At 32.7% G+C, this 61,388-nt stretch overlaps 1 protein-coding gene and 1 long non-coding RNA gene across 2 annotated transcripts; one reads left to right on the top strand and one right to left on the bottom strand.

Annotated features, from left to right (window-relative positions):
* Window positions 1-2,525: 2,525 nt before the first annotated feature.
* Window positions 2,526-42,029, bottom strand: LOC126889666 (titin homolog). Its single transcript, XM_050658179.1, has 3 exons — window positions 41,708-42,029; window positions 40,701-41,650; window positions 2,526-10,977 (listed from the first exon to the last, which is right to left on the bottom strand). The coding sequence occupies exons 1-3, from the start codon at window positions 41,792-41,794 to the stop codon at window positions 6,762-6,764; spliced, it is 5,253 nt and encodes a 1,750-aa protein (XP_050514136.1). The 5' UTR covers window positions 41,795-42,029; the 3' UTR covers window positions 2,526-6,761.
* A 16,011-nt stretch (window positions 42,030-58,040) lies between these two features.
* On the top strand, window positions 58,041-60,680 carry LOC126889365 (uncharacterized). Its single transcript, XR_007700005.1, has 2 exons — window positions 58,041-58,523; window positions 58,584-60,680. It is a non-coding gene; the product is annotated as an uncharacterized LOC126889365 (long non-coding RNA).
* The last annotated feature ends 708 nt before the right edge of the window (window positions 60,681-61,388 follow it).

Raw genomic sequence — 61,388 nt, 5'->3', positions numbered from 1 at the left:
TCCATATCTCAGGAACCGTTTATAGTACAGCTTTGGGAAAAAAATGTATAACAAAAGTTGCCTCGGGAAAAGCCTGGAAATTATTTTCATAATTCCATAATGTCCACCGCTACAGGGCGTAATTGAATATGAAAAATTAAAAAATTTAAATTTTACAAAATTTGCCTAATGGAAGGGCATTGGAAATCCGATCATCGTATTCCTTATAAAATTCTGCGCATATTTAATTTTATAAGTTTAAGTCTACCTTTGCAAATAAGAGGTGAGGGTGAGTAAGAACCTTGTTATGAAAAAATGGCTGTAAGTCCGATTCTGCTAAATCTATTTTTGCAAACTTGGTCTTGTTGAAAACAGCTCTTTTTCGTCAATGTAAGAGTCATAATTTCGAAACAGCCTAATAAGTAATATGCCAGCTAGGAAGCGGTATTTAATTTTTTTCGGAAATCTAGTTTCCTTTGGAAAATATTAAATACAAGTATGCATTTTTAATCCTGTATTACAAAATAAGACCAAATTAGCAATAGAATAGCGAAAACCGCATGTTGATACCTTTTTTATATCCCGAGATATCTTAAGAAACGTGTAAATTTTAAACATAACTGTTGCTGTCACCGGTAAACGATGTTAAGGAAAACAAAGTGGAAATATATAGAAGCAAGTAGTGTGCTATGGAAAAACAAAGAAACATTTTCCAAATATCAACGTATATAATAAATTAAAACAACAACACAAACAACGCAATAAAATATAACAAAAAGATAAAAACAACTACTTAAAGTGACGACCTAAGTGTTTAAATTGTTGCCTATCATTTTCGATACAAGCATTTATTCTTTCAAGAGTAGATTTAATAGCAGTCTCAATTTCTGCCCTCGAAATGCTTTGAATGGTGTTTTGTATTCTCCGGATCATGGTTTCTCGAGTAGTAGGCCTAGTTGCAAAAACAAGGTCTTTAATCCGTCCCCATAAAAAAAGAGTAAAACAGTTAAATCTGGTGATCTGGCTGGCCAAAAAATAGGCTTCCATGTCCTATCCATCTACCGACTATATTGATTTTCTAGTAAATAAAGTCAAAAACCAATATAAGTTTTTTTATTTAGCTATTGGGTCTATTGAATAAAAAGAAGTATTTGCTTTTACTTACACGAATTTAAGTATTTACTTAATAGTAATTGAATAAAGTCATTTCTTTAATGCTTTATTCCATTACTATTAAGTAAATACTTAAATACGAGGAAGTAAAAGAAAATACTTATTTTTATTCAATAGACCCAATGTCTCGGCAACTAATGGCCATTGGCATGGTAGCTACGGTGAATTTTTGCAGTTGGGTACCTAGTGTCATATGTAGTGTGTGTGTTGAGTGTCTTGTTACTTTGCAAATTCATTGTCATATCTAAAAAATATCTAACTACCCTGGAGAAATGCTCCGGACAGCCATCGTGCTGAAACAACATGGACATACGAACGGCTAGCGGTACATCTTCCAGAAGAGGTAATTCATTCCTTAAAAAAATTAGTTAGCTTTCACCAGTAATAGCATTATCGAAAATAAACGTTTCAATTATCTGACCATCTAATATACCACACCATACATTTATCGACCACCGGCCTTGATGTGGAACTTATTCCATCCTACATGGATTATTCTGTGACCATGCGCATTATGACGGTTTACCCTACCATCACTTCTAAATGTAGTTTCATCTGACCACAAAATAAGCGACAGCAACTGAAGATCCTTAGGTACCATACCTAGCAACCAGTTGCAATAATCCAACCTTCTATCGTAATCACTTTCATTCAAACTGTGATGCAGTATTATATTATATGGATGAAATCTAAAAGAAGTATGACATAGTGTAATAGATAAGTACGACTATCTTTACCTTTAATGATTTTACCTTCTGTCAAAATACGTTGAACGGTTGTTCTGCATATTCCTAAGTTTCTAGCTATTACTCTAATACTTAAATGGGGATTAAATTGCACATATGCTAAAACATTTATGGCATTTTCCTCCGAGCGACCTCTGCCACGTCTTCTATAAACAGAAAGATTTACATTTCTCTTCGTTCTTAAACGGTGAATGAGCCCACGAAAAACTACTCTACTACTGGGGTGATGTCTTTGGGGATATTGTATTGCATTTATATTCTAGCCGCAACTCTGTATTAATTTGAACCAATGAACCAATTTTTGTTTTACTGATTTGACACATGATTGTTGCTTTTTGAAGTAAATAGTTCTTATCGTTATAATTTTTTCCATAGCACACTATTTGTTTCCACTTTGATTTCCTTAACTTCGGTGTTGTTTTTATTTTTTTGTTATATTTTATAGTGTTGTTCGTCTTATTATTGTTTTAATTCATTATATAGGTTGACATCTGAAAAACGTTTCTTTGTTTTTTCCATAGCACACTACTTGCTTCTATATATCTCCACTTTAATTTACTTAACATCGTATATCGGTGACAGCAACAGTTATGTTTAAAATTTACACGTTTCTTAAGATATCTCGGGACATAAAAAAGGTATCGGCATGGGGTTTTCGCAATTATGTTGCTAATTTGGTCTAATTTTGTTATGCAGTGTTAAAAATGCCTAGGTACTTGTATTTAATATTTTCCAAAGAAAACTAGAAGTCTGAAAAAAATTAAATAGCGCCTCCTAGCTGGCATACTATATTAGGCTGTTTCGAAATTATAACTCTTACATGGACGAAAAAGAGCTGTTTTCAACAAGACCGAGTTTGCAAAAATCGATTTAGCAGAACCGGACTTACAGCCATTTTTTCATAACAAGGTTTCCACTCACCCTCACCTTATTTGCAAAGGTAGACTTAAACTTGTGAAATCAAATATGCGCAGAATTTTATGAAGTATACGATCATCGGATTTCCAGTGCCCGTTCATTAGGCAAATTTTGTAAAATTTTGATGTTTTAATTTTTGATATTCAATTATACCCTCTAGCGGTGGACCTACAATTATTATGAAAATAATTTCCCCGCTTTTCCCGATGCAACTTTTGTTATAATTTTTTTTCCCAAAGCTGTAGTATAAACGGTTCCTGAGATATGGCCGAGAGCCATTCTTATTGGGACACCCGGTACATTTTAGTCCGCCAAATTTTAGTTTGAATTTTAAATAATTCACATAATTTTTCCTGAAGGAATTATATTTAAAACTGTTTTGATGGCAAATATATTAGCAATAATTTTTAAATATGGTAGAGTTACATTTGTATTTAATTTCTACAATTTTGTAACTGAAATAATTATATTCGCAGTATTTGTAATAAAAATCCTATAAGACAAAACTGTAACAATCGCTCTATTGACATACTAAAAATATTTGACAAAAGATTAAATTTAAAACACATCTAGAGATAAAATCTTGGAATTGAATCATCGAAAGGGACAGTACATCTTAAGAAAGAAGGGAGGTGCAAGTTTCTGTATTTCATAACAAGCCACTCTGATCTGAATGCACATCATGCTGTTGTTTCTTTGAAAATACTATTATTTCGTCTGAAGTATTAATATATAATAATAATAATATACTCAGAATTCAATACACTTCAAGACAGAAGTTACCACTGTCTGCATCTTTGTATAAGTCACACATACTTATTGCATAGAAAACGACCAGGATACATAATAAAACGCTGGTTTCTTCAAGATCGTTGAATATTCCTTTATTCCTCCTAGTATAAATGCTTCCGACGTTTTCCATATTGTCCGTAGTGTATGATTCTCAAAATAGTACTTGATCGTCGCAGTATTTGTACAAACTTCTGTGTCCATTACACTGATTTCAGTAGAATTCTTCTCGGGTAATTTGTGCACCTCAGTTTATTTTAATAACTCAAAATCTAGCAGAGATCCAAGATTAAAATGAAGCAAATATTTTATGTTCTTACGTTTTATGTTTTTAGAACTTATTATATTTTTACAAAAACCTGTTTGTCCTTCCTTTGGACTTTGACTCTGGGCTTATTTAGACCTTCTATAATTGTGTATTCAAACTCAGAGTATACAGGGAGGTTATGCAAAACGTTTTACTTAATTGTAGATGCGTTGATTTTTATCTGAAATTTTCTATTTAAAATCTTAACTACCAGCAGCTCTAACAATGCCTCTAAGTAACTTTATTTTTGACTTATTTTGTAAGTTTAGAATTTTTTTCCATCAGTACTTTCTTTGTACATTTATATTATGTTTTCAAAAGCTTTGGGACTGTTATTATTATTTAAATCCGTACAAGATCCTTATTGTGATGATTATTTTATTACAGCTAAGAGTCCCTTAAGAATCCCAAGGAAAAAGAAAAAGAGGTCGCCCAGCACAAACTTGAAGAAGATCCATCATGGACGAGATAAGAGGTCAAGGAAAGTCTTGGAATGAGGTGAAGACCTTAACGCAAAATAGAACCCGATGGCGCGTTTTCACTGAAGCTCTATGCTCCACTTAGGAATTCAAGAACATATATATATATATATATATATATATATATATATATATATATATATATATATATATATATATATATAAGAAGATAATAATTGATAAATCTGCGGGACTGAAGTTTGAGTTTTTTCAGTGTTGTCGGATTGAATTGGTGAAGATTCGATATTATTCGTTGTCGACGTCGTTATTTTGAGTACATGTTGACCAGAAGAGGTAAAAATTCCAACAGGCTACAAGGTGAATTGATCTTCTTAAAACCGTTAACTTTTCATGGGTTTTTCTTACTTCCATTACTCACTCTAGAGATATCTCGCAGTCCAAGTTAGACCGTTAAAACCGTACAAAAACTTCATAATGTTTGTATCGAGCTTGTTTCGTTAAATTATCACTTTATTAAGACTATTTATGAATGAACAAATAGGAACATATTTAAAGGATATAGCAGTTATTCTTTTAGGTTTTGATAATGCTATGGAGCCTCAATTGCGTGAATCCTTAATAGAAAACGTTGAACTAACGTTTTGTGTACTTCCTTCTTGGCTATCGACACTATTTTTATAATGTGCAGATTTAATGATGTCATTATTTTGTTCTTCTGGTGTTCATTTGTTGTAGGGAGTAGTTGAAACGACTAAATCATTTGAAGCTTTCTGCTTTCTGTAATACATTTTTATTGTACATTTCTTACTGAGAGTAAGAGCTCTGAGATGCTACGTGTTTTCGATACTGCAATATGTACTTGAAAGCTGAACATATGTACTTGAAATCAAGAACACATACCTAAATAAACTACAATTTGTTTCTGTAACACCTCATTTGAAATTAAACATTCAGAAGGAGGATGCTTAGAATAGCATGGACACAGAAGAAAACAAACCCGGAAGTATTGCGAAAAATGGGCAAAGAATACTAAATGATAAACACAATAAAAGTAAGAAAGTTACAATATCTGGGACATGTAATAAGGGGACAGCGATACGAAATGCTAAGACTGATAATAAGGAAAGATAAGAGGAGGAAGGAGCACGGAAGAAGGAGAGTGTCATGGTTGAAAAATTTAAGGGACTGGTTTAAATTCACTTCCATAGAAATATTCAGAACAGCGGTAATAGAGTAAAGATAGTGATGTTGATAACCAACCTCAGATTGGGAGATGGCATTTAAAGAAGAAGAAGCTGTTGTATAACTCCTCATGTCCTCATCTGTAGTTGTGCTACAAGTACCCTATTATGTTCTCTGCGTTAAGTAGGTAACTATTATAGGTTGAAGGTTTATAATTCTTTAGATCACTATCAACGTCTGTTTTAAGATGATCGTTGGATGAGTAATCACGAAAGGAAGGGTAATTTCCTGTATTATTGAACAAAGAGTGTAAATTTTAATGCACGTTTTTATATCACAGAATTTTTAAATATACATATTTATTAAAAGTAAGCTAGTTCTAAATCAATTACTCTTTAAGGGGATGGGTACGAACTTTCGGCTTCAATGCTATTTAAATGGGATCCATTTTTTCCTGAGAAAACTAATAAGTATTTTTGAAAAATTTAAACGCAGAATGAAAGATTACGTTATTGCCGAGGGCCGAAAGTCCCCGAAAACTTCGAATAATGTTTATTTTAATAAGTTACAGGGGTGAAAAACTAAGAGAAAATGTAGTGTGATTTTTAATTTCAAATATCTCACTCAAAAGAAACTTTTTATTCATTCGAAGGGACTTGCGGCCCTCGGTAATAAAATAATATTTCATTCTGCGTTTAAATTTTTCAAAAATACTTATTAGTTTTCTCAGGATTCGAAAAAAATGATTACATTTAAAATACATTAAAAATTTTGACAGGCGTCAAAATTTTGCATTTTGTTCCTTTCCCCTTAAGGTAATCTGTGTGTCAATTCGGAATAAATTCGGTAAAGAATTAAATTGAAAAGGAATCAATATCGAGGAATAGGTCAATTTATAAGAATGAGTAAATACAACTCTATACATGAAATGCTATTTTTTGTATTCTTGAATAAATTGGGCATATTTGAATGCATATCAACAACCAAAAAAAGTTAGTTAAAAAGAAAGCAAGAGTACTATTTCATACAGTAATCCAACATATTGATACAATTTAAAAGGAGTCAAAGCCATGAAATCTAATCATCAAAATTAACTCCTCAGCTCATCTTAAGAAAGGAACTATAATTTTTTGGAAATAATAAATTCACACAAATAACGTGGATTTTAGTATTGGTCAATGTCAGTTACAATTTTGTCTGGGAATAAATAAGTAACATAGTACATTTTTACAGTTTCCTGACGGCTATGATTCTACACCTTCTCCTAAACCTTGCAGGAGTATTTAAATTGGTAAAAGGCACATTTTTAACATTTTCGCTGTCAACAGCTTCGTTATTTTTATTACTATTTACATCAGTACTAACATCCTTATTTTGATGTTCTTTTTCTTGTATCTGAGGGGATAAAACAACTTTATCAGTCTTCGGGACTGAAGTTGGAGTTTTTTCAGCCTGATCCGATTGAAGTGCTGAAAGTTCCGCACCTTTTGGTGTCGACGTCGTCATCTTTGGTAAATGTTGATCGGGAGAGGTAAAATCGGCAACATTACTACAAGGTGAATTGATTTTCTCTAAAACGTTCGTGAATGTTAACGGTTCTTTTTTCTGTGATTCATTACTCACTCTAGACACATCGCAATCTAAGTTAGATACGCTAAAACCGTCCAAAAACTTCATAATACTTTTATCGAGCGTTTTACCTTCACCAAGGTTACTAAAACTAAATTCTTCGAGGTGAAGAATCGGAATATCGGTATCTTCCGGCATGTGAGTATTCATCACAACTTTTTTCGGCAATTGTTTTGTTAAGTTACCACTTTTATTAAGGATATTTGTGAACGTACAAACAGGTACGTCCTTGACGGGTATAGGAGTTATTCGTTTTCGAGGTGTAGGTGATTCTGTGGAACATGTGGACGAATTGCATGGATTTTTAATAGTAGAACACGATGAACTAATATTTTGTTTACTTTCTGGTTGATTACCGTCACTAAATTTATGCTGTGCAGATTTAATGATGTTGATGTTGTGTTCGTCAGGTGCTATTTGATTGCCGTAAGTAGGTGGGACGTCTAAATCACTTAAAGCCTTCAGCTGTCGTATAACTTTGGCCTCCTCTGTATTTGTGCTGCAAATATTACTATTATCTTCTCTGCATTTAGTAAGTAATAGATTGTTCTCATTTCGCTTGAGTTTTTCCGTTTTTGATTCACATATTTCTTTAGTGGCTGCTGTGTTTTCTTCATTATATTTTACAGCCATTTCTTTCTTAATGCTTTTCTTTGGAGTACACGCGTCTTTTTCTGACGTGGCTGTATCTTTCAGTACTTGATCAGGTTCAGAACTACGTTCTCTACTTCTTCGAGGTCTCCGTGCTGGTTGTTTCACTGGTTTAACATCTTTTGATGTTCCAAAGAATTCCTGATTAGCATCAGACTTAGTTATTTTGTTTTTAGGACTGGTCTCATCGTTTTGCTTGTCACCTATAGAATCTACTGGTTTTTTCTTTTTTGGGGGGTTGATATCTACACTTTCGTCAATTTGTTTCCTTTTGTTATGAATGCCATTGTCATTTTTAGTTTGTACACTATTTTCGTTGACGTTAACACATGAAACTGTTGTACTTGTTGTCAAATTTTTATTGTTTATTTCTTCTGATGCATATCTTTCAAGTAAAAGGTTTTTTCTAGATAAAGATTTTGGTTTTACACATTCCGTGCTCACACAAATTTCTTCTGTTGTTAGCCCTCTTCTTTTTTCTTGCTTTGAAGTAATTTTATCATAGTTTAACACTATGGTATCAACACTTTCATTAGTCTGTACATATAAAACTTCCTGTATTGGTTTGTCGTCACTGACACAATTATTAATCTTCTTCTTACTCGGTGACACCATTATATCACTCACAACGGTAACCTTTTCGGGAGTTTCAGAGTTTGTGTTGTCCAAAGTTGGAGATGACTTCTTCGATTCTTCTGATATATATGCTTCTGGTATTTTCAGTACTGTTACTGTATCTGTGTGACTTTCAGAATAGTTGTTGGTCGCCTTAGCATTAGCACCAACATATTTTGCTTTCGTATCACTGATTCTAACAGAATTATTCTCGGGTAATTTGTGCACTTCAGTTTCTTTTAATAAACCAGAATACAGCATAGAATCAACTTTAGAACTATGAGACTGGAACAATTTTTTATGTTCTTCTGTGTTTTCAAAAGTTCTTACTATTATATTTGTAGGCGACTCTGGTTTAGTATTTACGCTGAGCTTTGTTGGACTTTCTTCCGACTGTGACTTCTTCAGATCTTCTAAAATTGTATATTCAAAGTCAGAGAGTATAGGAGGAGGTTCTGCAAAATGTTTTTTATTAATAATTGTAGATGCGTTGATTTCATCTGACATTTTTGATCTTATAGCCTTCTTTTCAGTCGAACTAACACCAGTTTTACCAATATCTGTATATAGTTTATTCTTGACTGGTTTTGGGGACCTGGAATTAGTTTTAATTCCATCGGCACTTTCATCGGGCGTCGTAGATGTATCAGCCTCATGTCTATTTGATCTTGTTGATTCTCTTCGTTTGCGCGTTTTATTCTTTTTTTCTAAATCAGCGTTAACATTTTTACTACATATTGCATATCGTGGTGATGTTGGAGATTTAGGATTGTTTAGATCCCTTTCATTGTTCGGCGTTTCAGATAAATCGTTCTCACATCTTTTATTTTGCTTTGTATCACTACCATGTCTACTATTTGATCTCGTTGATTGTCTCCTCTGACTTATATTTTTCATTTTATCTAAAGCAGTATTAGCATTTTCACTAGATTTATCAACTGTTCCTGTTGTTGAACGTTCGGAATTCTTTAAATCATTTTCATTCTGTGTTGTAGGCTTATCATTCTCATCTTTGCTATCGGATTTTGTTGATTTTCTTCTGTGACTAACCTTTTTTGTTCTATCTGATGTATCAACATTTTCATTAAACTTTTTATCTCTTCTTGCTGTTAAAGGAGTAGAGTTTTTTAAATCACTTCCATTTTGAATTACACACTTATCTTCCTCATTTCTCCTACCTGCTATCGTCAACTTTTTATCAAGATTTACTTTCTTCTCTTTATCAGAAGCAATGGAAAAATTTTCGGTAGATTTTTCTTGTTCTAGTGCTGACTGTTTAGAATTCTTTAGCTCGCCCTCAAAAGTGTATTCAAAGTCAGATATTAGTGGAGGAGGTTCCTCATAATATTTGTCAGCAAACATTTTTGATTTATATTGTTTATTTTTATTAACTTCATCACCGCCATCAATAAGTTTTTTGGTATCGTATTTCTTTTTTATTTCCTGGAATTTCTCATCATCCTTATCATAAGAATCTAATTCATTACTCTGTTTCTTTGTTAAAAGAAAAATGTCTGATTTTGCAGCCTCTGACTGTTCTCGTTTGCTCCTCCTAATAGTTTTATTATCATTATCGGAACTTCGTTTTCTCTTTGGACCAATATCATAAGACGCGAGCTTTTTCTCCTTCTTCCTTGTTGCTCCTTCAAAGCTTTCTTTAATCTCCAACTTTGCACATTTCATGCTCTTCTTGGGTTTTGTGTGATTGACATTATCAGCTTCAACTAACATTCTAAAATTTCGAAAATCATCGTCCTCCTTGAAGATATCATTCGATTCATCACCAAATATATTATTTAATAGTACCTTTTGTTTTTTTATACAATTTTCTTCAGTAGAAGTTCTATTTTTTTGATATTCTTGTACATTCTTCTCTGGTGACTCATCAACAGAACTCTCTCCAAATATATCTTCTACTTTTAATTTGGCTTGTTTTCCAGACTTGTCCCTTTTCTTCTTATCTATTTTATTTAGACTGAGTATTTCTGCCGTTTTTTCCTGAAGAATTTCACTAATTAAATCAGTTTTTGTCTTGGTAGCACAACTGGGTTCAACAACTTTTTCAATAGCTTCAACATGATAGTTACATTCTAGAGTAGTAGTGACATTTTTATTCCGAATTTCATTTTGTATACCATCTAAAATATTACCTACCTCTTTTGCAAAAAAATTGTTAGCCCCATTATTCCTATTATTTATTGTTATTTTCAGGTCAGTGTTGCATTCATCCATTTTACATTCCTTTTGGTTATTTTCGTCAACTTCTTCACTACTATATTTTTCTCCTTCTTCACTAAGAAGAATATCCAAGTTCTCTCCCAACAGAGCACTATAACAACGCTGGCGTTTATCTTTTACCGTTCTTCCATCATTGGGCAGTTTCTTACCTGTACGAGATTTATCTTTTTTGTAATCGTCCAGATCGTCCTGAGTTTTGTACCTATCCAATGAACTTCGCTTTTTTTCTAGAAATCGTGGTAGTCGATGTCGGGATCTGTCTGTACCATATATACCATGGGCTTTGCCATCTTTGCGATAGTCATACCGCCTAAAAACATAGGATATTTTAGTATATTCATTTCGGTGTTTAGAGTTGAGAAGAAAACTCAATAACACCAACTGAAGAAAATCCTAATTAAAATGAAAAATCCCGAATGGAAAACAGCTATCAAACATCCATAAAAGAAGAAAGACAAGAAAAAAGGTGACAGAAGAAAGAGCTCTAACTATAGAGGTTTAAGTGTAATAAGTCTCTAGACTTAACGGCAAGTTTATAAAAGAAAGAATAGAGAACCAGGTTACGGATAAAGAGGAGCAAAGTAGTTTCTGTGTAGGAAGATCTTGTACTGGCAACCTGTTTTACCTCAAATAATTTTTGGAAAAATGAACAGCTGGAAACTTAGAAACACATAATATGATATTCGTAAATCCAAAGAAAGGCTGTGATAGCTGCCCTCAGTAAATTCTAGCCTACAATGAAAAGAATAAATTCGTTATTTCGTAAACCGGCGACTTTAAGCAAAAATCCCGAAACAGGTTGATTGTTATGTTAAATTATGATATCTTAAATATCATACTAGTGACGTCATCCCTATTGGCGTGATCACTGATCACGTAATCGATGATTTTTTAGATGAGAATTAGGGGTCGTGTATTAGCTCAGTTGAAAGGTTATTCAATTCTCTATTTATGTATTACATTATTAGTAATATAAGCATTGACATAAGTATTTTAACAGGATGGCCAAAAAAATGTTCTTATTTAAATTAATTGACAAAAAAAGAAAAATGTATGTAATTTATTTAATTCATAATACATTTTACTGCTGATAGAAATAAAAAAAATGTTAATTTCACAAATAAACATTACTTTTCGCTTAAATTAAATGTCCAAATTTCCAAGAGGCAGCTGGCTTGAACATTGAATTTAATCGAAATCACGCTATCACGTGACCCCTACTCTCACTAAAAAAATCATCGATTGCGTCATCACGCCCAGATATCATAATTTAAAAATAAAAATCGTCCTGTTTCTGGATTTTCCTTAATGTCGCCGGTTTAAGAATTAACGAATGTATTCCTTTCATTTACACCATCCTGTATAATCAGTAAAAAACTAAGAAACAGGGTCATGGATTTCAGAAAAATTAGTGGAAGAAGTTCATGCATAAATCTCAAGAACACACAGCCAATATATCAATAATGAACATTTACGCTCCAAATACATTCTGATGATATAGGAGACTTCAATGCTAAGGTTGGAAAAGAGAAGATTAATAGGGAAGTTGCAGACAAAGAAATAATAATAGAACAAGACTATGCAACTTAGTTTCTGTAACAAGCACACACACATTGCCAGTACAAAATTCCGACTTAAAAAACATGAAGACAAAACATAAAACATAACATGAAACAGATGAAAAACTAAATGAATACATAAGAAAAAAACAGGAAGTGGCAAAACGATATAAAAAAAAAGTCAGAATGGATTATTGTATTAAAGAGCAGGTGAAAGTCTTGAAAGAAAGTAAAAAAAACAATGTAATAGCAATGAAATAATAGTATTATATCTAAAATCAGTAAACAAAACTGGGGAAAGCATTTCTCTTACTCATAAAAAGAACAAACAAAGCAGGAATATTTGGGAAGTAAAGATAAAGGATGAAAGACACAAAGAAGAAAACGCTGCCACATATAAGGAACTTATTAAAACAATAAAAAGGTTGAAATCAAGAAAAGCAGCAGGACCGGATGAAATCAACATTGAATTAATAAAAAATTGAAGAAAAGAACTAATGCACCGGATTCACAAACTAATAAAAATATATGGAACTCGGAAAATATGCCTATGGCATGAAGAAAATATAATTATAACAATTATATAAAACAGAAAGACCCAAAGTACACTAGTAACTAGGTATAGAGGAATCATGCTACTAAACAACGCATACAAAATATTGACAAGGATCTTGAAAAAAAATATATAAATACACTGAAGATGTACTAGGGTAGGTAATACCAACATAAAAATAGCTTCATAAAAGGAATATCGACTATAATAGACGCCATTAATACCAACATAAAAATACCTTCATAAAAGGAATATCGACCTACTAATACAACTGATTTAAAAGTGCTACGAACATAACAAATTTACACCTACTATTTATAGACTTCCAGAAAGCCTTTAAAAATCTGTAAATCGACATAAATTCTACTTTAAATGCAAAACATGAATATACCAGCAATACTGATTAAATCCCGAAAATGAATCGACAACTGTGTACCAGAAGCTATAGTAGACACGGGAAATACAGAAACTATCAATATAGTAGTAATAATACAACAAGTTCTCTCTGCTACACTTTTTAGCACAACACTGGACAGAGTGATTAAAAAAACTGGAATCAACAAGATTATTATACAAAGCTCTATACAAATTATAAGATATGCTAATAGTCTAAGAGCTAGAGCCGAAAAATCATCGCCATAAGTAATATGGAGTTTGGCATATGAAATGTGTCTATTGTATATTGATAATTATGACCCCTTTCAGGCTAACACCTCAGTGGATACAGGAAGTAGCAATAAGGGATGAAAGGGGAAAGTTAGTGCAGTCATTAAAGGTTTTCACCTCCTATTTTGTTAAACCTCCATCGATTTGCATGAAAATTGGTGACTAGTTAGAGCATACCTCATGAAACAAAATTGATTTGCACTTTTACCCTGAGGGTGGATACCACCCCTTCTCGGGGGTGAAAACTATTTTATTAAAAATAATCCCACAAATCTATAGAAGGACAAATTTTAAGTAAATTTTGTTATATCATGTTATTAAAATAAATCAATACTTTTTGAGTTATTAAAGATCAAAGATTTGAATTTTTCGTGAAAAAATGCATGGTGTAAAGCAGTTTTTCATAAATAACTCAAAAACCACCATCTCAATCTAAGCTATACCAACATCTTTTACGAGCACGATATGTTACAAGTATTTGGTTGAACGCCTCTAAAAAAAAATCCAACAGAGCTGTTTATTGAACAATATGGTTGGGAATTTGCTGAAGATAACACATATAAATTCAAATGGTTTGAAGGGTCTCAAATGCCAGAGATTGTTAGAGATATTATTTTTTAGAATGAAACAGACGATGAGATGGATGATGAGTAAGCTGATGATAAGATTCATAATAGCGAAAGTGATGAAAATAAGTATGATAGCGATTTTAGTGAATGTGACAGCGAAAGTAAAAAATAAATAATATTTTCAACGAAAATTTTGTTTTCGTTTATAAATTCGCAAAGTATGTTGGTTCGTTCGTTCGTGCGTTGCCGCCCTTGCAACATCTGGAGCTTATATACCGATATCAATGTAGTTTTGTCTCCTGAATCCAAATCTGAAAACGACATTTCAATATCTCAAACCATCTTCGAGATAACCGACCTCAAAAACAAGTTGCATCTTGGGACAGCAATTTAGGATCTTTTAGCAATTTTAGATAGCGAGTTAATTCTACAATGGAGACACTGCTAAAATGAATTAAACCTAATGTACGTAAAAATGTAAATGAAAATTTCATATTGCTAAATTGCTGTCCCGAGATGCAACTCTTTATTTCGTTTGACACATAAACGGCAAAAGAATTGAAATATCAAATAAATAAAGATTATTTATTAATGTTAATGTAAGTAATGTTAAATGGCAGGTTATAAATTTTTTGAGCTGTCTACCCAATGATTTATGTATTATGTATATTATAATAATATTGTATATTATATACAGTGTGTCTACTAAGTTGGACACATATATTACGGGACAGTTTTTTATTTTTAATTTTACGAAATAAAGTTATAACCCATAAAAGTCGTCTAAAACCTACGATTCAACCATCAGATAGCAAATTTTATCTATACTATACGAGGTATTTTAAAAAGTATGAATTTCGCTCAGTAAAGTACCTTTATTTTTCACAATATTGTAAATTATTGTTATTACGAAAAATATTTGGAATTAAAAACTATGTTCTAATATATGCAATAATTGTAATTATTGTAATTAATTAATTATTATTATTATAATAATGTAATTATTACATTCTTCTAATGAAAAAAAATATTTAAATTTTTTCTCAAATTACAGATACCCATCATCATTTTCGTTTATAACTCTATTATTAATTTTACGAACAAAAATGATTCTTCATAAAAAGATCTGCATGGTCAAAAATCCAAGATGCAATTATCATATAATATTATATAAAATTGTATCTATTTTAATCCAGGTATGTAAAAAATATGAATTTCGCTCAAGAAATTTGTTCAGTAAAGTACCTTTATACCTCACAATATTTAAATAGAAGGATATAATGGGACATTAACACATAATTTGTAATTCTAAACAACTTTTCATAATAGCAATTTTCCATATTAGGAATTTAAATACATAAATAAACAAAATTTGCGTTATAATAATGCTCGCATTGTTAGCTTGTTATATTTGAATTGTAAGAAACCGAACTTGATAATTTAATTATTAAATTATAATCCTAACTTCATTCCCGATATTCCTTTGAAAATTATTCTGTTAACTAATTTCAAAATAAATATATAAATAGCGTATGTTTTAATTTTCACTTTTTCCTAAAAAATTCGAAAGGGTTCTCTTATTTTCATCATCACTTGCTTAGCTTTGATGTTATCAACTTCATCTGGAGCTCACTTGATAGGTATTCTTGAGTACTTTGACAAGTCTTTAGTAAGTATATTTCATAAAATGCATCGTTTTCCCGTTTAAGTTTGAATACTTAGATTTGAGTACTAGCCGAAAAAAATATATATTCAATCAACTATAACTCACTTTTAATTAATTCTAACTACAATCATTCTTTCACGTAAAGAATCTATTCGATTTTATATTATCTTCAATTTTGGTTATCATAACTATTTTGTTAAAACTTACAGTTTTTGAATTATTTATGAAAAACCGCTTTACACCATGCATTTGTTTCACGAAAAATTCAAATCTCTGATCTTTAATAACTCCAAAATTATTGATTTATTTTAATAACTTGACATAACAAATTTAGCTTAAAATTTGTCCTTCTATCGATTAGTGGGGTTATTTTTAATAAAATAGTTTTCACCCCCGAGAAGGGATGGCATCCACCCCCAGGGTAATAGCGCAAGTTGGCACCAAATCAGTTTTGTTTCTTGAGGTATGCTCTAACTAGTCACCAATTTTCATGCAAATCGATGGAGGTTTAACAAAATAAGAGGTGAAAACCTTTAATGACTGCACTAACTTTCCCTTTTCATCCCTTATTGCTACTTCCTGTATCCACTGAGGTGTCAGCCTGAAAGGGGGTCATAATTATCAATATACAATAGACACATTTCACATGCCAAACTCCATATTACATATGACGATGATTTTTCGGCTCTAGCTCTCCGTCTATAATGTCATGGTAATAGCCACAAGAGACAACAAAGCTTAGAATACGCACTGATGGCATGGCTCTTGATAGAAAAAACGAAAATTATAATGGTGCTACTATATTATGCGGTCTACGTGTGCATATAGCTCTGTTATAGTGTGTTTAGTACAGATCAGAATCTGAAAACTGCTGACGAATTTGCGCAAAATAATGAAATGCAAGAAAACTCTTATAGAAAAAAATATTTATCCACAATTAATAAACACTTAGAAGCAAATAAATATAAAATGTAGAGGACTCATAATTTACAAAAAAATGTACAAAAAAAAACTTTTTACAAAAAAAATTATATGTAACCTAATTATGTATTTACAAAACGATACAACCTAATTATAAAGAAATTCATGCACCTTAACCTAGGAGAGAAATCTAGCAATAAAACACTGAAAACTTTTGTTTTTGATACTTCCACAAAATTTATTATCAAACTATGTGACTACAGCTGTTTCGGCAGAGTGCCTTTCTCAAGTGATTATTTTACTATGTGTTTGCATTTTCAAGTCTCTAACTGAATAGGTTGAGGAGTGGGGAGCTGTTTGTCTCAAGTTGGTCATTTAGAATTATATCTGTATTTTTCAATTTATTAATTTTCATAGATTCCAATAAAGATAGCTTAAGGCCTTTATTTTGAATATGAAGAATTTGAAACTGTTCATTAAAAGAATGATTACTTATGATCTAGAAGGTGAAGTGCGTATGTGAATCTGTTTTTCTATTGTTGAAAGCTCTTTTGTGTTCTGCTATCCGTTTGTCAAAGGTTCTGCCAGTTTGACCAACGTAAGTTTTCGGACAGTCACAAGTCAGTTTGTAAACAGCACTTTGTAGTTGCTTTCTCTTTCGGCTCTTATTGTTCTTAATGTATTTGCTTAAGTTGTTGCTAGTTTTGAAAGCTGGTGTTATTCCTTTCTTTTTTATGTAGGTATCTGGCTATTTTTGTTGATATCTTGCCTGTATATGTGATAGAGCAGAAGGTACTGGGTTCTTTCTGTGGTGGTGGATACACTAATTTCAGGGCTTTCTTATGGAGTTTTTGGTTTAAAATTTTGTTAATTGTTTGTTCATTGTAGCCACTGTTTACTGCTATTTGCTTAACGATGTTCAGTTCCATTTCGAAGTTATTTTTTGACATGGGAATTTCTGTCAGTCTATGTATCATGCTATGGTATGCTGCTAATTTATGTTGTGTATTGTGTAGGATGAGATGATGAATTGCGTATAGTTGTGTCAGTATGGGTAGGTTTATGAAATGCAGAAAATTCAAGTTTGTTGTGCAATCTGGTAATTGTTACATCTAGAAAGTTTATTGACTTATTCTGTTCCGTTTCTATTGTAAACTCAATATTACCATGGCGTGAATTAACGTATGATAAAAATTGGTCAAGATGCCTGTTAGTTCCTGTAAAGCATAATAGTATATCATCCACGCATCTCCGCCAAGATAAGAACTGTTTGAATACGGGATATCTTGAAATTATTGTTTCAAGCTGGTTCATAAAAATATCTGATAGCAATGGGCTTAGAGGATTGCTCATAATAAGTCCTGCACTGTGTTTGTGTATATTTGATTATTAAATTCAAAGTAAAGATTTATGCAAATTTCAAGAAGGTGTAAAATTTGAGATGTAATGATCGGATTTATAATATTATGGTCTAAAAGATTTTTAACTAGAACAAAAGTTTCTGTAGGAGGAATACTAGGAAAAAGATTTTTTACGTCAAATGAAATTAGTCTGGAGTTGTTGGGTAATTGAAAATGTTGCATTTTATTAACTAGTACTAATGTGTTTTTTCCGGTGAATTTAGGTGATTATTTCATTCATAGGAGATTCTGACCAATAGAAAGCTACAGAAATCTGAATTAAATCGATAATTTTTGATAATCTCCCGTCGTTAAGTATATTACGTCAGATGCCCTTCGTTGCTACGAAAAATACATTCAGTGACATTAATGACAATTAATGTTTTAAAAATTATAAAAGTGATGACTTTCAATCGTCAAATATTTATAAAAACTGTGTGTTTAATGGTACTTACATAAATAAATTACAATAAAATTTTGGTTTTGAACAGTTTTATTCATGAAATAATCGCAACAAATTGCACTCGACCTCTGAAATTAATATAGAATTTTTGCTCTCGTGAAACTTGTAACATAATTTCACTCGCCTTCGGCTCGTGAAATTAAAACTGTCAAAGTGTCACTCGGGAAAAATTCAATAATTTCAGAGCTCTTGTGCAATTACTACTGAAAATTTAGTGTAGGTACCTATTCTACAATAATATCTAACAGTATTTTTGAAATTTGATATGACGGGGCTGTATAAAAAGAAACTATAATAGGCCTTATTGGGTGGTCACTGCCGAAACAGCACTAGTCACACAGTTTTATAATTAGTTTTGTGGAAGTAACGAAAACAAAAATTTTCAGTGTTTTATTTGCTAGATAAAATTAACTTCCATCAAGTAACCATCGAATCCATCAATTATTTAAAGGAAGTCAATACAGGGCTATTGACCACTAGGAGAGAAAGGCAGTTAATGATTCTAGCTTAAAAAAAGTCATGTAGGACCCTAACCAAAAAGATTATGGTGTTATTTATATAATAGTAAAGAAATAAGTTTATTGTAGATTCATGAAAATGTTTATTACTAATTAGCAATAAATAATTTGCCTTTCATTATTGTGTGCAACCCCATCTGAAAAAAGATTATGGTGCTGTTTTGTTCTTTAAGCCACACAGATGTAGACTGCAAGCTATAGCAGAAACGTGACGGTAGACTGCATAGTATAGCATATAGTAGCACCAATATAGGACTCAAAATAAAAGAAGAAAAGACGAAGTACATATATGTTAATCTCAAGAAAAAATTGTAACATAGGTAATACAAAGATTGAACAATAAATAACTGAAAGAGTAAAAGCGAGCAATAGAGCAAATTGGAAATACCAAACCTACTAAAAGACAAATACATAAAGTCACATTCTAATGTTTTGACAGTTCTCTTATGTCAAAAATTTTGACCTACGTAATATCGCTTTTGTAGTAAAAATAATATATCAGTAAAAACACCAAAATTAAAATATACAGAGTGGGGCATTAGTGTGAGAAAGTCCAATTACTCGTTTGTCATAATTGATACAAAAAAAGTCATTTAGGTAAAAGTTGGAGCACAGATAGGACCATAATTTAAAAATATTTTCAAATATACAGAGCCACCCGTATTGACAGGCTAACACAAACTTGTTTTTTTTTAATGAAACACCCTGTATATTTTAACATTCTTGGATTCTCTTCGATGTCTTCTTTTTTTAAATATTACGCGAGGTAGTTTAAAAGATAATTACGTTTTTTTGTTAATTTTGTAGCAATATTCACACTGCTACATCTGCTATGATAATATAGCATATTAAACATTATTAATATAGGCAAATGTTTAATTTTTGGTATACAATTTTGGTCGAAAATCTGAATGAGTTTTCTTAAATGGAATACCCTATATTTTATTATTGTACCTACTGAAATGATATTTTATGGTACTTTTTTATTTCTTAAGCATTCCCTATACCTAAGTGCTTTAATTTATGATTCTTTATGCCAAACATTAATTGCAACAAAAATTATGTGAAATTTTATTAGGTGGATGTGAAAACATACAATCAAAAATAATTTTTCGAAAACAAGTGCGTATTAATCTAGACTGGTCTTTAATTTATTAATATTGGATGAGGTATTAAAATACCTACGTAGTAAGATGGTAGGTGCCTAAAATATTAATAAAAACATACAATACTCTATCTAGTTGGCTATGATACTAAATTTGGTTAAACATTTGACATTATACTATTTTTATAGTTCCAGTTGCTTTGTTACCATTAATAATATGAATTTTTCTAATGGGGAACTGATTAATATAGTTTTTGTGCTAAAACTTGATTACAAAAATATGTTACTAGCAATAAGAATTTATCACATCATTAATTCCTCACCTTAATTACCACACAATTAATCACCTGATAGACGACAACCAAGAAGAGAACCTTTTGAAAGTTGACTAGAACAGTTCCAACGGACTAGTCACTACGATTTTGAGAACAATCATACTAATATGCAGATATTCAGTCAGTAACACTAAGGGCCGGTTGTTCGAACGCTAATCAACAATGATCACTATCAAATATTTAATTACTGTCACCAAAACTGTCAATGTCAACTTTTATTGGGTTGCTGAAAACATAATTTATTATAATTATGAGATTAGTTAATCAATTAACATAACAATTATTAACATAATTGATTAAGTAATTTCATAATTGTAATCAATTATGTTTTCAGCAACCCAAACGACAGTTGGTGACAATAATTAAATATTTGATAATGATCATTGTTGATTAGCGTTCGAACAACCGGCCCTAAGAATTACATTTAATTCATTTTCTGCATTTAAAATAGTTTTTATTTGGTCTGGTTTCTCGTAATCTAAGTGTCCAGTCTGTTGAAACCGTTCCAGTAAACTTTCAAAATTTTCTCTTCTTGGCTGTCGTCTACCAGGGAATTGATGATGTGATGAATTCTTATTGCTAGTAGCACGTTACATATTAATCATATTAGTATAATAATATACTAATAATAATATACTAATATAAAATTCATAGTAGTAATGGTAACAAAGCAACTGGAACTATGAAAATAGTATGTCATATGTTTAAGCAAATTTAGTGTCATAGCCAACTAGGTAGTAAGATTGTACATTTTTGTAAGTTTTGATATCTCATCCAATATTATTAAATCAAGGATCAGTCTCGATTAATAGAGACAAAGAGAAGATAAGAATAATAGAAAGGAAGAAAGTAATACAAAGAAAGGAGGCACTGAAGAAATAAGACTGAGAACATCAATAGGAAAAAATGCAATTTCTAGATTGACTAAAATCTGGATAAACTATGGAATCAGTGCAGTCAGTAAAATCAGATTTGGACAGGTACCTGCTTTCCTAACACATCCAAATGGTGGACATCCAAGGATTTGACAAAAAAATGGATACATATGCTGAGAATTCATTGGACAGCCCACAGAACAAATTTGTCAATACTAGAACAACTGAACATCGAGAAAAGTTTACAGACACACATTACAGGGCAAATAATAAACTATTTCAGATACTGCTTTAGAAGAAATGGCTTTCAGACGCTCACAATACAGATGGAGTGAAAGCTAAAAGAGCCAAATGCCGATCAAATTGTCCCAATCATTTGTATTCCACCCTCAGAATGTATACGATTGATGGAAGATGGAGAAAAGTGAAAGAACATCAAGACCAACCTATAATCATTCACGATAACATGATACCTATAAATAGGTTCTGAGACTGTTTTCTTGTGGCATATCTAAGTTAAATATGTACTAGGTATGTTTACATGAGATTAAGCCACAATTGAATGGGTCCTCCAAATAACATTGTAAGTGACGCATTACTTATTCGTTTTTAAGAATTGGAACAAAAAGTGTTAAAATTATAATAATGGTAAATTTGTACATTTTAAGGGTTAGTAAGTAATACAGTTTGCAATTACAAAATATTTTATTTTAAGTCTTAGTAATACAGTTTGCAATTACAAATTACAAACTGTATCACTTACTGTTAAAATGTATAAAGTTACCATTATTACAAATTTAACACTTTTTGCTCAATTTCTTAAAAACAAATAATGTATCGGTTACAACGTTATTCGGCAGACCCATTCAATTACTTAATTATTTTTTTTTGTAAGCATTTATTAACAATCAGAATTACATATTCTATAAGCTAATTTGATAACAAGTACAATAACATATATCAATGTATTATTGTACACTAAAATGGCGTTATGAGGTACATCACCCAGCGGTTTCACCTCAGTTTCAGCGAAGATCTATGGGCCATAATCTTCGCAATCTTCTGTTGTTTAGTGGCTGCAGTAATGGTAATATTAATTGGTTGGGGTGGTCTTCCAATTTCTCGTGATGTCTGTTGGCTCTTTCTTGAATTACTGTGCTGACTAACGGGATGTTTAGGTCTGTATGAAGGGTTTGGTTGGAAATGTACCACGGGGCATTTGCGATGGTGCGTAGAATTTTTGATTGAGTTCTTTGGATAATTTTTGTGTTTGATTTGCTGGCACAACTCCATAGTTCTATACCGTACGTCCATATAGGTTTGATGACTGTTTTATAAATCAGCAGTTTGTTCTCAATTGAGAGTCGAGATTTTCTACCTATAAGCCAATTTATTTCTTTCACTCTCAACTCAATTTGTTTCTTCTTCTTTAAAATGTGTTGTTTCCAGTTTAATTTAGAATCAAGATGAAGCCCCAGGTATTTGACGATGTTCTGTTGTGGTATGTTGACTTGATTAAGGCTAATATTTGGGCATTGGTCTTTCCTTAGTGTGAAAGTTATATGTGTTGACTTAGTTTCGTTAGCTTTTATCTTCCATTTCTTTAACCACTGTCCAATTTGGTCTAGGTGTTCTTGAAGTTTTAATACTGCAGCTCTTGGATCCTCTTCAGTTGCAAATATTGCTGTGTCATCAGCGAAAGTTCCAATGGTGGTTTGTGGAGAGGTTGGTAAATCGGATGTGTACAGTACATAAAGAAGTGGACCCAATATACTACCTTGTGGGACTCCTGATTGAATTTTGTTACGGTTTGATAGTTCATCCTCCACTTTAGTTTCAAATTCTCTGTGATTTAGATATGATTTTAATAAGTCAAAGTATTTGTTGGGTAGGGATTTTTTGATTTTATAAAGTAATCCTGGGTGCCATACCTTATCAAATGCTTGGCTAATGTCCAGAAAGGCTGCTGTGCAATACTGTTTATTGTCCGAAGCTCTATTAATTACATTTGATATGCGATGGCATTGTTGCACTGTAGAATGACCTTGCCGGAATCCAAATTGGTGTTCTGGGATCCAGTTTTGGAATTCTAGGTCGCTCATAATTCTTTTAAGTAACAGCTTTTCAAGAAGTTTTGACATTATTGGCAGTAGACTTATTGGGCGGTATGATGAAACATCCGTTAAAGCTTTACCAGGTTTCGGTATCATAATTACTTGGGCAATTTTTAGTGATATAGGCCAATAATTAAGTCTTAAGATTGCATTTAATATGTACAATAACTTCATTATACCTTTTTTAGGAAGTTGTTTTAGCATTGTTGCTGTTATGAGATCAGTGCCTGGTGCCTTCTTTTCATTCAAATGATTAATTTCATCTTTGATCTCCTTCGGTGTAATTAAAGTTAGTCGCTCTCGTTGATTAATTGGTAAGGCTAGTTCCTGCTCTACTTCTTGTACTTGGTCATTGTCGTGTGGCTTGAAGACTTCAGTTAGATGTTCAGCAAATAAATCAGCTTTTTCTTTGTTGCTTTTTGCCCATGGTCCTGGTGGTAATGAGTTTTTCCGAATTGGAGGTGAAGTATTTATTGGTTTATTTTTGTTTTTGATTGGTTTCCAGATAGAGTTATCTTGACGCGAAAGGTTTGATACATAGTTTTCAAATGAGTTGTTTCTCATCTGTTCTAGAGCTGTTTTTAAGTTTCTTGTTTTGTTATTATAAACTGTCCTGTCGTCTAGTCTGTGAGTTCTTTGCCAAATTGATCTGGCTTTTCGTTTTTCTGCTACTAGTCTTTTTATTTCAAGAGGAATGTTGGTTGAAAATTTTTTTTGTCCAGGTTGAGGGGTAGACTGTTTGGCAGCATTTTGAAGTAAGTTGATTAGATTATTAGTTTCTCTTTCTATTTGTTCGGGAGTTTGCAATCTCACTAGTAGATTTACTTCCTGTTCTATGATTAGCCGGTATGTGTCCCAGTTTGTTTTGAAGTTATGCAGTCGAGGTGTTGGTTTTTTGATTATCACCGTTGTGCTAATTGTGGCAATTATGGGACTATGATCTGATGATAAATCAAAACTTGGTACTACATCTGTATATGATTGAGATATTCCGTTTGTAATAAAGAAATCCAATAGGTCTGGTGTTTTATTTGGATCGGTTGGCCAATATGTCGGTGATCCCGTCGATAGGAATGAGTAGCTTTTATCCTGGATAACTTTTGCTAGCTCTCTGCCTTTGGTGGTTGTTAGGCGTGAACCCCATAGCGTATGTTTACAGTTGTAATCTCTACCTGCTATAAATTTTGGCCCTAGAGTTTCGAAAAAGTGTAGAAGATCTTCTTTTGTAAGTCTATGCCTGGGCGGACAATAAATTGCTGTGACAGTTATACCATATGGAAGAGTTTGTATTTTTATCGATGTTGCTTGAATGTGATTTGTTTCGTATTTTAGCATTTCATAATGTTTTATAGTTTCTCTTATCAATATGGCTGAACCTCCGTGGGCTGTACCATCTGGGTGATTTGTGTAATATAATTTATACTTAGGTATCTTGAAGTAGGTTCTGTCTGTAAAATGGGTTTCACTTACTAGTAGTATGTCAATGAAATTTTGTTCCAGAAATAGTTTTATATCTTCTTTATGATTAGGAAGACCATTGGCATTCCATTGGGCAATTCTTATGAACTTTAACATTGTTAGTTTACTTTATTTACTAGCATGGAAATCATGTTGAGCACCATACTGTTTTGTTGCATTAGCTGGTTAAATAAATTTTTAAACTCTTCTAGAAATTTGGTAAGTATACTCGCTGTATCTTCGTTATTGTTCTGATTATTTGCTGCAGCTTGAGCGTAACTTTCATACTGATTCTGAATCCTGGGTTGTGTATATATTCTGGGTTGTGTATGTATTTGATTTATTGCTGGATTTAATACGTTTCCTCTGTTATGATACCTGTTATTAATATTATAAATTTTTTGGTAATGTTCACACCCTTTATAATTTGCGGGGTGATCCCCACCACATAATGCACATTTTGCTGGAGTTTCTCTAGTCTTCTTACAAGTTGTGGTATTGTGGGCTCCTCCGCATTTGACGCATACAAATGGTTTATTGCAATATGACTTGGAGTGACCGTACGATTGGCATCTCATGCATTGTATTATGCGATTTTTGGTTGTTCGGGGAGGTTCAATTTCAATAACTCTATTCTGTAGCCCCCTTAAGTTATAAATATCTTTGTTATTTGCTGCCGGTTCGAGATCCACGAAGAACAAATTAAGTGGCTCTTTAGTAATTCTGTGTTGTGCATTTATTATATTTCGAACTTTATGACCCAGTTTTAGGAGTTCGTTTTTTATATCCTCGGTGTTAGTAGAGTGGTGAAGGTATTTTATTACAACTCTATAGGCTCGATCCTGTTTTAACTGATATGTATGGTGATAAATGTTATGTTCATTAAAATATCTAACCATTTTTCTATATGTATCTGGCGTGCCACAACTTAATTTTACGACATTGTTAGTTAAACTTTTTGTATGATATTCTTCCCTTTCTGCTACACCCTTAATTTTTTGTACCATTTTTTGATAGTCTTGTACACCGTGTATGAAAATTGGTGGAGGGTTTGCTGTGTTGTTCTCCTTGGGAGGGATTACTTCATTTTCTAGCGCTTCAAATCTATTTTCTGTTACAATAATATTTGTACTGTTTGCATTGTCTGTTGTTTTTCTGATTTTTCTTCTTTTTGAGCTTCTAATTTCTTGCCAATCGTTGCTGCTAGCTGTTTCGTTGTTTTCTTCCTCTTCTTCACTGGTGGATGGCAATCGTTGTAATTGATAATTTGAAGCAGAACTATGATATGTGATCGGCACTAATGGAATTTGTGTCTGTGGTAGTGGAGGGTACAAGTTAGGTGGCATTGGTTTAGTTGGTGATGGTTGCGACATCGATATTAGATATGGCGTGGTTTGTACATTCATGGCTAGTTGCCCTTGTGTGTTGACTTGTTGATACATTTGTGGGTTGGTTATTGAATTATTACTAAACTCTGTATTTATCCCGGATGGAAACATATTTTGAAAAATATATTTATCATCATTTGCGTACCTGTGTATTAGTTTTCCTGGACTGGGCTTGTCACAGTCCCGACCAGGGTGTTTTTTTGCTGTACTAAATTACTTCGATATGTCGATACAAGGGTGGACTGAACAAATTTTATCTACGTTAAATAATCTGTGGTTAAATCACAAAATTCGAAGAGAAACTTTGAATTATGTATTTAAACTTTGACAGTTATTTTGACAATAATTACTTAATTATAATGAAAATTTTTTGCTCAATTAGAAATCCAATGAAATCAATTAATTTGTGGTCATCTGATTGAATACAACCAATAAAACCAACATTATACTGAAAACAGATCCCATGGGCTGTTTTCACTCAATCATGTAGCTATGGATACCTACATTTCGTTTCATTTCGATTTTGACATTTCAAATATTCAATATTTCAAAATGTCACGATTTGGTTGTAATACTGATGAGAATATTAATGAAATTATCGAATCAAATATACCAAAGAATACTGTTTACAGTAAAAAATTTGTATGGAAAGCGTTTATGGACTTTTGCAATGATAGAAAATATGAATTAGATGGAAATCGGACGGTGGAAGAATTGTTAATTGCACATTTAAATAAATTGTTTCTGCTCTGTATTTTTTTTTTCATAACCAGCAAAAAATTTTCTATCCGAATAACCCTCGAACATTGATAAATGCTCAAAAATTTTTTAACAACTTTCTCAAGCTTGTTGCTTACAGGCAACAGACCTCCGCCTACGGCGTCGGTCTGTTTCCAAGCAACAAGCTTTCGAAATCTGTTATAAAATTTTTTCGAACAATTATCAATGTCCTTGGGTTATTACTACTGAAAATTTTTGGTTATAATAGCTTTGTTCCAGCAGAATGTTGAACTGATTCAGGATCGTACTGAGCGTGCGCTTTACATAAAAAGCGTTCCAGCAACGAGAAATTTACACGGTTTTATGTAAAGCGCACGCTCAGTACGATCCTGAATCAGTTCAACATGCTGCTGGAACAAAGCTCAAATGTCCCTATTTTTTAAAATAATCCTTTTTGAATCTGATTTTTGGAGTGGAAAATGAAACAGCCATTATTAGAAAACAAACAAATGTGGCTTAATAATAATTAAGCCACAAATCGATTGTGGCTTAATACTATACAGGGTGTCCAGAAACTCTACCGACAAACAAAGACAGGAGATTCCTCAGATAATTTTAAGACAATTTAACCAAATTCACCTAGTCCGAAAATGCTTCCTAAGGGAGCTAGAGCTCTTTGAACATGGCGTCTTGTCATTAGTTTTTCTTAAATACCTCCAGAACGCTTCCAGTTAGAAAAACGAAAATTGGTAAACATATTTATCTTCCAGATACAAATCGATTCGATCCATTGTGAATTTCTAGTACCGGTCATAGGCGTCCGTTTTGGGTGGGGCAACGGTTATTTTATAGCATAACATTTTTGTCTTTAACTTTGAAGCAATTTTGATACTAGATTATTAAATTGTGAGGTATTCTAATAGTAAAAGGCATGATACAATAACAGAAGATATGACATGGAGCAGGTAGGCGGGGCCAACGTAGCTACGTCACTCTGTGAGTAGATCAGCATTATATTCAGTGTTGTCGTATAGTAAACACTGTTTATTTTTTTGTTTAAGGTGGTATGACACAATGTTAAAATTTATATAGTTTTTAGGTACAGTTACCGTCACTATTTCAAAACCAATCTTCAACTTAGGGGTATGTACGTGAACTGTAGACTTTCTATTTTAATAGTATCTAGTTAAAATTTCCAAAGAAAGCAGTATATTTTTTATAACTGTACATAAAGGAGTCCATGTCATAACTTACTTAGTAACTTGCTATAAAAATTCGTTTTGCATAATAATTTTTGAACTTGGGTGGAAAATAACTACCAGAAACGATTAACTATGCAAAAAGCTTTATTTTAAACAAAATTTCATTGTCCATACTGCCATAATTTTTAAATTAACTGTACCTAAAAGTAAAAATTTTAGTTAAAAGCTGCAATCTGGGGATTTTGTTGAAATTACAGCAATAAGTTGGCATTTTTCTAGTGATAAATTAGTTCCGCTGTCACTTAATAGATGAGAAGATGAGTTCACGTGTCATTTAGTAGATGGCAGCAGTGATGTATTAAATGGAGACAGATGCGCGTTTGCCGGATTTTAAGAAAATCTACAAACAATTGAAAACGAGTTTTGTAACCATGGAAATACGATGAATCACGCGGTTTTGTTTAGAAAAGTGGCCCCACCCCCTCCCAGTACGCATTTTGGACCTTGTTTGACTTTCACTTTCAATCATGATTGTATAACGTCACAGTGTCTTAACAATACAAATATACATTTTTTATGCTTGAAACCGTGACGTTATACGAATGGTTGAAAGTTAAACGAGGTTCAAAATGACTCAAAGTGTTTACTGGGGGATTATACTAGTTTTGACATAATACATAAATAACATAAGTAAGCTCTAGTATGTTATGTGGGGCGGATCTAAAAACAATTTCAGTTTTATTCACTTTCTGGCAAATTTAATTTTTATAGGGCCGCAAATAATGCATTGTTCGGATACAATTAGCGTCTCTTTGTAAAGACGATGACGTCGACATTTTTACACACATTACACATGCCAATGGCCATTAGTATTTGTTGAGGCATTATCCTAATAAAAAAATTGTAGACAAAACAATATTGTATAATCATTGATTAATTTATGTCAAATATTTCCGTAAGTGAAAAAAAATATTGAAATTTACTGGAGTAATAATTAGATAAACCGATATGCAGACGATACAGTTGTGGTTGCTAGCAGTATCGACAGGCCTGTCATACCCGGGTACCTACAAAGAGCGAGTGAAAAAAGAGATTTTAACCATCAACATAAATAAAACAAAAATGGACACTGGTGAGCAAAACTCAAAAACCTGCCAGACAATTGAAAATAAAAAACCAATTCAACACGTAGAAGTATATGTATACCTTGGAACAGTCGTCAACTAGAAATGGGATCAAACAACCGAAATACGATGTAGAATTGAAAAGGCCAGAGCTACATTTAACATGAGAAATATATTCAATCATTGCGACATATCTGTCCCACTAAAAATACGGCTGCTAAAATGCTATGTATTTCCAGTCTTGTTGTATGGAGCAGAGACCTGGACAATAACGGAAACATTATCGAAAAGGCTAGAGGTATTCGAAATGTGGGTGTACCGACTTATCCTCAAAATGTCCTGGACGACTCACACTACCAACGTAGAGGTATTGCGCTGAGGAGAAAACAAAAATGAGAAATCTGTTTCACAATAGAAACGGAAACCTGAATACCTCGATCATATTATGAGACATGATAAATATCGTATACTGCCACTGACAATACAGAGTAAAATAGAGAGCAAACGTGGACCCAGAAGAAGAAGACACTCATGGCTTCAAAACTTACGCCAATGGTTTGGACTAACGTGCCAATGTCCGCAACGGACGAGGCACATGAAGAAGAAGAAGAATTTAAAATGAGATATTCTTCTTCTCACGGTGCTTATTCGTTCTGAATGTTGGCGATCAGCATGGCTATCCTAACTTTGCATGCTGCTATTCGGAATAGTCTGTTTGTCGATGTAGGTATTGAACCAGTTTCTCAGATATATTCTTCTTCTCCCTGGTCCTCTCTTCCCAATACCTTGCCCTGAAGAATGAGTAGCGGCAATCTCTATTCATTCCTCATAACATGGCCAAGATATTCTACTTTGCGCTCTTTGATAATAATGTGTGTTAATAATCTCGCATTCCTTGCCCATTCTACGCAAGACCTCAACATTAGTCACACGACCCATCCACGAAATTCTTAAAATGCGACTGTAATACCACATCTTGAATGCCTTGAGTTTTCTTAAAGAAGTTTCGGAAAGAGTCCAGGCTTCTACTCAGTATAATAATCTAGAAAATACATAGGATCTGATAATAGAAATTTTGTTAACAAGTGGTAAATGTGACTTCTGAAACGAGACTTCATCATTATGAACGCTGATCTCGCTTTTCCTATGCGTTGTTTTATTTCACTAGAGTGGTCTCATTGACTGTTTATGTAGGTACCAAGGTATGTGTAGCTGTCCACTCTGTCAATTGGTTGTTGGTTAACCAAAAGCCGTGTATGTAATATATTTCGCTCTTAATGACTACCATTACTTTCTTTTTTTTTCGTATTGAAATTCCATGTTCACTACTTATGTCTTATATGCGCGACATTATTCTTTGCAAATCATCTAGGCTATCTGCAAAAACTACTGCGTCGTCGGCATATCTAATGTTGTTTAGATCTATCATCTAATCCAGTTTCCTCCAAGATAATTTATGAGTATGTGCAGCTTATCATGTTGTACTCTATCAAATGCCTTTTTGTAGTCGATAAAACAAATATATAGCACTTAGACAGTCAATAGAGCCTCTCGGGTGCCTAAGGGCAAGGCATTGCGGAATCAAATCTTTGTCCGTGATACTTGTTCTTCGCATTTTTTATATAGGTATTCTGCAGTATATTACTTTTAAAAATGTTTTAAGTAAGTGGTTCATTAGGCTAATTATTATTCTGCCTCGCATGTTGAAATGAGAAATGAAATGAAAATGTGAAATTTTCCGAGGAAAAAACTTTCCCTGTTGAAAAAACATTCAATATGAAAAAAGTTATTGTAGTGACTCTGTTTTTCAATTGACTTACGTATTTTACATTTATTAAAAATACTAATTTTATACTCGATCTTCATTCTGAGAATTAGCATAATTCTTTTTTGGTCATTTAGATAGGCACTTACTTGTATTTCAAATAATTGCAAATTTCTTTAGTTTGAAATAAATCCTTTTGAGCAGGTAAAGAATTACGAATTGCCGTATAATACAATATTAAATAATAAACTATATCCAAATGAATGAACGTTTAGTATCTATTAATGAGAATTTACCCTAGGCAGGTAAAGAAAGGATTAACAACTGTCGTCTGTAAATACAAAGTACGATTAAGATCGAGATGTGCCGAGCCTAAGTTGCAATACATGGCATCAATGCGGTGTCGTTCAGAGAACTAAATTTAATAATAAAATATATGTACGTGCTGCCATCTATTCAAAGAACTGTTAAACGTTAGTTTAAAAATTGGCCACCTATTTTGACCGTAGCGTACTAATACCCCCTTAAGGTGAATTTTACTTATAATTTGTTACACTTTTATCAAAAATATTATATTCATAGTTAGATTTGAATAGTCCTTAGGAGGTGTGATCATAAATATAATTAATGAATAAGAGAACTTAAGTAATAACAAAATATAACTGATGGGCTTCATGACTATCGCAGCTTTAACTTTTTTTATCATTCAACACATTACAATTTTATTGTTACCTTTATTTCATCGTCAGTACATGTATTATACAGGGTGTATAAAACATGTATTATATTATATAAAGGGTGGAGGGCACTTATGGAATAAAATTATTTCTGTCCTTGTTTTAAAAAATTTTAAAAAACGCTGAAACCCGTTCATTTTTATATATAAATGTAGGCTTTTTAAACCTAAATTTAAATTTAAACAGGGTGATTCACGCAAGCCAGGTATAGTTCATAAGCTTTATTTTTAATGGAACACCCTATATATTTTTATATTATTAAAAGCTACTTAACGGCCTGATTTCAACGACCCATATCATGTATGGTGTATTATGAATAATACAGAGTGAAATTTTGAAATTACAGTGTATGGAAACCACTTATGGAATAAAATTGTTTGAGTCCTTATTTTAGAAAATTATAAAAAACGCTAGGATACGTCAACTTTTAAATTTAGATATGCTCTCTTTAAACATTAATTAAAATATACGGGGTGATCCACACAAGTCTATCATAGTCCATGATCTTTAATTGTAATGAAACACCCTGTATATTTTTATGTTTTTCGAATTTGCTAAATAACTTCATCACAAAAAAGTGTAGTGTATAGGGCCTACAAATAGGTACCTACAAAAAATTTTGAAATTATCTAATAATTTATCATACTTTAAATAATAGTAAAGTATGTATATAATAATGGTATTTTAGCTAAATAAAGACATATATTTTCTAAACTAAGTATAAATAATATTTATCTTTTTTGGTTTTGTATCTTTAATGTCTTGACGAAATTTATGAATAATTTAAAAATTTCACCTTTTCAAAATTTCACCTTGTATTATTCATAATGGACCCGAATAATACATTTTTTTGAGATGAAGTTATCAAGTAGCTTCTAAGCACATAAAAATATACAGGGTGATCGATTAAAACTAAAGATCATGTGACTAACAACTTCAGTGAGAAACTGGGTTTATTTATTATGTACTAGGTTGCTACAAATAAACTCTATTATTATTATTATGCTGTACTTGCGTAAATCACCCTGTAAATTTAAATCTATGTTTGTAAAGCGCCCATTTAAATTTAAAAGTTGACCTGTTCCGGCATTTTTTATAATTTTTAAAATAAGGACACAAACAATTTTATTCCATAAGTGGATTCCATAGTTAATAATTTCAAAATTTCATCCTGTATTGTTCGTAATTCACCCTACATGATAAAGTAAGTTGAAATCAGGTTGTTAAGCAGCTTTTAAAAATATAAAAATATACAGGGTGTTCTATTCAATTTAAAGCTTATGGACTCTGTTTGACTTTTATGAATCACCCTGTAAATTTAAATTTGTGTTTAAAAAGTGCAGATATTTATTTAAAAATCGACGAGTATCAGCGTTTTTTATAATTTTTCGAAACAAGTCGACAGAACTCATTTTATTCTACAAGTGCCTTCCACACTGTATAATTAGACGTATGTTGCCTAATAATAAAAAAATCATGTTTCTGATTGATTTTTATTATTAGAATATGTTCTCAATAATTATATTTAATCATACTAAAGAAAACAGCACTTCTAGAAAGTTTCACAACTGATATTAAAAGCTAAAATCTCCAAATCATAATAGTCCGTTGTTTAACGGTAAAATATTGCAAAACCTCTAAATTTTAAAGAACCGCTTGGATTGACCTGAAATTTGGCATACACATAGCTAACAAGTCAAAGAAAAAAAGTGATATTGTGCCGATATGTGCTTTTGCCCTAGGGGTGGTTTTCACCCCCTATTGGGAGTGAAAAAATATTTGTCCAAAGTAAGTTCGGAAATGGATAAACTGACTAATTTAAAGTAACTTTTGTTCTATAGAGTTTTTTCACTAAGTCAATACTTTTGGAGTTACTTGCCAGTGAATATGTTCATTTTTTCAACAAAATAACCACGTTTTTAGACGGTTTTTCGCAAATAACTCAAATAGTAAGTATTCTGTCGAAAAAACATTCTTAGCAAAAATATAGCCTGTAAAAAAATTTAAAAAATGGTGTACATATCACCTCCCTATACCTAGTAGAAGCAGAGTTATAGCTAATGAAAAATAGGCTCATATTCGTCAAATTCCAAATGGAATACTTTTGACGTGAAATAACCAAAAATGAAGCATATTTCGGGGAAAACTCATTACAACTTATTTAAAGTGTCTAAAAAAAGCTTCATTTTTGTTTTATAAAAAAAATTTCTAGCATCCAAATTAAACAAGTTACGCTCAAAATAAAGTTAGTCCCTTTTGGTTTTGGTAAAAAAATCGAGAAAATCACCCCCTAATTAGTATCTTAAATGAACTTAATCGTTACGACTTCACAAGTTTCTTGACTCGTGTATATATTGTTTATATGGTCTGTAAGTTTAATCGGTTTAAAGTCCTTATTATTGAAAGGGCTGTAGTTAAAAGGGGTTGAACGAGTCACTGATCACGAATGTATGCAAATTTAGAAACACCAAATCTTAATCAATTTTTGTCTAACAGAAAAACAAAAAAATACATGATATTCAGAAAAGCAAATGTGACTTTTTTTGTTTTTTAAGGTTTTTGATATCTTTAACAATTTTTAAGTTATTTTGAAAAAAAGCATATTTTTCAAAATTTATATTTTTCAAAATTTTATTTTGAAACCAAATTTTTTCAAAAATAAGCACTCTGAATCGATGACACTTACAGATCATATAAACACAACATAAGTAAAATAATTTGTGGAGCGGTAACGATTAATTTCATTTCAGTTGCTAATTAGGGGTTGGTCTTCCCGATTTTTTTTGCAAAAACAAAAGGGACCAACTTTATTTTAAGCGTAACTTGCTTAAATTTAATGCTAAAAACTTTTTGTAAAAACAGAAATAAAGCTTTTTTAAAACAATTTAAAAAAGTTATAATGGGTTTTCCCCAAAAAGTGCTTAATCTTTTGGATATTTCACGTCGAAATATTCTATTTGAAATTTGGTGAATATGAATCTATTTTTCATTGGCTATAACTCTGGTTCTACGAGATCCAGAGACCTAACGGGTCCACCATTTTTTTAAATTTGTTATAAGCTATATTTTTGCTAAGAACATTTTTTTCGACAAAATACTTACTTTTCGAGTTATTTGCGAAAAACCGTCTAAAAATGTGGTTATATGTTGAAAAATGAACATATTCACTCGCAAATATCTCGAAAAGTGTTGACTTGGCGAAAAAACTCCATAGAACAAAAGTTACTTAAAATTAGTCAGTTTACCCATTTCTGGACTTATTTTGGACATATATTTTTCCCCCAAGAGGGGGTGAAAGTCACCCCCAGGGCAAAAGCACACATCGGCACAATATCACTTTTTTTCTTTGACATGTAAGCTATACGCATGCCAAATTTCATGTCAATCCAAGCGGTTCTTCAAAATTTAGAGCAAAAACCGTGAAAGGATGGACTATAATGGCAATGCATTCGAAATTTAAAGGATCTACTCACAACGTGACGTCATGCGCGACCTGAACGAAATTAGGAACGCTCCATATCATATCTTGGGTTATTGTATCATGGCTATTGATTATGTACTATAGAAAGGAACTACAACGTTAACGGGGTTTTATTATTTCATATGGTTAATGAATCTCTATATATGAAAAAACCGCGGAGTGCTACCATTTAAAGGGGTGCGTTTTTGAGAAACGGGTGAATTAGTCCCTGGGCACAGGTTACATTAGGGTGAGTTCTATGCACTTTTGGTACAAACAAATAAAAATTGTTCCAGGTTAAATTTCCTATCCAAATATAACTTTTTAAAGTCAAAGATATTTTTTTTTACAAACATATATTCAAAAGGAAAAGCACAAATAAACCCAAAAGAAAGAAATTTTGTTTTTTGTCCCATAACTTTTGTCCACAGGGATATAGGTATAGACATTGCTTCACAAAAAAAACTTACATATTTTCTCTTTAAAATGATGTTTGGTAGATGTCATTAGGATTTACAGTTTTCGAAATATGATTTTTCAAAGCTTGCCACTCCCAGCAATTTTGGGCAAATTCTCTTGTTATTTCGCAAATATTGTTCTGTAACTTTTTTCTACGTAACCTTAGGCATATGCAATGGTACATGTAGGAGGAATAGAAATCAATTACCTTTAAAATGTTCTACTGTATAATGTTGTACGACTTCTTTTAAAGAGGTTATCTTTTTCAAGATTTTATACTTTTAACGAGTTTATATATTTTTTACGATTATTTTTTAAATTTCTCATTATAACTTTTTTATGTGATTGTGTGTTATGATTGAATCTTATTTTTTATAGGTAATACTTTGGATTTACTTGACTCCACCGGGCAAACTTCAAAATATGGATTAATTCCAATATTTACTGTCCAAGCTCCTGTACCAAGCTTTGCTTGAAAAAATAGCATGTAAATGTAGCAAATGATGTACAAAAAGCTGCGGTTGTAGGAAGATAGGAATTAGTTGTTTAATATTCTGCAAAGGGTACATGTGCATGGGTACTAACTGTGGGAACTCTAAGATAACTGAGGTGTCAGGAAGATATTGAAGCTAATGCTAACGAAGAGATGGACTTTGATTTTGAAAATTTTTTAAATGTCAACGTTTAAATAATTTTAATTAAAGTGATGTGTTCTAAGACTAATGTTTATGTAATTTTTGTAAAAGAAATAATTTTAAATAATACAGGTAAAAAAATATCAAAGAATCAATCGGTTTCCATTATTTAAATATAGATGATACACCATTTTAGAGAACAGAAAGTAAGCCCTCTTTATTGAGCAATATATAGCATATTCATGTACAAAAAAAAAAAGTTATAATGTTAAATATAAAAAATAAATTACATTTTGAAAAATAATATCTTATTCAAAAATAATCCTAGAATTTTTTGTAATACACCATTTTAAAGTAAACAAAATAAGCTTTTTTTATTATATAATATATAATATATAATATATAATATATAATATATAATATATAATATATAATATATAATATATAATATATAATATATAATATATAATATATAATATATAATATATAATATATAATATATAATATATAATATCGTCGGTATACAGCGAAAACCAGGTAAATGACAAATTTTAAAATATTGAGTTAAGTATACCAAAATTCTCAGCTTTTTACGCTCTACATACAGGTAAAACCCAGTAACTGATACGACTTACCATTCAACAGATAATTTGTGTGATAAACAATAAGTTACACTTAACCAACTTTTCATTTTTAAGTAAAACTTATATCGATACTTATAAGTATGTATACTAAGTATGTATATAAGTATGTATACTAAGTAACATATCGATACTTACTTCCACAAAATTAAAGTTCTGTTGCATGTAAAACCAAGTATGCGCACATATATTATTTTGCCAAACAACAATATATTTCTATTGTTGTACACCATATTCAGTAAAAAGGTGATAAATGTCTTTAATACATTTTACATGTATATTTTATTAAAATTTCTCATTCATATCGACTGGTAAAATCGATGGTATCGACTATGTTTCTTTGAATGGTCAAGAGGTACAGGTATGTGAGAAGTTTTTTTGTAAGACACTGGGTCTATTGAATAAAAAGAAGTATCTGCTTTAAAGAAATGACTTTATTCAATTACTATTAAGTAAATACTTAAATACTTTTAAGTAAAAGCAAATACTTCTTTTTATTCAATAGACCCACTTTGTATATCAGCGTCGTTAATGCAAGATGTAACAAAAATTGATATTCTATGTTGTTATGCAGATACGGGCAAAAGAGTCAAGCATATACTGCCAAATAAAACAAGCAATGGAAACCGAAAAATTGTGAAGGCTCATATTGAGTCTTTTCCAACCATGGTCTCACATTATATTTGCCAAAGTTCGAAGCGTAGATATTTGGACAAAAATTTGAGTATAAGGAAAATATATCAACTTTATATAAATGATTGTCAGCTGAAAAAACCGGAAGATATTAGCGAAATTACATACTGAAGAATATTTTCTAACGACTATAATTTAAGCTTTTTTGTCCTAAATAAGATCAATGTTTAGTTTTTAATAAATAATATTTATTAGCCCTATCATATCATATTATGGCTAATCCAACTAAGAAACCGGATTTAAAAAAACAGTTAAAGACAACATCAGAAAAAAATAGAAGTATGAAATCTCGAAAAACCAAATGATAAGAAAAGCTCTAATCAACAACGGAATTTTGTTTCAATCACTGTCGATCTACAGGCTATACTACAGATTCCAGATTAACTGGACAATTCATATATTCTTCCCGAAAATTATGGGTCTACAATTTGTGCGTAAATAAAGCCGCATTACCAAATGTAGCTTACCGTTTTGCCTGGTCCGAAATTAACGGTAGACGAGGAAGTTCTGAAATATAAAGCATTATACTCAACTACTTATCAAAATGTGTCCCAGAATATGTAAGCAAGTGAAATAAGAAGTGTATTTTCTTATACCTGCGGAGGACAGTATCGTAACATTAAATTTTTAGAGTCGGCACATTCTTGTATGGAAGTTGACTCTATACATAGCAGCATCTAAACCGCTAGAAATCAGGTCTCTCTATGGTATGCCAGATTACTTGTCTGTTTTTTCAAAATGCAAGAGAAACTAAAAATGTCAAGGTCAGTGATAAAAAAGTATTAACAGAATCCATTTCAATTATGACGCATCACCAAGCTTCACTTCCTTATTGATAATGCACGGCAGTCAACAAGAAAAAAGTAAGCTGAGTTATCAACTAACATAAGCATGCTTATGTTAGTCGATAAAAACTTAAGCAACTTTATGATAGAACTTCGTTAATTAGCATAGCAAAAAACAGAGATTTGTTACTGCTATTTGATAAGGGAGTGATACCATAGGAATATAACAGGTGGTATCGTATTTTACGATGCCAATGGCATCGTGTCAGATCCTGCTTTCAGTGACTAATCTGACGAGTAATACGCATAGTGATACTATTTTCTTGTATCTATAACACGTTCAAAATAAATTGGTTTTTTCTATAAAACTGCCTATCATTTATGTAAATAATATCCATATAAAACTACAAACAGCACTGAATAAAATGTTCAGGGAAAACCAGTTAAATGTTATAATTATGGACTAATCCCTTAAAAACATTGCTATTAACTAGTTAGAGCCTCATATTCTGATCACAAAACTACAAAATATTATATTTGGTTTATTATATTTGTTATAAATGTGTTATTTTAAGGGTAACTGATTAATTTAGGTTTACAGGTAAAACCAGGTAAGTGACTGCACCTCCATCTTAAATTTAGGCCTAATCAGCTAGGTGTCTTAACTTTTTCAAACTACTGATAGAATATCATTTCTGATATATCCATCTTTCACTAGAATACCGAATATCAAACACAAGTTGTCCTCTTAATTCAAAATAAAACACTAAACTTTAAAAACGTTTTTTCTCGGTTTCAGTATTTCGGCATTTACCTGGTTTTCGCAGTATACCGACGATATATAATATATAATATAATATTATATAATATATAATAATATTATTTTATTTTTATATTATATTATAAAAAATCGTTAAAAGTATAAAACCTTGAAAAACCATAATCTGTTTAAAAAAAGTCGTGCAACGTTATACAGTAGACTGAGTAGACCATTTTAAAGGTAATTGATTTCTATTCATATTACGTGTACCATTACATATACCTAAAGTTACGTAGAAAAAAGTTACAGAACAATATTTGCGAAATAACAAGGAAAATTGCCCAAAATTGCTATAAGTGGAGAAATTTGAAAAATCATATTTCGTAAACTATATATCCTAATCACCTCTACTAAACAATATTCTAAAGAAGAAATATGTAGGTTTTTTTTTTTCTGTAAAGCAATGTCTATACCTATATCCTCGTGGACAAAAGTTATGGGACAAAAAACAAAATTTCTTTCTTTTGGGTTTCTTTGTGCTTTTTCTTTGGATTTATTTTTGTAAAAAAAAGTATCATTGACTTTAAAAAGTGATATTTAGATAGGAAATTTGACCAGGAACAATTTTTATGCAGATATATTTGTACCAAAAGTGCATAGAACTCACCATAATGAAACCTGTGCCCAGGGACTAATTCACCCATTTCTCAAAAACGCACCCCTTTAAATGGTAGCACTCCGCGGTTTTTTCATATATATAGATGTCCATTGACCATATTATGAAATAATAAAACCCCATTAACGTTGTAGTTCCTTTTAGCTATCTTATTTTGAATAGCCTAGAATTTATATAACATTACTTAACAGTTTTCTTTTTTCTAAATAGTTTTTTTTTTATTTTTTTATTAATATTAAAAAAACGAAAAATTTTAAAATCGATTTTTCTAGAAAACAGTGTATCCTATCGACTTAAACTAAGAGTACCTTTTAGTACTATAATACCTTACATTTTAATAATCGAGACTCAAAAATGCTTAAAAATTAAAAGCAAAAAAGTTTATGCGATAATATAACAGTTTCCCTACCCAAAACGGACGTCTGTGACCGGTACTAGAAATTCGCAATAGATGGAATCGATTTATCCCTTGAAGATAAGTATGTGTAGCAATTTTCGTTTTTCTAAATATAAGCGTTCTGGGGATATTTAAGAAAAACCAATTACCAGACGCCATCTTTAAATAGCTCTAGCTCCTTTAGGAAGTATTTTTGGACTAGATGAATTGGGTTAAATTGTCTTAAAATTACCTGAGGAATCTCCTGTATTCGTTTGTCGGTAGTTTCTGGACACACTGTATAAGCATAAAATTTAACTTATAATACCTATAATTGCTTATTGAATGAGAACACTATTTCATCAGTAAACTACTTTATTTAGGTATGTAAGCAAGTTGTTTGATCTTACCTTCTTGAAAACTGTTCATCAGATTCCTCTCTTTTTCTCTCCTCATATCTCAAATCCATGCTTCTTCCATCAAATCTATTGCTATTCCTTCTATAACCATTTCTGTCCCTTCTTCGATCTTTGTCTTCATCATTCCTGTATCTACTTCTGTCTCTAGTATTTTTGTTATTCCATCTTGAATCTCTGTGGTTGTCTTGTTGATTTGTAAGGTTATTTTTGTTTATGTGCCTTCTGTGCCTGTCCACATCTTCTAGTTTATAATTTCTTTCTACATTTTTATCTTGATTTATATTAGAACACCTTTTATCTACATGATTATGATTTCTTTCTAAATTGTCATACTCGCCTTGTTCTTGTAAATATTTTATTTTATTTCTATCTTTGTTTTCTTGCTTTACATATATCTGTGAATTGTGATCTTCCACAAACAAAGGTCCAGGAAGATCTAAATATTCAGTCTCTCTTGTTTCTTTATTAATGTTCAAAGCTCTTTCTTGATAATTGTTGTATCTACTACTGTGTAACTTATCAAGACTCTGCTCTCTATTTGCCTGTGAATTATTTGAAGTTTCCACAGAATGTTGATATTCATTTGTAGATATAATCAAAGGTACTTTCTCTATTTTGGGAATCATTTCTCTATTTTCTTTGTTATTCTCACATGTAGATGCCTGGAATTCTTGATTTTGGGATACATTATTATGGCCATTATATTTTTGGAAATTTCCTCTGTATCGTCTAAAAGCAATGTTGTCCAAATCTCTTCTCAAATCTGCTATAGTATTGTCTTTTCTTCCCAATTCAGCCTTTGCTGTCAACAATAAGGATGATATATTGTTTTTTAAATTTTCGTTTGTGGTTTTCATATCATTAAGAGCCTTAACCAATTTTTCCATGTCTTCATTTTGTTCATTGATGTGTTTCTTCAGTGATTCATTCTCTTCCCTTAGCTAAAACATAAATGGTTGGGTTAGTATATTTACTTACATTAAATTATCAGTCTATACCTTTTCCACAGTTTCTCCTAAATCGAAATTATCGAAATCGTCATAAATATCAGAAATAGGAAATTCCACATTTTCTTCCATATCCATATTAACAAATTAATTCTTGCATAAAAAAAGGAACAATACACTACTGTATGAGCAAGACAACATTAATTTATGGTTGATGGTGAACGGTGAATTAAATACCGAATAGCTTTAACCAAAAAAAAATTTTGGAGAATTAAATTGTGTATACTAATTTATACTTTTAATAAAATAACCTATCATCTCATCTCATTTTTATTTATCTCAATTCTCAATTCAAAACTCAAACAATTTTGACAAGTTACTTAAACTTAACGCTAATGTTGGTAAGACTGGGACTGGGTGCAGGTTGCTCTTAAGCCGGCCTCAAACGACTCGTACTCGTGTACTTCGCAAGTACAGAATTATTCGCCTACTTGGAAAGTATAGAGTTTGCGATTGCAATGACAAACAGGGCACTCACACGACGTGTACAATTTACATAAATATTATTATTTATATAAATTATAATTTATATAAATATATTATTATATATTATTATATTATTATATTTATATATTATTATATATATATATATATATATATATATATATATATATATATATATATATATATATATATATATATATATATATATATATATATATATATATATATATATATATTATATATTATTATATTATATAAATATATTATTATATTTATATAAATATATTATTTACATAAATCAGGAAATAAAAGAAATGATAAGGGAAAAGAACAGAGCCAAAAAGAGAGCCAGAAGAACAAGAAACCAGGAAGATAAAAATAGGGCAAATCGACTGAATCGACAAGTCAAACAGGCACTAATAGACCATAGAAGCCAAAAGTGGGAAAACTACATAAAAGAAATGGAGGAAAGGAGCCAAAATATGCAAGAAATATGGAGGCTCCAAAGAACTTTAAGAAACGATAGAAAACCCATTCCCCCACTACATGGAGAAAATGGGATCGTCTACACAGAAGAAGATAAAGCCGAGGTGGTGAGAAGGACACTTGAAAGAGAGTGTACACTGAATTATCACCAAGACGAAGATATAGACTTTATCGAAGAAGTCGAAGAAACAGAACTAGAAACGCCCGAAGAACAAGAAGAAATAATAAATCCCACATCACCAAGAGAAATAAGTGAACTGATTCGAAAAAGTTCACCAAAGAAAGCACCTGGTCCAGACGAAATCACTAACAGAGCTCTGAAGTATCTTCCCTCGAAAGCAGTTGTGTATTTGACAAATATAACAAACGCAATACTAAGATACAGGCTCTTCCCAAATCGATGGAAGGAAGCCCATGTAATTATGATACCCAAGCCAGGAAAGAACCACATATTTCCTCAAAATTACAGGCCGATTAGCTTACTTCCAGCAGTCAGTAAGATAGTGGAGCGGGTCATCCAAACCAGGCTCCAATCAGAGACAGACAGGCTAGGCATAATCCCAGAATCACAGTTTGGATTCAGAGCTCAACATTCCAGCGAACTTCAAATATTAAGACTTACCGAATATATAGTAGCTGGATTCAATGACCAACAATATACGGGAGCAGCCTTTCTGGATGTAAGCAAAGCCTTTGATAGAGTGTGGCATGAAGGACTGACATACAAAATGAGAGATTATGGATACAGCGGGGCCATGACGAAACTCATCTCCTCGTACCTAAGCGACCGGAAGTTCAGGGTCCGGATAGGACCAGTTCTATCAGAACACGGAATGCCGGAAGCTGGAGTACCACAGGGGGCAGTTTTATCACCCCTTCTGTATACCATATATACAGCAGATGTTCCAAGAACACCCGGAACATTGATCAGCCTTTATGCAGACGACACTGCAATTGCTGCAAAACACATGAACCTAGATATAGCTGTAAGAAATCTACAGACGGCATTGGATACAATAGAAGAATGGAGTATCCAATGGAAAATAGCAATAAATCCAGATAAGACCCAAGCGGTTATCTTCAAAAAGAGAAGAGATAACCCAGAAGAACAGCTAACATTGCAAGACAGACCCATCGAATGGCAAAACGAAGTTAAATATTTAGGAGTCACAATGGACCAAGGTCTTACATTCACATCACATGTCAACGCAACAGTCCAGAAAACAGCAGCGGCCAGATCGGCAATAAGAGGACTCACAGGAAGAAGAAGCAAATTAGCTATGAAAACAAAATTAAGACTGATAAATAGCATTATACTGCCAATAATTACATACGCATCTCTTGCATGGGGTCACATAAGTCAAAGTAACAAAAAGAAGATACAAGCGGCACACAACAACTGCCTCAGAGAAGCTGCAAACGTGCCCAGATACGTCGCCGAACGGTTCTTATTTAGAGACCTAAAACAAATAAGAGTACTGGATATTATGGAGGAAAAAGCCAGAACAAAATTTGCTGAGCTAGAAGACCACCCAAACCGGATATTGCAAGAGATATTAAGGTATGATGTGTACCATAGATGGAAACATAGGAGACCCAAACAACAAATATTAGTAAATATATAATAAAGGCTAGATAATCGTAGCTCTATCAAAAGAAGACAACCTGCTCACCTTTGGCATCTCATTATATTTATTAATGTTGATTTTTATAATTTTCAGACATCCCTCAAAAAAAAATATACAAAAAACTTCAAAACGGCTTCAGCCACTAAACAAATCAATAAAATATTAACAATAGGCGAAAGCCACAAAAAAAAATATTAGTAACAAAACCCAAAAAAGGGCATGAGGGGCCCACATCCTCGAGCGCCGAGTCGCCGAACTGGACATAGCCCAGAGCGGGGACTCGGCGCCCGAGCAAGCAAAACAGATCGAAGATAAGTCACTAGAGATAGCGGGAATAGAGCGCCTCACGCTGGCCTGCATTGATCGGGGTAGGATTTCATATGGGAGTCCGTGTACCCAAGACTCCCATATGATAAGCACTTTGCTGATTGAGAGCCCCTATAGCGCATCAGAGTGCTATCGGGGGGTAAGTGGATGGTCTGGAGCATTGAAGCGGGGTGGAGTGATTCCTGCTTACGGGAGTTAATCCTCCTCGCCCCAATGAATTGTATCACCCGAATGTCATTCTTTAGGGGTGAGCAAGTCTCTCAGGCTGGGTTAAATCACTATGCTTGCTTGCTTTACAATTTACATTTACAAGTACGCGAGCCTTTTGGCTTAACGACCTTGACAAATGAATCAGTGGTGTGATAATAGACCAATACTAATAAATAGACCAGGAAAAAATAAATCGATATTTAAAATTTAAATACAGCACGTAGAAAGTTACAACTTTTTTCATTGTGTTCAGGATGACACCAGTAAAAAAGTCAATAATAGAAAAATGTCTGGAAATGCATAGTTGCATTTTAAAGTGCATGATATGCATCCAAAAGTCCATAAACATGTCAAAATAAGTGTATTAGGGCCAGATTTTGTTACTCGAGGGTTTTCTGTCTCTGAGGACGAATACGCCATCAGAACTGACCATCGGGGCACCTGGTGTCCAGGTTCACTGCTAAGGCACGTCATCTCTAGTTTAGAGGGTTTTCGGCAATACATTAATATGCAATCATATTACTCGAGAGTTTTTGGGGTAGCTGAGCAAAAATACGCCATCAAAACCGACCCCCCGTATACCTGATGCCCTAAAACCCACCAAACTCCTGAAAATAAGATGCCTTAGCATTGTGTACCAAGTGGTCGGGAGGTCGGTTCTGATGGCGTATTCGGATTCAGCGACTCCAAAAACCCCTTTGATCTATTTGCATGCATTCAGTGCCAAAACCCTTAAAAGCCCCAGAAGATGACGTGCCTTAGAAGTGACCACGGGCACAAGGTGCTCCGGGGATCGGTTCTGATAGAGTATTCGTGTTCAGCAGCACCCAAACCCCCGTGTAATCCGTTTGCATTAATTTAGTACCAAAATCCCTCGAAACTCCAGAAGATGACGTGCTACAGCAGTGACACTGGGCAATGGGCTACGGGGGTCGGTTCTGACGGCATATTCGTATTCAGCGACTTCACAAACCTCCAAGTACACTGATTGCATCAATTTAGGGCCGTTAGCCCTCGAACCTCCAGATGACGTGCCCTAGCAGTGACCCTGGGCATCAGGTGCTCCAGGGGTAGGTTCTGATAGCGTAGTCATATTCAGCGACCTCAAAAACTTCGCGAGTAACAAAACTTGACCCTTAACACTTTTGTTTGGAACACTTTTTAATGCAAATTAGACATTTCCACCCATTTTTCTAGACTGTTTTCCTGACATCATCCTGACATTCCTGACATTTCCTTTTTTCCATGACAATGCAAAACTAGCAAGTCTCTTGGTGGTGTTTTTAAAAATCGATTTATTCCGGTGTTTTTAGTGCTAAATGCACTGGGTCGCAGTAAGTGCCAATTATTTATACATTTCGTTTGACCGCCTCTGCAAGTGTAGACAAGTATGTACTTCGCAAGTGTGCGAATAATCGTGATCCCTTTGACTCGGGTAAGTTTACCGACAACAGTTGGAAGACGGACGAGTGGCAACGAGTGACAAATAATTGTACGAGTACCCACTCAGACGACATGGCAAGTATACGCAAGTGACGATTATTCGCCAAGTACACGAGTCGTTTGAGTCCGGCTTTATATTCTTGGGTGACTGGTAATAGCTGGGTTTCTTGACAGTCGTAACCTCACATTTCGGCTGTTAACCTAAAAATCTCTTCCAATTATATTTATGTATTATATCAGACATTTTCTACCATATATAGTATTTATAGCAAATTTCTTATGATGTATTGATACAATTGTACAAAAGTAATAGTAACATTTTAAATAATCTCTCGTTTTTGCAATTCACCCATAAAGGCCCCGTCTCACCATCAAATAATTGACAGTTATTTGATCAAACTTGACAGTTAGTGACACAAAGTGACAGTTAGTGACGTCACATCCTGAGTGTTCATTGTGGATAATAATGAAAAATTTTAATTTTAAATAAAGTACAAACAAGTTAGACAACACAATACAAAAAATTTGATCAAACTAGACTGATAGTGAGAGCACAGATTTTTAGAATTTCAAAAAAACTGCAATTGTGACGTCACTTTGACGTACTTCCGCAGTTTGCTCAAACTGTTTGATCAAATTATTTGATGGTGAGACGCGGCCTTAAGGAATACACATAATGGCCGCGTCTCACCATCAAATAATTTGATCAAACAGTTTGAGCAAACTTGACGTACTTGAGGAAGTACGTCAAAGTGACGTCACAATTGCAGTTTTTTTGAAATTCTAAAAATCTGTGCTCTCACTATCAGTCTAGTTTGATCAAATTTTTTGTATTGAGTTGTCTAACTTGTTTGTACTTTATTTAAAATTAAAATTTTTCATTATTATCCACAATGAACACTCAGGATGTGACGTCACTAACTGTCACTTTCTTGTCACTTTCAGTTTGCTCAAACCAGTTTGATCAAATCTTAGACAAGGAAAGAGAGAGGACGAGTAATCCTTGACCAAAAGTGAAGCCAAACTGACACCAGAGATTTTGATCATCGACGTATCTTTGGGGTATTGTTATGCATTGAGTATTTAAAATAAAAACATGAAATGTATTTAAAATGAAGAATTTGTGTACGGTAAATGTTTTATTAAGTTGCTCATATTACGTACATATGTTTCAATACATACGTATGTTTTTATTACGAATTTTAGATGATGATTTACTTTATTTTTTATGAAATTTTAACCTTCAACGAACACCCACCACTGGTAACCTATTGTTATTTTTGACGTGGCCGCCATGTTTCTGGTGACAAACAAACCAAAAAGTGGCTTCACTTTTGGAACGTGTGTTTTAAATGAGTGTTACCCGTCCTCTCTTTTTTCCTTGTCATAAGGATCAAATTATTTGATGGTGGGACGCGGCCTTAAGATCGTCCCACAAACAGCCACGTGACCTACATTTGAGTACTGAGGACGGAGGCCCTGTCACGAATCTCTTCTAATGCCCGTATTCATAGTCGGTACTCAAGCCCTACTTGAGGCCGTGCTCAGCCAAGTCGACCTTACGGCAGCGTCGTACTCAAGTTTTCGTTCTGTTTCATAAACGATACTTCGGGTTTTCTCGGCTAAGGTTGTGCTCAAGCATTGAAATCTAGGGAATTTTAGTTAAATTTGACATAGGACACCAAATAAAATGCAGATTCTGTCTTTCTGTCAATTATCTTTGCAATATTTTTATTTACATAATTTGTTTTTTAAAAATAAATTATTTAAATGCTCAAGATCAATAAAATTTATTATATGGGTGGGAAGATAACATTTTTATTTTTTCTAATTCAATAATGTGCTATTATTTCAGAGGTTATTGGTAATCGGTATATCCGTAATCTCTTATAGTTTTCAAGTTTTCATTATTATTTGTGTTTGTGATAAATGATTGCATTGTACATTGTGCATTTGGATCTATTGTACAAAACAATGGTTTTATGTAGGTACCTACATGTAAATAATGTTCTGTTTATACTTATGTTAACCCTCGGAGTAGGAAGACTGGGTCAAGCCTGACCCGAAATTCACTTATTTCTTAATATTTTATGAAATATTTTTTTTTTAAATCCGATCGATCGTAAGTTCTCCTTATTTGTTTCAATTTATTTTTTCGTATATAATTCGTGAACATGCAAATTACAGTTTTTCCTCTACGCAACATCTATGAGGCTGGGTCAGTCCTGACCCGGTCTTCGGATTTCGAAGAATATTTTCAATATGTTTGTAGGTACACGTAAATTGCAGCCGTCTCTGTTTACGGGTATACGTATTCAAATATATGGCCGGAGCGAATTTACCTATGCCCGTTTTCTGTAAGGTATTAAAATCTGGCCGCCGGAGCGAACTACTGTATGCCCATGGAGAACCATCTTAAAAAATGTAAATACAATAATTTAGGATTATAATTGTTATGTTTGTTTGTTTTTTGTTGAATTAAAGATACTGTTTAATAACACTGACTATTTAAAACATCCTTATAAATAAAATGAGTGGTTCGTCCACATAAGTAGGAATAACAATTTTTAATTTTCTTGTTTTTGTAAAGAATATTTTAATTCATTTTCTTTTCAATATTATGGGACACCCCGTATATACGAGTAGGCCAATACCTAATTCAGTGAGTATGTATTAATTTTTATCATTATTTTCAAGTAAAAACCTTAAAGTTTTTTGTATGTAATTACCTGCCTACTCGCCTCATTTTTAAAAAGACAATTCGCCAACCAACTCTCTTGGTTAACAGTCACTTACAATCATTCCGAAAAGTGTATAGAAACTCAATATAGTCCTCGCGAGTGATTTATACTTTATACTACTCAGCAATAGCAGTACGAAAAATAGCAGGCCTGCTCCAGCTTGTGCAACGAGAAATGACAAGGTAGGAAATATTTTTATTACAATTTACTTTAAGGTCTGGTTTTTTTACTGTTATTTTTTTTATTCTATTTTTAAATTCACCCTATGCTAAACAGTCCACTAATAAAGCTCACTGAGTTAGTAATCTCCTCCAAGATGATTTATTGGTCCTTCGAGCCGGATAGATCCATTTTCTATATTTTTTTCTTGCATTTTTCATTTTTCTAAGAGGGTAATATAGTCGGGGAAAGTTTCTTTTAAACCTGAATTGTTTGATTTTATTGTCATACTTTGCTAATTTACAAAGATCAGAATCAAATTCAGGTTATTTAACCGCATTTCCTTTGACTTTATTTTTTTGTTATTCTTTAACATAAGGCGATAAAATATTCTTTACAAAATTAAAATCACGTATCAATTAGTACATTGGTTTTTTGTTTGTGCCGATCGTTAGTGGTACCTATACCTCAGTTAATGTTGTTTTTTAAGTAAAAAAGGAACACATTAATGTAAAAGTAATTATTATTAAATTGTCAACGTCGGCCAATAGACAAATTTTGTTATAATAATTATTATACAGGTTGACTCTATTATAGATGAAACTGTGTGTTTATTTTACACAGTAATTTTTATTTAAAGGGTTTATGTTTTATAATTATTTTTTGTCTATAAATATTCAAATAGCAGAGGACATAGTTTTCTATTTTATTAGCACAAAGTTCGGTTGTATTTTATTAATTTTCGTGTGGTGAACCTATTTTATTTCCTAACGCTAATTTCATATTTTTCTAAATTTATTAATTCTACATTTAAATTTACAAAATGGCAGATAAAATTAAAAAATATCAATCTTTAAGACAAGTTGAAGTGCAACAAATGACTGAAATTCATGCTGTTGCTTTAAAGGTAGCTGCTGACGATAAGAATTTTTACCCGGTTTTGGAAGTTATGTATGAAGGATTGGAAAAAATTCGTGACAATTTTTATGATCTTCATAATAAAATAATTATGTTAGTTTCTGAGCAAGATAATGAGGACGCGCTATTTAAAGTCGAAGATGATTGCCGTAGTAATTTTGACAAATTATATTATAAAATTAAATTAACATACGTGCAAGCCTTTAGAAAATCTTCAACATCAAGTCAGCAAACTACATCAACTTCACAGTCTCAAAATCCTTTACCTATAAATTATTTTAATTTACCGAAACCGGAATTGCCATCTTTCAGTGGAAAAATAACTGAATTTAGAAGTTTTATAGATCAGTTTGATGCTCGCGTTCATACTCTTACTTACTTACAACCAATTGACAAATTTAATTTGTTACTATCGTGTTTAAAGGGTGCAGCGCGCGATGCTGTGGATCATATTGACATCACAGCAAACAATTATCCAATTGCCTATGATCTGCTTTGTGAAAGGTTTAATAATGTTAGGGTAATCGCTGCCAATTTATGGAATAACCTTGAAAGTTCACCACAACTGACTTCAGAAGATCCAAAAGAACTACGCAAGTTGTTAGATACATTTTCGAAAAATGTGGCATCTCTAAATAAGCTAGGACTACCCACAGTACATTGGGATTTTATACTTGTTCAAATGATTTTAAAACGATTAACTGTTTCTTTAGTAACACGTTTTGAGCTTTTTCATAATAATTCAACCATCCCAAGCTATAAAAAACTGATTGATTTTTTAAATCAAAGTTGTCTCGCTTTAGATAATATTGATTTTCACACTAAACCAAAATCTAACTTTTCTAAAAAACCTAATTCTTCCAAATCTACATCATTGCTTGCTCAAACAGAACCTGAACCAAAATGTTCTATCTGTAAAACTAATGATACCCATGCCATTTATAAATGCTCCGTTTTTTTGGCAAAATCTCCTGTAGATCGATTTCAATTAATAAAAAAGAACAAGATGTGTATTAACTGTCTTGGATCACATCGTTCTAGCCTATGCAAATCTACATGGACTTGTCACTCGTGCCATAAAAAACATCATACACTACTTTGCTTCTCCTCTTCTAAGAAAGAAGAGAATGTTCAAGATTCGGCGGCATCCACTTTAAATTCAACGACTGGATCATCCGTTTCTGTGTGTTTTTCTTCCGCTGATAAAAGTACTTTGCTTTCCACTGCATGTATTGAGGTGCTTGATTGTCACGGTAACTACCAACCTGTTAGGTGTCTGTTAGATTCGGGAAGCATGACGTCCTTCATCTGTCAAAAGACCCTTAGGCGTTTAGGTTTACGTCCCATGAAAACTTCAGCTAACATCCAAGGATTAGGTTCTATGCAGTCGAACACTAATTTAGGTGGGGTTACCATTTCTTTTAAACCAGTACGTAAATCTTCTCCTATTTTGACAACCGATGCGTTAGTCTTGACAAAAATATGTGAGGATCAGCCTTTATGTAATTTAGAAGTTAATACTTGGCCCCATATTGCTAATTTAAAGTTAGCAGATGATAACTTCTTTCGTAGAGGATCCATAGACATTCTTTTAGGAGCTGATGTATTCTCTACCATTCTTTTGGATGGACGTATTTACGGCAATCAAGATGAACCTGATGCAATTAATACTATATTTGGCTATGTGCTTATGGGAAAAGTAAATATTTCAAAGGCACCTACTCTTACGTCTTTATTTTGCCAAGTTGAAGATACGGTTTCTTTGGATCAGCAAATAAAGAAATTCTGGGAATTAGAAGCAGTCCCTGAAGTTTTTTGCTTAGCTCCTGATGACGCTAAAGTGGAAAATATGTTTATGAATACTTATACGCGTGAACATTCAGGACGCTTTGTAGTAGATCTACCTTTTAAGGAAGAAAATCCTGTCTTTCCTAATATTAGATCACTTGCTCTTAGTAGGTTTTATTCATTAGAAAGAAGGCTTCAAAAATCTCCTGAACTTTATGACCAATACCGCACCTTTATGAAGGAATTTGTTGAGCTCGGTCACATGGAACCTGTCCCATTGAATAACTTCGATTCACCTTATGTTTACTATTTATCGCATCATTGTGTTTTAAGACCTGAAAGTCTAACAAGTAAATTAAGGGTCGTTTTTAATGGTTCCGGGCATCTTCCAAATCAACCCTCACTCAATGACAAATTATTCACTGGTCCTAAGCTTCAGACTGACATCTGTACAATTTTGATTAATTTTCGATTGCATGGTTATGTAATTACGGCCGATATTTCTAAAATGTATAGGCAAATTTTAATTAATCCTACTCAAACAGATTATCAAAGAGTACTTTGGCGTTCTAATAATTCTGAACCTGTTCGAGATCTTCGTATCAACAGAGTTGCTTATGGTCTCTCTTGTTCTCCTTATCTTGCTATTAGATGTCTACATCAGTTGGCTAATGATGACGGGGATTCGTTTCCTCTAGCAGCCGAGGCACTTAAAACTGGAACCTACGTTGATGATATCGTTTCTTCCTGTCCTAGTTTCGAAAATGCCTTAGCACTAAGAGACGAACTTATTGCCTTACTTGCCAAAGGAGGTTTTGAGTTGAAAAAATGGTCCAGTAATGTACCCGATTTATTGAAAGGATTAGCTGTATCAGATTTAGCAATAAAACCTCTTACATTTAATGATGATATTTCGTCCAAAACACTTAAAGTATTAGGGTTGGAATGGGACGCTTCTTCGGATACATTTGCTTTTAAAGTTCAAGTTTTAGACTCTTCTTGTACAAAACGTCATCTTTTGTCCAATTTAGCAAAAATATTTGATCCTCTTGGATTTTTATCTCCAATAACATTTCTAATTAAACACCTTATTCAAAGAATATGGACTCAAAAGATTGGTTGGGATGATGCTCCATCAAAAGAAATTATCCGTTTGTGGAAAAAATACATTGATGATGTAGCATATTTGAGTAAATTAAATTTACCTCGTCGTTTATTAATTGACGATATTTTACGCTTAGAAGTTCACTGTTTTGGTGACGCTAGCGAGAAAGGTTACTGCGCTGTCTTGTACTTTCGATGCTTATCACCTTCAGGCCAACCTTTTGTTTCTTTTGTTATAGCTAAATCTAAGGTCGCACCCATTAATAAGGGACTTACTATTCCAAGATTAGAATTGTCTGCTGCGGTTTTAGTGGCTCGACTAGTCTCCTTTGTTTCTTCTGTTATTAAAGATAAAGTAGAAATCAAGGAAATATACTGTTATTCTGATTCTGCTGTTACATTACGTTGGTTACAATCTTCCCCTCATCAGTGGAAAACTTTTGTGAGCAATAGAGTAGCTTATGTGCAGGAACGAGTAACTTCTTCATGTTGGCACTATGTTCCTTCTGAAGAAAATCCTGCTGACATTGGTTCAAGGGGTTGCTTACCCTTTGAGTTAATTAACTATTCCAAATGGTGGGCGGGGCCAACCTTCTTACAATCTGATCCGCTAACGTTCTTTGAACTTAATTCAAAGGAGTCTACTAATGTAAATTTGGAAGTGCGGACTGTCGCATTGATTGCTGAAATTCCCAATAATTTTTTAGATATTTTATTGGATCGTCATTCGTCTTTAAATAGGTGTGTTCGATGTTTGTGTTACATTATTCGTTTTTTCCATTATGTAACCAAAAACCGATATGGTAATCTGGAAATAGGTTGTTTAAGTTTATTGGAGCAACATAACTCCTTACTGGTTTTTGTTAAACGAACACAGCAGATCTTTTTTAATACTTTAATAAATTGTATCCAAGATAAACAGCTGCTTCCAAAAAATTTAAGAAAGCTTTCACCTTTTATCGATGCAAAGGGAATTCTACGTGTAGGTAGTCGCCTAGCTAATGCGCCCATTTCGTATGATCGCAAATTTCCGGCATTACTTCCCAACAGTTGTAAATTAACTGATATGATTATTGAATCTACTCATCTGCAATATCTACACGCCGGGCTTCAAACTGTTCAATACCTAATTTCTCAGCGTTTTTGGATTATATCTTTCAAACGAGCCATTCGTAGAGTACTATCTAAATGTGTTAAATGTTTTAAGGTGAATCCTTTGTCTCCAGTTCCGTTAATGGGAAATCTACCGCTAGCTCGAATATCTCAACTAAAACCTTTCAGTAATGTTGGAGTTGATTTTGCGGGCCCTTTTCCTATAAGAGCTTCCAAACTTCGAAAGTCTCAAACTCTTAAAGCGTATTTGTCGCTTTTTATTTGTTTCTCAACAAAAGCTCTTCATTTAGAGCTCGTATCTGATTTATCCACTGACGCGTTTTTAGCTGCGTTTAAGCGATTTGTCAGTCGTAGAGGCCGATGTCAACATGTTTATAGTGACAATGGCACTAACTTTGTTGGAGCCAGAGCAGAACTTAACAGATTGGCATCACAAGCTGCTTCTCATGAATCTATTCAATGGCATCTCATTCCCCCTTCTTCTCCACACTTTGGAGGTTTATGGGAATCTAATATTAAGACGGTAAAGGGTCATTTAATTCGCACAATTGGAGAACAAGTACTAACTTTTGAAGAGTTATATACTATTTTTTCTCAAATTGAGGCCATCATGAATTCGAGGCCAATATGCCCGTTAAGTTCAGACCCAAACGATCTTAGTGCGTTAACTACAGGACATTTTTTGACCATGGAGCCTTTGAGTGCTCCGCCCGAAGAAACGTTGCTCGATGTTCCGCACAATCGGTTGAATCGTTGGCAATTATTAAATAAGTTGCACCAACAGATTTGGGAACGGTGGTCTAAGGAGTACCTCCAAACTCTTCATCAAAGGGCTAAATGGAATTATCCGTCTCCAAACGTCCAACTAGGTACCTTAGTGGTAATCCGCCAAAATAATATTCCCCCGCTACAATGGCCTTTGGGCCGTATAATTGAGGGTCATCCTGGATCTGATGGTATAGTTAGAGTGGCCACAGTGAAAACTAATAGTGGTATATATAAACGCTCTATAGTAAAATTATGTCCTTTGCCTTTTGAGCCGTAACAATACTGCGTATTGTGGTGGGCGGTTGTGGTTCGTCCACATAAGTAGGAATAACAATTTTTAATTTTCTTGTTTTTGTAAAGAATATTTTAATTCATTTTCTTTTCAATATTATGGGACACCCCGTATATACGAGTAGGCCAATACCTAATTCAGTGAGTATGTATTAATTTTTATCATTATTTTCAAGTAAAAACCTTAAAGTTTTTTGTATGTAATTACCTGCCTACTCGCCTCATTTTTAAAAAGACAATTCGCCAACCAACTCTCTTGGTTAACAGTCACTTACAATCATTCCGAAAAGTGTATAGAAACTCAATATAGTCCTCGCGAGTGATTTATACTTTATACTACTCAGCAATAGCAGTACGAAAAATAGCAGGCCTGCTCCAGCTTGTGCAACGAGAAATGACAAGGTAGGAAATATTTTTATTACAATTTACTTTAAGGTCTGGTTTTTTTACTGTTATTTTTTTTATTCTATTTTTAAATTCACCCTATGCTAAACAGTCCACTAATAAAGCTCACTGAGTTAGTAATCTCCTCCAAGATGATTTAATGAGAATGGGTCACGCTTGACCCATCTTCGTAATCTAAGTAAGTCACATAATCTCCGTACTCCGAAGGTTAATATAAATATACCTAATATGTATCTATTTTTATTTTTGAGTTAATGTAGGTATTCAAGATAAATTTATGATATTGAAAACATGAAACTGTTTTAAATTCTAAATGTCAATGCTATTTGTGGATATTAATATTACCCCACTAAAAATGACAAAATAGTGTGATATTACTTTATTTTTATTGGGGAGTAATGGGTACTAATCAAATATTCAAAGAACATAGAGAAAACACTAGGAGATACCCTTTATTTCTCACTGAAAGGAAGGAAAAACTTGGGTGCTTCATAGTATGTACCTACCGTTTTATTAGGTTTGTTCTAGCATCAGTTTCAAACGATTTGAAACCATCAGTGAATAGTGGACCAACGCGAGTAGAGGGGATAGCACTGGTGACTGTATTATGTTTTCTCACTGACCAACTGTTTGTTGACGGTTTCTGACTAGTTTGACTGTTTGCTAGTTTAGACTCTGTTTATATACTTCATCAGACTTAAAACTACAAAACAAAGAACTAACGAACAAACCATGACATTGGAACTTAATATAAAATGTTATTTACAATTTCCGTGGGAATAAGTCACGTTGATGTTTAAATTTTTAAAGACAAATCACATGCTATGATTTTTCTGACGGATATTCTTAAGTTAAATTTGATTTTATGTAATCGAATAAACTATCTTTCAATAAAATCGTCCTTTGTCAATATGAATGAGTCAGATAAACTTAAATTATTAGAAGGATTTTGTACCAAGCAACAAAAACAATATTGATATAAAATATTAACAATCTTACCCAAATAACAACACAAAAGTATATATTTGTAAATATTACCCCAGTATAACAAAATACTGTGATATTACTTTATTCTTGGTGGGGAGTAATGGGTACTAATGAAATATTATTCAAAGTATGTACATAGAGAAAACACTGGGAGACCTCCTTTATTTCTTACTGAGCAAATAAAACTCTGGTGCCTTAATCCACTAAAAATTTCTTACAATACTTTTCTTTTCTAGATGTCTACTTTCATTTCATCTTTCTTATTTATTGTCCAATTGTCACAATCATACGAAGCCACTGGTCAAATGCCTGTTTCATATACCTACATATTTGAATTATAGCTGCCCTACATACTTGACAATGGTATAAGATTGACTTCAATCTTATACCATTGTTCTGCTTCCTTTCTTCTTATTGTGCTGTGTTCTAACAAAGGTTGGCAATCACTTCTTTAAACGGTTCTCTATCTTTTGCAATATGAAATATCTATTCAACGCTGAGGTTAGTTCAATCTCTGATATTCCTCTGCCATGCTTCCGTTTAGAAGTATCTTTTCTATTTCTTCTTCTATATTTATCAATTATTGTCACTCCCAAATACTTGTATTGAAATGCCAAATACTGGCATTTTCAATTCTGGACCTCGGAGGTAAACTACACCATGTCGACATGGTGTTATTTTAAACAAGTTCCTTTAATCCACTTATTTTATTAGTTGGATTATACAAATTGGTAATAATATTATCATTAAAATATGGTCATATTGACTTTCAACCAATTATGGGATATATCAGATCTTTATTAACATCCTAAGTGTTCTAAACTTTGTTGCAAACACAGTTGCTCGAAATGACATAGTGTAGTTTACCTCAGAGGTCCAGAATTATGTATGCGTTTGTTCCTGTTTTTAGTGTGACAAATTTATTCTATTTTATCTCTCCACACATTTCAATATAATATTTTGTTCTGGTTTCGTTTATAGACGTGCATTTTTATTGCTTCACTCAAGTTCCTAACCAACTTCAGTTTTTTCTTATTAAGACAATGTCATCTGCATAAATAGTATATTGCATATTGCTGTTTACATGCATAATTAACTTTATAATTGGTCAGGAAAGGTTTGTCAAATAAACATTTATTTAAAAGGAGAGAAACTCATACTCATTTATTTTAAAATAAAATATAAAAATACATATTGAGAAATAAAATAAAAAGAATGTATCTAACATAATACAAGGATTCAATAATATATTCACAGAATAAATAAACAAATTCCAGTTGAGTGTAGAGCAAGAGAAAGACACAGAATTACTTTCCACTTAGCTCTTCGATCTGCTAATGCACTTGGACACAGTTTTTTTGCTATTCGAAACAGTTAGTTCACTCTAGTTTTTATGCGGTTCCTGCGCTTGCAGAAACTCCTAGCAGACTGCGCAGTAGACTAGGAGGAAAATGTTGCTGTTGCAAGATTTAAAATATTCCGATAAAGGATATTCCAAAATTATAATAAAATAATTATGATTATCGATTTTTTTCAAAAAGCTGAAAATTAAATTCATAAATGGTAAAATCCTTTACGTACACACTTGTATAAAATTTGAAAAATAATATTTTCTGATTATTGATTGAATGTATTCAAACAATTAATCACAAGTAACTATCTAAATTGGTGACATTTGGCAACAGTGAGTAGATCTGGTTTATTTATGTATGTTTATTCCAAACATAACCTTATAAACAAACAGTTGTTTATTTAGAGTTATTTATTATTGTTTTCTCATATTTTGCAATTGTTAAGTTGGTTTACTTCGAATTTAATGTGCATTACTGTGGTATTTCTCCAGTTTTCTAAGAAGGTTGGTGATTTTGAATTGGGATTATGATGAATTTAACCCAAAGGCAATGTGTGTGTTTATTTATGTGGCAAAATTCCAGGCACCATAAAAATTTGAGTTTCTTCCTGTTGCCCATGGCACAGCCCCATGGATGAAAATCGGTAAGAACGTAAATTCTATTTAATATCATTGACATCATTTTTGACGTGCTGTCGTTTTAGGTTTGCAGAATGAAAAGAAATTGTTCAATGTGATAAACTTTCTATGAACAGTCCTCAGTGTTGTTACATTAACTTTTAAATATGCATCTTGAGGAGCAGGCCTTTGCAGAAATACTGAAAAGCGGGTTGCAAAACAACGCAAAATAAAATAAACGAAATATGTCTTGGAATGATAATTTTGTAATTCTGTAGGCACATCTATTGAGAAGTTACAACCAGTGGCAAAGTGCCTTAAGGGAATCTATGACATATATAATTGAAGGTATGAGTATATGTTTCAAATCGTTGGATGATTCTGAGAAAGTGTAAATTTTTTTCATGAATTTGGTACATAACCGTCTTTATCTAAACTCTAAAAATCATTGACATCTGTTTTGAAGAACCATGTTCCTAGAAACCATTGATAACAAATATAGACGGTTACCTCTGCATTCGTTGTATCATCTTACTACTCTATCCATAGTGAGTCTAATTTTTAAATCTATAATAATTGTTTACGTGCTGGTTTCATAAAGATGCTTCAAAAATCTATATGGGCCTTACTAGGCAGCACAGCCATGCCTTTAATAGTTTTTCCAATTATATTTTCAATATGCTTATTCTAGTTAAGATTGCGGGACAAAAAGACCACTAAATATTTGAGTTCATTTTTAGGTATCAGCATTGGCTCTACAGCCCATGGTGGGTCTTGGCCTGTTCCAGAATCAGCTTCCACTCTTTCCTATCCTTTGCTTGGCTTTCCAATTTCTCACTCGAGCATGAATTTTTGGTATATATGGGATTATATTGTGATAACAACCAGATCTATGAAAGAATAGTATGTTGTTAAAGAAGATTGTGGTGACACTATTCATGAATATCTGATAATATTGGTTAATGTGAATGGAGTCCAAAATGGGGTTTAGGCTGTTATATAAAAAACTAGGTCATTAGCATATGGAAGTAGGGCGACATTATCTGGTATTAAATTATGTGAATGAGGAGAATTAAACCTAAAAACTCTATTTATTCTGCTAATCAATATGAATTTAATATATTTTAATATAAAACATATGTTATTCTTTCTAGGGACACCTCCTCTGAAGGAATTACAATTATTTGCCAGTATGTCAAATGAATTTTCAACATCAGTCATACTTTCATGAATTTATTGATGAAAATAAAACTAGGTACATGATTTATTATTTACTTCTAAGGGATTCTAAGATACTATGTGTAAAAAGTCCAATATGCAGTGATGAGCATGCTAATAACTGGCAAAATATGGGATATAACGCCAAAGATGGGAAACATGGGATGCATTCTGAAGTAAAAAGAGATGAAACTGAGAGAAATTATTGATATAAACATATAAATTAACATTGCATTACATAGTTTCCCACCTTTAGACGTATCAGATGAGTATGAGAACTGTCACTGTGCCAGGAGAATTTTATAAAATACTCCTGTCACAGAGATCTAAAGGTGGGAAACTATGTAATGTTATCGTCGGCTAAGAGTGTTAACCTGCTAACTCTATTTTTCACTGTGAGTGATATTGGGGTAGTTTCTAGGTCTGTGTACCTTCATACCATGTCCCACAAGCCCGCTGGTTCCACTGTAGTTTAGAGATAGCTATTTCTAAACTACATTGGTGTCGGCGGGTTTGTGTGGTGGTGTATGAAAATACACGGACCCAGAAACTAGCCCAATATCACTCAAAGTGAAAAATGGAGGTTAAAACTCTTATCCAAGGTTATGTTAATTTATTCGTTTATAACGATAAGTTCCACTTCTACCAGTTTCATCTCTTTTTATCTCACAAGTTAATATGTTTTCCATCTTTTGCGTTATTTTGCCGGTTATTAGTGTGAGTGCTCATTACTGTATATTTACGATTCTGTGATTTCTCAATATGATGCTGAGTAGGTATAGATCTGAGTAGGTATATAGTAGGTATCTACAACCCTTTCAAAACAGAAATTTATAAGTTCATTTTATGTACCTATTAAACTTTATTTTAAGGATGAATTTGAAATGCTTGTAGGGAATATATCTGTAAAAAATAAAATTGGTATTGTAAAATTGAAATTCTCAAAATATAATTTATAATTCGAATGTATTATTATTTTTTTCCTCTATAGAAAAGTCCTCTTATTAGTTTTCTCATTAGCTCTTGACAAGACATCAGTACTTCGTTTTTTAGATTTCTCACAAGGATTCAGATCCGGAAGATCCTGCGTAGACGCCAGTACTTACTTAATTACTTATTCCTCTTCACTCCATGCGGAGCATAGGGCGTCAACTGTCTGCCTCCATTCTGTCTTATCCTTTGCACTGATCTTTATTTCTGTCCAGGTTTTCCCAATAGGGCTTTTCATTCACAGTCATTTGTTTCGAGCTTCTGTCATATGTTGTATAATCCGTGTATATTCATAGATATAACAGAATAGATTAGGCCAGTTCGAAAAATAGAGTAACGCAGAACAGTTCGGGTTGGTGGTCTATCTTTCTCTCTCTACTGGCGCTCAGCTTTCTCTCTCTAGCATATGATGGCTGCCGCCTCTGTGTAACTGTCGTTCCATTACTCCCACCTCTTGGTAGATACGCTCACACTCGCACGACAGACAAAGATAGCTAGACCACCGTACTTGATATCAGCGTTACACCCCGATGCATTGAGTGGCATATGACTAGCCTGATCTATTGTTGACATATCTCTGTGTATATTAGTATTATACACAGATTATACAACATATGACAGCAGCTCGAAGCAAATGACAATCAATGAAAAGCCCTATAGCATTAATTTCTTTTCCACATTTC

Source organism: Diabrotica virgifera, chromosome 8 (assembly GCF_917563875.1).
Source record: "Diabrotica virgifera virgifera chromosome 8, PGI_DIABVI_V3a".
NCBI lineage: Eukaryota > Metazoa > Arthropoda > Insecta > Coleoptera > Chrysomelidae > Diabrotica > Diabrotica virgifera.
Note: the sequence above shows the minus strand (reverse complement) of the source record. Positions and strands in the feature narration are given on the sequence as shown.

What these genes read in the sequence shown, in the direction of transcription:
- LOC126889666 (XM_050658179.1), bottom strand. Translation starts at nt 41,794, where the DNA reads ATGGATATGGAAGAAAATGTGGAATTTCCTATTTCTGATATTTATGAC. An exon ending in TAGGAGAAACTGTGGAAAAG is followed by an intron (nt 41,651 to 41,707) that starts GTATAGACTGAT and finishes TTTATGTTTTAG; the next exon opens with CTAAGGGAAGAGAATGAATC. An exon ending in GATGAACAGTTTTCAAGAAG is followed by an intron (nt 10,978 to 40,700) that starts GTAAGATCAAAC and finishes CTATGTTTTTAG; the next exon opens with GCGGTATGACTATCGCAAAG.